This window comes from Morus notabilis, unplaced genomic scaffold (assembly GCF_000414095.1).
Source record: "Morus notabilis unplaced genomic scaffold, ASM41409v2 Scaffold115, whole genome shotgun sequence".
Classification (NCBI taxonomy): domain Eukaryota; kingdom Viridiplantae; phylum Streptophyta; class Magnoliopsida; order Rosales; family Moraceae; genus Morus; species Morus notabilis.
The window spans coordinates 123,243-188,561 of NW_010361020.1; the positions used below are offsets into that span (position 1 = coordinate 123,243).

Sequence of the window (65,319 nt, forward strand, 5' to 3'; positions counted from 1 at the left end):
GAAAAAGCAATAAGGTATAGTTCTTTGAGTAATACAGGCACGTGAATTCATTTGTATGCTAAATGCCACTTACCGGGCTTCTTCACGTTCCAATCATTTGCAAGGTATTTTCTAGGTCTAACAAGATAAAATATTGACAGGGGTAGAGGATAGAACATTATGAGTGCGAGGGTTGTTAAAACCTAATTCCTATATCAACCTTATTTGGATAAGAGAGTGCTAGTCTCTGAAGTTCAAAGCAACAATTTCCATTTCAACTTATTAACGAATTCTGAAGTATTCAACTAGGAGAACGAGTTGAAATCGGTATATGGTATACCTCATAAGCTCTCTTCAATTGATGGTGTAAGTCCTCAGTAGTTACTCCTGAAGCCATTTCCACATATATGGTTGATTGCATACCACGGCTCTGAGAGACAATAACAGGAAGACAGTTATATGTCAGCAACCATTAAATTGGAGAACATAAAATTACTAAACACATTTGGAGTGCAACATTTACCATTGGCATTAGATGTGGGGTAAAGCTAACGGTTATCTTCGAATTTGCTGCATCTGTTAACCCCTGTTCAATTTCTGGAACTGAAATTTAAAGATAGACCCAAGGTTATTGGCTTATCACTTATGCATTGAGTAAAGAAACCAGCAATTCTTTGCTATAATTCATTGTAAAAATCACATGAGAACATTTCAGCAAGGAAGCAACTTGTACAGTAGTACATCATTTTCATTTAGAGATATTTAGTTCTACACCCTTAAAAAGACTTACCATGACGATGTCGAGTAATACCATAAGAATAGATGCCTTCAGCTATTTCAGTGTACAAATTTGCCTCCTTGGCACCACGGCCTGCACAATGAACCAATTTTCAAGGACATGTAGACTGAACTAATATTGGAACGCATAACCAGGATTTTGCACCTAGAAATTAGGAAAGAGTATATGCTAACCTGCCCCGCTAACACCTGACTTTGAGTCGATGATAATGTTTCTAAATTCTATGAGATTTGCCTGCACATGAAAACACCATCACGAAAAAGCTTAGAACAAAGAACCAAACAAATCCCATTCTGTTACATTCTTACATCTGAATAGTTGGTCAGCCAATCTGAAGCACAACTCTTATAAAAAATTGAAACTTGGAATGAGCTATAAAAATTACAAGAAACACCTTTATCAATGGAACAAGGGGAAGTTGAATTGATGTTGGATAGCACCCAGGATTAGCAACTAGGCGTGCATTCTTTATTTCCTCTCGGAAAACCTCTGTCAAACCATATACAACTTCCCTCTGGATCCCGAAAATAAGCACTTGTGTTAGCAAGAAAAGAGCAATTAGTTAAAACATAAGCTTTTCCTGTTTGATGTGATTGATGCCACGATATAAATCTTACAGCATAATGGAAAAAGATAAACACATGGAAACAAAATGACTCTCACATGGACTTCATATTACTACTCTGAAGATTTTGAGGAAGAATAAACTTCTCTGTTTTTCTCATTAAATGAATTGGTAACAATACACAGTTATATACACGATTTACACACCTAAAGGAGATAACAAAATCCCTAAAGATAAGGAATAAGAAACTGATCCTCCTAAACTTATGGGATCCGAATAGAGGAAATCCGGATTCTCTAATCCACGGATTTCCTCCTATAACTACTCCTAAGTATGCGAGCTTTAGAGGGAAATTCCACACTCCCCCTCAAGTTGGGTTGTACATATTGTACATGCCTAACTTGTTGCAAAGTTCCTCAAAGTTCGGTCCTAGGAGTGCCTTTGTCAGGATGTCTGCAAGTTGCTCCCGGGTAGACGTGTAGACCAATTGCACTTCTGAGTTTTCAATCTTCTCCGCTATGAAATGCCGATTTATCTCCACATGTTTCGTTCTGTCGTGATGAACTGGATCCTTTGCGATACTAATAGTAGCCTGATTATCGCATTTAAGTGTCACTGACTTCTCAAACTCCAACCCCAACTCGGTCATAACTCTCCTAATCCATACTCCTTCACAGATCGTTACTGCTAAGGCTCTTAGTTCAGCCTCTGCACTGCTTCTGGAAACCACAGTCTGTTTCTTACTTCTCCATGTCACAAGATTTCCCCAGACTAGAGAACAATACCCTGTGCTTGACCTCCTGTCTATCTGGCTTCCTGCCCAGTCTGCATCAGAGTAGAGAACTATATCTCTGCAACTATTTTTCTTAAACAATAATCCTTTTCCAGGGGTCATCTTTAGATACCTAAGAAATCTGTTCACAGCTTCCATGTGTTCCTCCATTGGATGGTTCATGAACTGACTCACCATACTCACTGCAAAGCCAATGTCAGGCCTAGTATGGGAGAGTTAAATAAGCTTCCCTACTAGACGTTGATATCTTCCTTTGTCTACTGGAGGTCCTTCCTCTTCACGCCCTAACTTCTTTGTAGAGTCCATAGGGGTGCTTGCTGGTTTACATCCTAGCATACCCGTTTCTTTGAGTAAGTCCAAGGTGTATTTGTGCTGGGAGACGACTATTCCTCTTTTTGATCGAGCCACTTCCATGCCTAGGAAGTACCGTAGAGGACCAAGATCTTTCACTTCAAATTCTTTAGCCAAGGATCGTTTAATCTTTAGTAACTCTTCCTCATAATCTCCGGTTAGGATGATGTCATCGACGTACACAATGAGAATGGCTAATTTATTCTTGGGAGAGCGCTTTACAAAGAGTGTGTGATCAGTTTGACACTGAATAAAGCCATGTTCCTTTACCGACCTTGAGAATCTACCAAACCATGCCCGTGGAGATTGTTTGAGTCCATACAGAGACTTTAATAACCTGCACACCTTATTGTTGATGTTGCTTACTTGTAGACCCAAAGGGATTTCCATGTAGACTTCCTCCTCGAGATCTCCGTTAAGGAAGGCGTTCTTTATATCAAGTTGATGAAGTTGCCAGTCTAAATTCGCTGCTAATGACAGGAGTATTCGAATGGTGTTAAGCTTTGCAACAGGAGCAAAGGTCTCCTGGTAATCAACACCATAGGATTGAGTAAAGCCTCTTGCTACTAACCAAGCCTTGAGCTGCTTCCATCTGCTTTGTGCTTCACAGTAAAGACCCATTTGCAACTCACCTTTCTCTTTCCCTGAGGGAGTTCAGTGACGGTCCATGTACCATTCTTTTCCAAGGCCATAATCTCCTCTTGGACAGCCTGCTTCCAACCTGGGTGACTCAGGGCCTCTTGAATGCTTGCTGGAATTTGAACATTGTCCAGCCCTGAAGTAAAGGCTCTATAGGATGGAGAGAGACCTACATATGATAAAAAATTCTTGATTGGATGTTGAGTGCAGGTTCGATTACCTTTCCTTAGGGCAATAGGTAGTTCCAAATCATCTATAGTCTGAGTCTCATGTAACCCTTTTTGTTCCGGCTCATTTCCACCTCCTGTGCTAGTTTATGCAGTCATTGGATCCGGTTCAGATTCTTGGACAGGTATGAGATGTGCCAAGTTCTCAATCTCCCCCTGAGGTTGCTTTTTCTTCTGGTGTATACCTGAAGTTCTTTAGTTATTGGGCGGGGCAGACTCAAGGAGGAACTGGAAGAATTAGCTGACTGTTGGTCTGGACTGAATGGAGATGTTTCTGGATGATTTGATGATACATGGACTGGACTGGACATAGGGTTAGACTCTGCATTTTGTGGCTGTATATTTGGGCTGATTTCAGGCTGTTCTAGCAAGGAATCCCAATTCCAAAGCTGAAGTTCTTTCTGTTTATTCTCCCCCTGAATTTCAGTTTTGGAGAAATAAGGAGTTTTTTCAAAGAATGTCACATCCATTGTTTCATAGACTTTTCTTGTGTTGGGACAAAAACACTTATAACCTTTCTTGTTTGTGGAATAACCAATGAAGACACATTTGATGGATTTCGGATCAAGTTTACTCCTGTTTTGGGGGTATATGTGGACGAAGGCAGAACACCCGAAGATTTTGAAAGGAAGGTCACTTGAAAGAACATGAGCATGAGGAAATATATCTATGAGGGCTTGACATGGTGTACCAAATTTTAGAACACGAGATGGCATCCTATTGATGAGATATGCAGAGGTAAGAATGGCTTCCCCCCAAAGATACTTTGGAACATCTGTAGAAAACATGAGGGAACGGGCTGCTTCCAACAAATGGCGGTTTTTTCTCTCAGCCACTCCATTTTGTTGGGGTGTATTGACACATGAACTCATTTGGACAATTCCCTGTTGGGACAAGTAGTTGCCTAGAACTGAATAGAAATATTCTCGAGCATTATCAGACTTAAGAATTCGGATTTTAGTACTGAATTGTGTTTGGACCATGGAGTTGAATGCTTGAAATATTCTATCAACTTCTGACTTTTCTTTCATAAGAAAAACCCAAGTGAGTCGTGTATGATCATCCACAAACGTCACAAACCACCGTACCCCATTAATATTTTTTATTCGAGCAAGTCCCCAAATATCACTGTGAATCAATGCGAATGGTTTTGATGGACAGTAGGGCACACTTGGATAAATAGAACAAGTGTGTTTTGCAAGTTGACAGATTTCACAGGCAAAAAATTTTGGATTTTTATTGATGAATAAATGAGGGAATAACTTTTCAAGATACATAAAGTTTGGATGACCTAGCCGATAGTGCCATAACATGACTTCACTATCTTTATTGACACTAGAATTAAAGACAGACTTTGGACTGAAAATATTAATTGACTAACTCTTAGGAAGGTTTCTGCCCCCAACTAAGGCTTCTTCAAGTTGAGGTGTTTTGAAGAGATAAAGTCCCGAGCACATCTCAGCACTGCCAATCCTCTTCCTCGAACCCAATTCCTGAAAAACACACATTCGGGAGAAATTTAGTAACACAATGATGATCACGAGTGAACTTACTGATGGACATTAAGTTGCAATCAAGTTTAGGGACATGGAGTACAGATTTGAGAGTGATTTCGTGTGAAAGTCGAACGGATCCAATCCCTGCCACTTTAGATAGAGAACCATCGGCAATGCGTATTGTGAGATTGGTATTACTTGGTTGATAATCATGGAGGAGAGACCTATCGCTCGTCATATGGTCTGACGCCCCTGAGTCGATAATCCAACATCTTGAATTGTTAGCACACACAGAGAGGGCAAATTGTAAATTACCTGCTTGTGCATGCATGCTTGCGGATGGGGCAGGAGCAGTGTGTTGTGAGAGAGTACTGCTTAGAAGCTTTTGGAGCACTTCAAGTTGTTCATTGGTGAAGGGGCTTGTCTCGGCAGTGACTGGTCTATCCTCGGCTGCAGTTGCTGAATTGGCACGGCTGTCTCTGTCCGAAACTGATCTTGATGGTTTCCAATCAACAAGTTTGCCGTGTATCTTCCAACACGTGTCCTTAGTGTGACCAGTTTTAGCACAATGATCGCACCACAATCTTCCCTTCCTCTGTTGGCGAGAATCATGCTGATTTGAAGGACGTGATCCACGAGCAGCTAGGGCAGATCCTTCCATCGCAGGAGATGAATATTGACTGCCCATCATGACCTTTTTCCTGCTTTCCTCACGGCGAATTTCAGAAAAGGTTTCTCGAAGGCTAGGAAGAGGTTTAGTTCCCATTACTCTGCCTCTAACTTCATCTAGGTTTTTGTTTAAACCCAGTAGAAACTTAAATGTCCTCTTCTGCTCCACTATTTTCCGATACAGGGCATTGTCTTCTGGGCACTTCCAACCGTGGCTTTCGAACATGTCTAGTTGCTGGCAGTGACGGGTAAGGGTATTGAAGTATTGTGTCACAGTGAGGTCTCCCTGCCGTAGATCGTGAAGGATGGACTCAACTGCGAATAACTCTGATGTGTTTTCAGAGCTGGAGTAAGTCTCTCTTACGGCTTCCCAAATTTCTTGTGCAGTCGCATAGAGAAGAAAATTCTCACCAATATCAACATTCATTGAATTGATGAGCCAGGACATAATCATATGATTTTCAGCCTTCCATTTTTTGTAGTTTGGATCATTCCGATTCGGAATGGGAATTTCCCCTGTCAGATAATCCTCTTTGCCTCTGCCACAGATGAACATCCGGACTTATTGAGACCATTGGAGGAAGTTTTGCCCATTAAGTTTATGGCTAAAGATCAGGGGGGAAAGATTTTCAGAATTTCCGGAATGTCCAGAATTGGAAAGACCGGATGTCTGATTTGAATGAGAAGAGACTTCAGAGGTAGAGCTGGTTGTTTCGGGAGCCATGGTTGTGCCTGGCTATGAGGGATAGTTGGGAATGGCGGCTAGGGTTTTTTTTTTCAGAGAAAAGAAAAAAAACGGGGCTCTGATACCATGAAGATTTTGAGGAAGAATAAACTTCTCTGTTTTTCTCATTAAATGAATTGGTAACAATACACACTTATATACACGATTTACAAACCTAAAGGAGATAACCGAATAGAGGAAATCCGAATAGAGGAAATCCGGATTCTCTAATCCACGGATTTCCTCTTATAACTACTCCTAAGTATGCGAACTTTAGAGGGAAATTCCACATACTCAAGTATTCAGGATAAGGAGTCCCATTTTCACTTCAGAAAACAAACTTTTTATTAGGCACTCTGATGGATTCTTCAACAAACCTATCCACATCAGCCACTAATCACTGACGTTTCTTCCTCCTACTGTAAACCAACAGCTCCTAGTTCTTATCACACTCCTACAAATTTCGGTGTCAAAAAATGCTCACGTACACAACAAATAGCATATAGCTATACTCTCAACAGGAAATTCAGATAAACAGGTAAGTGATCTTAAGTTCTTTGAGAAACCTTAACCTATAAGAAAAAACAACAAAAAACGTTTAGTTTATGCATTCCTTAGTGTTTAAAGCGCCTTCAAATCATGTTGAGCTTTGAACTCAACATTCAGGTTTCAAATACTTTGAATTGGCCGAAGGATGGGAAATAAAGGAGGGGAAAGGGAAAAAATCAGCCATGTTAGAGAGACAGCCAAGCAGAAGAAAATAATTACCTCACCTGCAAATCCGGTGCTCTATGTTCCTGACCATACCATTCTTTGTACTCAGATGTATCCCGTAGCCGGAAGTCCTGCAAAATTATCAAAAACAACTTTTGCATGAGTAAAATCTGAATTCTCAAATCTATTACACGATCCATAAAAAGAAATCATTAGTGAAGAAAAAAAAAGAAAAAAAAAAACACCAAAATGTAGCACGATGACTAAACATACAGCAGAAAGATCAACAATCTTTAAACTCTTTGGTAGGCCTTTTATAATCTCCTGCAAGTTCAAAATCCAAAAACTATTCAGTAAACTGTTTCTAGTTGTGAGTTTATGAAGACAACTAAACCAAGAGTTTAAATTGCTGATATAGCAAACTCATAGAAATCAAGGATATATGTAAGAACCTGTGTTGTTCCATGTGGCAGACAACAGAAAACAGCATCAACACTAGAAAAATCGGCATCCTTAATAGCAACCATGCTTGGTAGATCCTGCAAACATTGAAGACCAAAATCATCAAATTGTGACACTGACATAACAATATAAGATAATAAAGTTAGCTAATCAAGAAGTATCCCAAACTTTGATACACTTTAAATTAATGTTATCATGCCTAATCTATTTTTGGATCAGAGAATCATTTTTAATCTCTAAAGTCTTACTTGTGTGATTAGGTGAGGAAACACTGATCCAATCGATTGGCCGGCTTTTCTATCAGCAGTCATCAAGGTAGTGCCAAAATGAGGATGATTTGCTAGGAGCCGAACAATCTGCCAGAGAGTGATCATATTATTATATCATTAGACTATAAGGAGATACAGAGAAATTCAGAGATAATTACAATATCTTCCAAGTCCTTTTTTGTCCCCAAAGAGAAACCATGCATGCCTCCCCATAGTATTCTAGGATTAGAACTTCTACTGTCACTTTTCTTTGCTCAAATCATTTTTCTAATTATTTCTTTTACCAAAATTATTATTATTTTTTTAACGTAAACTCTTGTTTACTCTTTTTTTTTCAAGGTACAAGGCATCCAAAGCACAATTTCAATCACAGCTTTAGTTCAAGAAGTCGTCTTTCCACTAACATAAAACAAATTGTTATCAAACTGAAATAATGTCTATTAGACCTTAAGCAGTAGCATTTCAGTCTAAATTTTAGAAAAATAATGTTCTAGTTTTTAAGGGTCTTTAACAACAGAGAAGAGAATATCTTTGAGAAGTGTTTATCCCTATAAAATTATAAGCCCTCATTTGTTTCGCTTGTCGAGTTGAGAAGTAGAGCTTAAAAGTGAATTTACGGAAGAGAAAATATTCTAACAAAAAAAAGTGGAATATGAACTTTTGTGAAAGAAAACAATATAACAAAAAGTTTGATATGTGATTCGAATGGTGAAACAAACTAGGCCTTAGAATACATTCATTCATTAATTGTAGTAACACGGACAAAAAAAAAAATACAATGTTCAAGGAAGGACCTGCTAAGGAAAAAAGTTCGGGAGCAAAGGTAGTTTTGGGACCAACAATCCTAATAACCCTGATGGAAAAGTTCCATGCATCCCTGATAACTCGATGAAATAGAGTTAGTTAGCATACTTTTAGGCTTAGTAGTTGTTTATTTTCTCAAGGTACAATGCCTTAGTGTTAGTATTTTGTACAACATTCGTTAGAAGGTTAATATTTGTGGAGCAATCTCGTTACAACATGGATTTAGTCCTCATGTTCAATGCAGGTGTGTTGACTTTGGGTAATTAGTGCAGGAAAGCAACAGGGCAGTGTTGGTAAAAGCAATTTGAAAGAAAAGCACGGTAAAGGAAGTGAAGGCAGGAATGAACCCGTTGCTGCAGCAAAGCTATAGCAATGCAGATGCAACCAAAAGGTGCAAGCTGGTGCAGTTTGTTTTCATGTACAGCTGGCAGTGGTCCAAATTGCCGACTCTGACATGAGGGGACAGCTGTAAGAGCACTAAAGCGGGGACCATCAGTTTTGGCTCTGAGGCGGACACATGTAATTAGGGTACCTCATCCTGCCCTAATATAAAAGGAAAAAGAGGAGTACTGAAAAGGGCAGAGAAAAAGGAGGAGGCGCAGAATTACACAAAAGAAGCTAAAGAAAGAAAGAAAAAGAACGAGGGAAAGCACAGCTGGTTTATGGGGCAAAAGGGAAGCAAGGACAAAGGCCTACTGAGCATCCAGACTTTAGCTTAATCATTTCCTTCTATCTGTCTATATTTACTCTCTGTGACAAATGGATTTGATTATTGTTATTATTTCTAATTACCTTACACCGAACATGAGCTAAACTTCTTTAGCTAGGATTATTCATGGAACCAAAGTTGCAATGAAGATTAATTTGTTATTCTAATTGCTTGTGTAATTTTCATTCGATTTATTCAAGTGTGTTTATTGTTCAACTTTTGTTAAGTGACAGGCCATCATTTAATGGAAAACATAAACTGAAATTAATTCTGGAAAGGTTGGTTTTAGTTGGAACTATCTTGGATAATATAAGGGAATAGTATAGGAATATATTACGGCCTTGTACAACCCATTAAAATTGGTGCTTACTCTAGGTTTTGAGAACTGAAATGCATAGGAATATGTTAGTTTTGGTTTGAGGAACTACAGGCATAGATCTATCGGAAGAGGATTCGGAAGAGGATTATGCCGAATTTTAGGTTGATTGAATGAACTTTGCTACAGCAATCCTATAGCAAAACGTGGTCAGAGTTGCAACCGAGGGAAAATCAGTAATCCTAGCCTTTACCCATCATTGATTCACAACTTGTAGCTTAGAACTTGTTAAGTCTTACGTCTTGTTTACATTTAAATCATTCCCAGTCATTTTACTAATTCACGTTACTTAATCCTTACCGAATTTGTATTTGATTCACTTTTCAATTCATTTTAGTTCAACTGGTTTTTATAATCAATTTTGGCCTCGTTCATTTCGCGGATTCGAGTTTTCAATTCGAGTTGAGATGTGATATTTTCTAAGAGCTTTTTACTGTAGCATAAAAGGCAAAATGCTTTCCCACTTCGGAATAGACCAAGGGAATCACACTTCGGAATGGCAGGGAAATCGAGCAACCAACTCGACAGTCTGAAGCAACATCAGAGCACTCTTCGATCCAAAACCAGAAAGTCCAGCAACCAGAAGCTGAATCAGAACAGGATGCTGTCGACCAAAATGCTACAGCAAAGCTGAAGCAAAACGGACCAGAGAGACCTCCACCCCCATTCCCGCAAAGAATTCAGAATCAAAAGCAAGATAAGCAGTTCAGGAGATTCCTTGACATGCTGAAGCAACTCCACATCAACATTCCATTTGTGGAGCCATTCGAGCAAATGCCGAGTTACGTTAAATTATGAAGGATATTCTCTCGAAGAAACGAAGGCCGGGTGAATTTGAGATGGTGGCATTAACCGAAGAATGCAGTGCGATCTTGAAGAATAGGCTGCCACCCAAGTTGAAAGATCCTGGTAGTTTCACCATACCGTGCTCCATCGGAAATCAATACGTTGGAAAGGCATTATGCGACTTGGGGGCAAGCATTAATCTGATGCCTATGTCTAACTTCAGAAAGCTGGGAATTGGTGAAGCAAGACCCACCACTGTTACGCTGCAATTAGCTGACAGGTCCTACGCTCATCCAGAGGGCAAAATTGAAGATATCCTAGTAAGGGTGGACAAATTCATATTTCCAGGAGATTTCATAGTGTTGGACTATGAAGCAGATAAGGAGGTGCCGATTATCTTGGGAAGACCCTTTTTAGCTACAGGCAAGACATTGATTAATGTGCAAAAGGGAGAATTGACCATGAGAGTCCACAATCAGCAGGTCACTTTCAACATGTTCAAGGCGATGCGTTTTGCTGACGAGGTGGAGGAATGTTCAGCAATTAATGTTCTGGATTCACTAGTGGCAGCAGAGTTTGAGAAGACATGCTCTAAAAAGTTGATATAAGAGGAAGACCTGACTGATTCTGAGGTTGATGAGGACAACAATGATAGACAAGTATCATGGATGGAGGGTAGGCATGCATCAGCCAGATCTAGGGGGCACTTCAAGTCACTGGAATTATCAGCGAGGCCCTTAAAGCAATATAAACCCTCGGTGGAAGAACCACCTGTTTTGGAACTAAGGCCTTTGCCGGTACATTTGAGGTACGCTTACTTGGGTGATTCAGACACTCTTCCCGTAATTATTGCTTCTGGACTAAATAGCATACAGGAAATGCAACTACTGGAGGTGCTTAAGAAGTTCAAACGTGTGATTGGGTGGACTATCGCAGATATAAAAGGAATCAGCCCATCAATCTACATGCACAAAATTTTGCTGCAGGATTGCTGCAGCAATTCGGTAGAGCAACAGAGAAGATTGAATCCAATCATGAAAGAGGTGGTGAAGAAAGAGGTGATTAAATGGCTTGATGCAAGGATAATTTACCCTATTTTAGATAGCTCTTGGGTCAGCCATGTTCAGTGCGTACCCAAGAAAGGTGGAGTCACGGTGGTTCCAAATGACAACAATGAGTTGATACCAACAAGAACAGTAACTGGTTGGAGGGTATGTATGAACTACAGGAAGCTGAACAAGGCGATCAGAAAGGACCATTTTCCTTTGCCATTCATCGACCAAATGCTTGATAGGTTGGCTGGGAAGGAATACTACTGTTTCTTATATGGATACTCAGGCTATAACCAGATTGTTATAGCACCAGAGGATCAGGAAAAGACCACTTTCACCTGTCCGTATGGGACGTTTGCTTTTAGAAGGATGCCTTTCGGACTTTGTAATGCTCCAGCGACCTTTTAGAGATGCATGATGTCTATCTTCACTGATATGGTGGAGAAATCGCTGGAGGTTTTTATGGACAATTTCTCGGTGTTCGGAGACTCCTTTAGGGATTGCCTAACAAATTTGGAAAGAGTCTTAATGAGGTGTGAGGAAATCAATTTGGTTCTCAATTGAGAAAAATGCCACTTCATGGTACAAGAGGGCATTGTATTGGGTCATAAGGTTTCTAACAAAGGCATCGAGGTGTACAAAGCAAAGATTGAAGTCATAGACAAACTACCACCACCAACATCAGTGAAGGGAATTAAGAGTTTTCTGGGCCACGCAGGTTTTTATCGGCGGTTCATAAAAGACTTTTCAAGGATATCTAAGCCATTATGCAATTTGTTGGAGCAAAGTTGACCGTTTGAGTTCAATGGCGAATGTCAGCAGGCGTTCTTGGAATTGAAGAGGCGGTTAGTGTCTGCTCCCATTGTCATCTCACCTTATTGGTCACTGCCATTTGAACTTATGTGCGATGCTAGCGACTACACAGTCGGAGCAGTGTTAGAACAACGACATGAGAAGGTGTTCCACTCAATTTATTATGCGAGCAAGACAATGACTGAGGCCCAGCTGAACTACACTACCACAGAGAAAGAGTTGTTAGCTGTAGTATTTGCCTTCGACAAGTTCAGAGCATATCTTGTGGGCACCAAGGTGATTGTATACACTGACCACTCCGCAATGAAGTATCTGATTGCCAAGAAGGACGCCAAACCAAGGCTGATCCGATGGATACTATTGTTACAAGAATTTGATCTGAAAATAAGGGACAGAAAGGGGTCTGAAAATCAGGTTGCAGACCATCTTTCCAGACTTGAGGATGGTAAGACTGAAACAAGGGAGCCCATTCGAGAGACCTTACCAGATGAGCGACTTCTTGCCGTGCAACAAGCTACAGCCCCCTAGTATGCAAACTTTGTGAATTATATAGTAAGTGGGTTGTTCCCACCTGAAATGAACAGTCAAAAGAAGAAAAAGTTCATGCATGATGCTAAGTTCTATTGTTGGGATGAGCCGTTCCTTTACAAGCAATGTGCGGATCAGGTTATTCGACAGTGCATCCCTGAGGAAGAAGTTCAAAGCATCCTCCAGCATTGACATTCATCACCATACGGAGGGCATTTCGGAGGAACAAGAACAGCTGCAAAGGTCCTCCAATCTGGATTCTATTGGCCTTCAATCTTCAAAGATGCGCATGAGCTTGTGAAGATATGCGATAGGTGCCAACGTGTCGGCAACATCTCCCGCCGACACGAAATGCCTCTGAGCAACATTCTGGAGGTGGAGTTATTTGACGTATAGGACATTGACTTCCTGGGGCCGTTTCCTCCATCTTTTGGAAACCAATACATCTTGGTAGCAGTAGACTACGTCTCAAAATGGGTGGAGGCGGCAGCACTTCAAACAAATGACTCCAAGGTAGCGGTAAAATTCATTCACAAGAACATCTTTACACGCTTTGGAACACCGAGGGCCATCATCAGTGACGAAGGTACCCACTTTGGCAGCAAGCAGTTTGAGAACCTCTTGAGCAGATATGGAGTGAAGCATAAGATTACTACAGCATACCACCCACAAATCAGTGGGCAAGCAGAAATCTCAAACAGGGAGATAAAGAGGATCTTGGAGAAGGTGGTCAACCCGAATTAGAAAGATTGGTCGCTGAGGTTGGAAGATGCTCTATGGGCATACAGGACAGCATTCAAAACGCCACTGGGAATGTCTCCATTCCGATTAGTCTTTAGGAAGGCATGTCACCTACCGGTGGAATTAGAACACAAGGCATACTGGACAGTGAAACAGTTGAACATGGACCTCCAACTAGCAGGAGAGAAGCGTTTACTGCAGCTGAATGAACTGGAGGAATTCCGGCTGCAAGCATATGAGAGTGCCAAGTTGTATAAGGAGAAAACCAAGAAATGACGCGACAAAAAAATTATCCCACGGCAGTTTGAGGTTGGGCAGCAGGTTTTACTCTTCAACTCAAGGTTGAAGCTATTTCCAGGGAAACTGAAATCTAGATGGTTACGTTCCTTTGTGGTAAATCAAGTCTACCCACATGGAGTAGTGGAGATGCAGCAAACTCCGGGAGAGCCTTTAAAGTGAACGGCTAGCGACTCAAAACACTACTGGGGTGATGAGATTAATCGCCAGAAAACCTCCATTTCACTTCAAGAAGCATAAGTGTGCAGCATAGTCAGACTGAAGACTCTAAAACAAGCGCTTAAGGGAGGCAACCCTACATTTTCAATTTTTACATGTCTTTTGGTTTATAATTTTTATTGATTATCCTCTGTTTGTTTTGTGTAGATTGTGAATTTGATCCAGGATAGTGTTGTGCAGAGGTTACTATAGCAGGAAAAAGGAAAAATTGACCTCAGAGGAAAAGGGGCTGAGTTCCAAAATTTTACTGCAGCAAAATTCTTTTCTCGCGGAGAATTGCTATAGCAAAGTAAAAATGTTGGGGGCTGCATTTCCATAGTTTTGCTATAGCAAAATTTTTCGCTATAAAAAATTTTGTTAACAATTCTTACAAAAAAAAATGGGAGATTAAAGGGCCACATGTCCTATTAATATCAGACCACTTTCCCTTTCCCTTTCGACAAAAAAAGAAACCCTAGCAGCCCCTACCTCCCAGCCCCACCTCATGCTTCTTTGGCTTTAGTTTCTCCCACACCGTCGACCCCACAGATCAACCTTCTCCGAGCCTCACATACACTCGAATCCGAGGGCCCCAGCTGTTCAGAGTAGCCAAGTAGACTTTGGGCACCAGTCTTGCATCTATTTGCTGAAACCAAATAACCCGCAAAGAACCCGCAACTCGGTTATAGGACATTTCTCTCAACAACGGCTGAAACCAGGTACGAAAAGTGTATTTTCAAGCGCTCTTTTAGCCCTGAAAAGGGTTTCTTGTTGACGGACTCCCCCACTATGGGGTATGACGAGTCAATATCCTCAGTGATTAGTGCCCTCAATTGGAAAAAATTCTGCTCTCACCCGCCTACCGCAATTGTTCCTCTCGTCAGAGAGTTTTATGCCCATTTCACCAAAGAGGGGCAGCAGCGGGTGTATGCGCGTGGCGTTCTGGTCCCAGTTGACCCGGACGCCATCAACTGCTTTTATGGGTTAGAGGGGTCCGTCGATTTGCACTCTGAGTTTGCAGCAACTGCTAATGCGACGCAGTTGGACGCAATGCTGGATTACCTCTGTGTCGAAGGCACCACCTGGAGCACATCAAAGCAGGGTGCCATGACAATTCCAAGAAGCAGCCTCGCACCGCAGGGCAAGGTCTGGTACCATTTCTTGAAAACTCGTATGCTGCCATCAATGACTATGCACACTGTGTCAAAAGACCGCATGTTGCTGCTAGATTCCATCATTGCGGGCCGCCCGATAAATGTGGGGAAAATAATCCACAAGGAGCTTTGCGCATGTGCGCGTAAGTCGGGCGGCAGTTTGTGGTTTTCAGCCCTCATTACGGGTTTGTGTCTAAGCAATGGAGTGCCGGTGTTTCCCACTGAGGAGAGATTGTCATCACGAGGCGCTATAACCACTCTGACTATAGCCCAGATGACACAAGTCCGACCGGATGGAGCACGTCCAGTTGAGCAGCCTGCCATCGATGATGAGGAGCAAGACCCTGCGCCGCAGGCCACTACTAGTGGACAGGCTGCCGAGTCCAGCAGTAAGGGTCAAGCTCCTGAGGGCATGGTTCACTCCCTCCACATGTTGGAGCAGCGCATCACTCTTCAGGAAATTCAACAGTTTCAAACGTTGAAAATGCTGCAGCAAATGCATAAGCAGCAGCAGCAATACTGGGCCTATGCAAGGCAGCGGGACATCGCCTTGAAGAAGTCACTTCAGAAAAACTTCACCAAGCCAGTATTCCCGTTGCCTGAGTTTCCTGAAGAAGTGTTAGAGCAAATTGCCACCGAGGAAAACGATGAGGACGATCCAGAGGATTGAAGGAGGAATGCAAGGGTAGGCAAGTTGCCTACCCTCCCTAGGGAGTATTAACCTTCTTTTGTAATTTTGCAATGTTTAGTTTTACATTTTTTTTTGTTCTGTTTGTTTTAGGTTGTTCTATGATTATTTCCCCAAGCAGTGAGGACACTGCTTCCTTTAAGTTTGGGGGTGTGGTTGACAGGTTTTGTGTTATCTGTGTGCTGGTTTTTGTTCAGTATGAGTTAGTATGTTAGTTTGTTGTTTGGTTCTGTTTTATGGTGGTGTTTCAATCTTGTTATAATAAAAAATTAAAAAAAAACAATGTTTCGTTTCTGTGTTTTGTTAAGTGTGAATAAATGCTTTGGTTTTGCTACAGCTATGTTGGTTTTAGGACATTCCATGAAAAGTGCAATGTGTCGAAAGTCTCAGCTTGTGTAGTAAATTAGTATGAGTTAAAACTTGGTGATATATGTGGTTCAGTTGCTCCATAAATGTGATCATTTGAAACTCAGCACGTTAGACTATAGAATAGTCGTATGTTGGAAAGCCTAGGAAATTTCGAGTCATTGTGAGAGCTTAGGATCATAGAACTAATTGTGCGATACCCTTGAAGCGAAACTTTAGGGAGCCAAACGTTTTAGGGTGAACTGATATTGAAAAGGGTTGATGCTTAGGGTTGTATAAAAAAAAAAAAAAAAACCTCATATGTGTAAAATACTCCTCTATTCCGACCTGCCTAATAACCAGGAGTAACATGAGCCCCATGTGTACTTTTGCGTCAAACAGCGGTTCGGGATATGAGTTTGCTAAAGCAATTCTGACTTGTGACGTTGCTGAGTAACCGGGTGTCTTCATCACCAATGTTGGCATTCGCGTAAAAAGGTAGCAGTGACATGAGGAATTCGAAAAAAAAAAAAAAAAAAAAAAGAGAAGTGAATATTTATGCACCCATCTAATGCCCTTAGAGACTGTTGGAAAATCGGAATTGTTTTTGAAAACAATCTGTGTAAAGCTGTAAATTAGCTAATTAGCTGTCAATCTTTGTATTTTAAGAAAGTATATGTCAGAAGTTATTTCCTTCCCTAGAATTAGCTATATTCCTTAAATCAGTGATTGCTTTCCTGATTCGAAGGGTGTGTACATGCTTTGTAAATCATTTAAATAGGTGATCAATGAAACAAAGAATAATTCCCTGAAAAACTCACTTTTCAAGTTGGTATCAGAGCGTAGGCGGATTGCTTGCGGAAATCAGTCTTCTTCTTCCTTTCATTCGATCCTCTTCTTTTTTTCTCTATCACCATGTCTGACATTTCAAATGAATCCCCCACTGTTCCTCAATCGTCTTCAAACAATCCCACCACCATTGATTCCATAAAAATTAGTGCAACCACCTCGGAATCCCATTCTGTCCAAATCACCACGATTCGATTGAATGGTAACAATTTTCGGAGATGGTCTCAATCGGTGCGGATGTACATCAGAGGACGTGGAAAGATGGACTACCTGACGGGTGACAAGAAGGCTCCTGCAGAGGATGATCCGGACTATGCTACATGGGACGCTGAGAATTCCATGGTGATGACATGGCTTGTGAACTCCATGGAAGAAGACATTAGCTCTAATTACATGTGCTATCCAACGGCACAAGAGCTTTGGGAAAATGTAAATCAGATGTATTCTGATTTAGGGAATCAATCTCAGATTTTCGAATTGACCCTAAAACTCAGAGAAATTCGGCAAGGGGAGGACAACGTCACAAAATACTTCAATTCTTTGAAGCGAATTTAGCAAGATCTAGACCTCTTCAATACCTACGAGTGGAAATCTGCCGAGGATGGACGCCACCATAAGAAGACTGTGGAGGATAATCGTATCTTCAAATTCTTGGCTGGCCTCAATGTCAAGTTTGATGAGGTAAGGGGTAGAATCATTGGAAGACAACCCCTGCCTTCAATCGGTGAGGTTTTTTCGGAAGTTAGAAGAGAGGAGAGTCGGAGGAATGTGATGCTGGGCAAGAAGGGACCTGGAGTTGCTGCTGAAGGTTCAGCCTTGGTAACCACGGGTGGAGGCTATAACAAAGCCACCACATATCAGCGCAGATCTGAGGACAAATCACGTCTTTGGTGTGATTTTTGCAACAGGGCTTGCCATACCCGTGAGACTTGTTGGAGGATCCATGGGAAACCTGCGAATTGGAAAGGTAAAACAGGTGACAAACCAAGACATGCCTTCACTGCTGCTAATGAGGCCGAAACCAACCCCTTCACTAAGGAGCAGATGGAGCAGCTTCTTACACTGCTGAAATCCAACTCGGCATCTAGTACTCCTAGTGCTTCTATGGCATACACAGGTAATGAATTATATGTTGTTGCTTGTCATTCCAAATCATCTGCTCCATGGATAATTGATTCTGGAGCATCCGACCATACGACCAACTCTTCAAATCTGTTTGAATCATATTCACCGTGTCCTGGAAATAAAAAGGTCAGGATAGCGGATGGTAATTTCTCACCCATTGCAGGAAAAGGTTTGATAAAAATTTCTGAGGGAATAGATCTTAAATCTGTTCTCCATGTTCCTAAACTTACTTGTAATCTCTTATCTGTCAACAAATTATCTAGAGATTCTAATTGTCGTGTCATCTTCTATGAATCCCATTATATTTTTCAGGACCAGAGCTCAGGGAAGACGATTGGCAGTGCTAGGATGATCAATGGTCTCTACTATTTCGAGGATAATCTACCTAGTAATAAAATTGCTCAAGGACTTAGTAGTATTAGTTCTATTTCTGTTCATGATCAAATAATGGTTTGGCATTACAAATTGAACCATCCTAGTTTTTCTTATTTGAAACAATTGTTTCCAGCATTGTTTAAAAGGGTTAATCCTTTATCATTTCAATGTGAAAGCTGTTTATTGGCAAAGAGCCATCGAAAACCTTATATTCAAAAAACTTATCAAGCTTCAAAACCATTTTATCTCTTTCATAGCGATGTTTGGGGACCCTCAAAGGTAACCACTGTTTCAGGAAAAAAATGGTTTATAACCTTTATAGACGACCACACTCGTCTTTGCTGGGTGTATTTAATGCGGGAAAAATCAGAAGTTGAAAAAATTTTTAAAGATTTTTACACAATGATTGAAAATCAATTTCAAACAAAAATCAGCATTTTGGGATCTGATAATGGAACGGAATATTTTAATAAAGTCTTGGAAACTTTTTTAAAGGAAAAGGGTATTTTACATCAATCAACATGTTCAGATACTCCTGAGCAAAACAGAATAGCTGAACGCAAAAATAAACATTTGTTAGAAGTAGCCCGGGCTATGATGTTTTACATGAATATTCCAAAATACTTATGGGGGGATGTCATACTCACTGCATCATATCTAATCAACAGGATGCCCACAAAAGTTTTGCAGTACACTACACCACTGAAGTGTTTTAAAAAGGTATTTCCAGATTCTCGAATTAATTCTGAATTACCTTTAAAAATATTTGGTTGCACTGCATATGTTCACCTTCCAAAAAGGTCACGGTCTAAGTACCCAAGGGCAGAAAAATGTGTTTTTGTAGGATATACTCCTAATAAAAAGGGCTACAAGTGTTTTAATCCCCTTACAAAACGTTTTTACACAACCATGGATGTCTCTTTTTTGGAAAATACCCCATATTTTACCAAAAATTTACTTCAGGGGGAGAACTTAGTTGAACCAAATTTTTGGGAAGTTGCTGAACCCTTACCTAATCCGATCCTTGATATCTCTTTCAAATCAATGGAAAAAGAAAAAGAAAATAAGGATAAACCCACTGCATCCGAACCTAATTTCATTAATCTGTCGGAAAAAGAAATACTACGAATGGAAAAAAATCGCAGCAATCTTGAGCCTGTGGTTTATGCAAGGAAGAATGTCCCTGGAAGAAGTAAAGACCAATTAATCATCCTAACACATGGTCAAACGGAAGTCCTGGGTGATGGTCTTCCAAGTGTCTCAGGTAATTCTTCTTCCATTCCTACTCATTCTTTGCCATTACTCTCTAATTCTGATTCTGAAATTTCTGCACCCGAACCTTGTTTAGAATTATCCCCAGTAATTCCTACACAGGCCCGTGACACTGATCTTCCAATTGCCCTTAGAAAAGGAACCCGCACATGCACTAAGCATCCTATTGCCAAATATATTTCCTACAATAATCTCTCTGACAGGTATAGAGCATTCACTACAAATATTTCAAACCTTGTTGTGCCTAGAAGCATTCAGGAAGCACTAAATGAACCAAGTTGGAAATCGGCAGTGTTTAAGGAAATGGATAACTTGAGGAAAAATGGTACTTGGGAGATAGTAGAATTGCCGAGAGAGAAAAAGGTTGTTGGGTGTAAATGGGTCTTTACAATAAAGAGTAAGGCTGATGGAAGTATTGAGAGATATAAAGCTAGGCTTGTGGCAAAAAGTTTCACTCAAACCTATGGGATAGACTACCAAGAAACCTTTGCCCCGGTAGCTAAAATTAACTCAATCAGAGTTTTGTTGTCCCTTGCAGTAAATTCTAATTGGCCTTTACATCAATTGGATGTTAAAAATGCCTTCCTTAATGGACCTAGAGGAGGAAGTGTTCATGAGCCTGCCACCAGGTTTCGAAGAAAGCTTTGGAGCTGGAAAGGTGTGTAAACTGAAGAAGTCCTTATATGGACTCAAGCAGTCCCCTAGAGCTTGGTTAGAGCGCTTTGGCAAGGTGATAAAGCGGTATGAATACACTCAAAGTCAAGCTGATCACACTGTGTTCTACAAACATTCAAAGGAAGGGAAAGTGGCCATCTTAATTGTGTATGTAGATGATATAGTGCTAACTGGAGATGATTACAGCGAACTAGAGAAGTTAAAAGGAAGACTCGCTGAAGAATTTGAGATCAAGGACTTGGGGGCGTTAAAATACTTTCTTAGAATGGAGTTTGCTAGGTCCAAAGGAGGTATTTTTGTAAATCAGCGTAAGTATGTGCTTGATCTACTTAATGAGACGGGTATGTTAGGTTGCAAGCCTGCTGAAATGCCAATAGAGCCTAATGTAAAACTACAGCCTGCAATAACAGAGAATGTGAAGGACAGAGAGCGTTATCAGAGACTCGTTGAGAAATTGAATTACTTATCTCATACACGCCCGGACATAGCATTCTCGGTGAGCATGGTTAGTCAGTTTATGCATCAATTTCCTGTTTTGTGTATTGAGTCATTTTATGTTGTTCCGTTTTGTGTGTTAGGCATTACTCAAGGACGAGCAATGACTTAAGTTTGGGAGTATGATAACTCGATGAAATAGAGTTATTTAGCATACTTTTAGGCTTAGCAGTTGTTTATTTTCTCAAGGTAAAATGCCTTAGTGTTAGTATTTTGTATAACATTTGTTAGTTTTTGTTTAGTTGATAGAAGGTTGATATTTGTGGAGCAATCTCGTTACAACATGGATTTAGTCCTCATGTTCAATGCAAGTGTGTTGACTTTGGGTAATTAGTGCAGGAAAGCAACAGGGCAGTGTTGGTAAAAGCAATTTGAAAGAAAAGCACGGTAAAGGAAGTGAAGGCAGGAATGAACCCGTTGCTGCAGCAAAGCTATAGCAACGCAGATGCAACCAAAAGGTGCAAGCTGGTGCAGTTTGTTTTCATGTACAGCTGGTAGTGGTCCAAATTGCCGACTCTGACATGAGGGGACAGCTGTAAGAGCACTAAAGCGGGGACCATCAGTTTTGGCTCTGAGGCGGACACATGTAATTAGGGTACCTCATCCTGCCCTAATATAAAAGGAAAAAGAAGAGTACTGAAAAGGGCAGAGAAAACGGAGGAGTCGCAGAATTACACAAAAGAAGCTAAAGAAAGAAAGAAAAAGAACGAGGGAAAGCAGAGCTGGTTTATAGGGCAAAAGGGAAGCAAGGACAAAGGCCTACTGAGCATCCAGACTTTAGCTTAATCATTTCCTTCTATCTGTCTGTATTTACACTATGTTTGGTATGAATGAAAAGTGGAAGGAAAGAAAATGTTGGAGGGATTTTAGGATGGAAATTGGTAAATTAACTTGTTTGGTAGAAAGTAAATTGGGAAGGAAAAGAAAATTGAAAGGAAATTGTAATTGGTGGGTCCCACCATATTTAATCCCTCCAAAAGTGGGAGGATTTTAGGAAGAAAAATGTAGATAACTACCTAAATTACTAAATTGTCCTCATTTTGGCTCCAAAAGTTAGTGCTGTTTTTTTTTTTTTTTTTCAGAAAGAAGAGATAAATGGGCAATGGGCTTTCTCTCTATATGTGTACATAGCTAGGATTAAAGATATCCATATAAAAGATTTCAGTACATTAAATTAAACATCGATGATCAACCAACCTTTATCACATTCACAATGCATTCATAGCTACAGTGTATTAATGCTATATAAGTTAAACTATGTTTTTGTACCTTTATATATGTATGTGTGTGTATATATACATAATATAGATGGAATATATGTTCAAGTTACATGAATTTTTCGAGTTAATTTGATATTGAATACTGCATTATTTATACTTTTATTAGAAAAGAATATTAATAAAAAATATTTAGGTAAAAAAGTAATTACACCAATAATAATTTTTCCATCCCTTTAGTTTCATTTCCAATACCAAACAAGGGAAGGTAGATTCATTTTCTTTCTTCCCTATCATACTAAACAAGTCAAGGGAAAATCAAAATCTTTTCTATCATTCTAATTTTCTATGCATTATAATTTTCCTTTCCCTCCCATTTTCTTTCCTTCTTACCAAACAGAGCATTACTCTCTGTGACAAATGGATTTGATTATTGTTATTATTTTTAATTACCTTGCACCGAACATGAGCTAAACTTCTTTGGCTAGGATTATTGATGGAACCAAAGTTGCAATGAAGATTAATTTGTTTTTCTAATTGCTTGTGTAATTTTCATTCGGTTTATTCAAGTGTGTTTATTGTTCAACTTTTGTTAAGTGACAGGCCATCATTTAATGAAAAATATAAACTGAAATTAATTCTGGAAAGGTTGGTTTTAGTTGGAACTATCTTGGATAATATAAGGGAATAGTATAGGAATATATTACGGCCTTGTACAACCCATTAAAATTGGTGCTTACTCCAAGTTTTGAGAACTGAAATGCATAGGAATATGTTAGTTTTGGTTTGAGGAACTACAGGCATAGATCTATCGGAAGAGGATTATGCTGAATTTTAGGTTAGATTGAGGATTATGCCGAATTTTAGGTTGATTGAATGAACTTTGCTACAGCAATCCCATAGCAAAACGTGGTCAGAGTTGCAACCGAGGGAAAATCAGTAATCCTAACCTTTACCCATCATTGATTCACAACTTGTAGCTTAGAACTTGTTAAGTCTTACCTCTTGTTTACATTTAAATCATTCCCAGTCATTTTACTAATTCACGTTACTTAATCCTTACCGAATTTGTATTTGATTCACTTTTCAATTCATTTTAGTTCAACTGGTTTTTATAATCAATTTTGTATTAACGGTAGTCCCTGTGAAGACGATACTCTTTACTCACTACTGTATTACTTGTGCGATTGCGTGCACTTGCGTAGAGCTATTTCTATACATAGGATTTTATCGCAACAATCCCAAACCCCAAACAAACAAACAAATAAATAAAAGCCAAAAGGGATTTGCTGGGAGTTTCTAGAGAAATATACCTCAGAACCAGTGTAGCCACTAGCTCCAAGAACACCAATGCGAACAGACTTTTCTGTGTTCTGTGCTTTGGCATTCACGGAACATTTAACAAACACCTTCCCTGCACTTCGCCTCTTGGACTTACCATACTTCATTTGGTCCTACATTCAAAAAAAAGAAAAATTCTTAGAGCAATAAAATCCAAAATATAAAACAAGAATAACTTGAAATTAAACTCAATGAAGAATCGAAATTCAAGTTTTTTTTTTCCTTCAGTTGCATGCAAAATAGTATTGATAAAACCAAACCCAGATGAAAAAAACTTTTAACTTTCAGAGAAACAGACCTTCCATAGGCAGCCACTGTCAAAGCCAAACGAACTGAAGGCCGAGGAACTCATTTTCTGTTAGTCACAACCACAGAGATTCTGCTAAACGAGGCAAAGAAGACGACCGGAAATGGCGCGGCTCGTGCGGAGGAGAGGGAAAAATCGCGACGTCTCTGTCGCGAATAAAGAGAGAGAGCCGTGCTCAGGGGGAAGAGCGAGAGAGATAGAGAGAAGTGCGGCAGAGATAGAGAGAGAAAGAGAGAGAAAGAGAGAGCGAGCCGTGCTCAGGAGAGAGAGAGAGGAGTGGCAAGAGAGAGAGAGAAAGAGTTTTTTTTTTTTTTTGAAATAATTAGGAGGATCTACCATATATGTAACTTTGAGCCGGGTTAAACCGGTCGATCCGAGGCCTAGCACTATTGATTCGGTCTAGGGCTCATCCAACTCCGCCCTAATTCTTTGGCCGAGTCAGGCTTAGATTTCAAGTTCGAAATCTTCTTCAAGCTGGACCACATCTTTTATAAATTTCTCCTTAAAAATATCTTGACCGGCTCAGCCGACTCTCTTTTTTTTAAAATTAACTTGGTAAAATAATAGGCTGACCCGGCTTGAAATTCTCATTCGGGTCATAGGCACGGCTCGGATTGAGTGGCTTGAACATTCACCTCTAAGATGGTCGAAGAAAGAGAGTTTTTTTTTTTATTGAGATAACTAGTTTTGGGACATCTTCTGCACGTGTTGTCGTGTGTGAGTCACCTAATTATTATAACATACCTTTTTAAAATAGATAAATTATAACATATTTGAGTGAAATAACATATTTGATAGGATACTTAGTAAATTATAACATAATTTTTTAAAATAGGTAAATTATAACATAATTTAATATCTTAAGATTTCAATATTATTAAAAATCCAAAAATACCCCTAAACTCTCTCATTCCCACCTCTTCTCCTTCCCCCCTAAAGGGGTGTTTGCTATACATTAATCTTAAATGTGGGAATGAGAATATGCAGGATTACTGTGTTTGGTACAAAAATTATCATTTTTATATTCCTAAGAAAGTGAATCTCATAGGATTCATTTTACCTCAAAGTGGGGTAATATGAATAACATAAGGTGTTATGTTATTCAAATGAATCTCAACATTATGAGAATCTCACCACCATCACCACTGACCATGTTCTGCCCAGTCACTCAGCAGGCCAACCACCCACTAGAGGTTTGACAACATTCAACGTCCTGCTCAGACCACCTTAGCGGCCGTTGCAGCCCACCACAACTCAGAGTCGCCGTCACTAGGACTGGCAATCCGGATAGCAACACGACGACATGACTCGAAACCCGCACGAAATTAGCGGGTTTGGGTTTATCATAAATAGATACGGGTCAAAATCAGGTCGAACGGGTGAAACACGATTAAATAACGTGTCACCGTCAACCCGCAATTGAACCGCCATAACCTGTTTATTAAACGTGTCATATTTGGATAACACGAATACACAACCCGTTTATTACCCATTTTATAAACATGTTCAAAAATAGGTTCAGAAATAGGTTAACATGACCCATTTATCACCTATTTTATAAACAGGTTCAAAAATATGTTCAGAAATAGGTTAGCACGACCCATTTATCACCCATTTTATAAACGGATTGACAGGTAATTAACGGGTTGACACGACACATTTATGACTTGTTTAATAAACAGGTTATTCGTGTCGTATCGTGTCAACCCGCCAATATACATGTCGTGTTTAGGTTTTGTATTTCGACACGATTAATAAACGAGTCGTGTTCGTGTCAGACCTATTCGTGTCAACTGAGGGGGTCAATACGACCTGCCAACACGAATTGCCACCCCTAGCTGTCACACTGTTGCAGCCCCGTGTCGAACTATTGCAACCCCACCACTACCGAGACACTGGTAACAACCTCACCACTGTCGCAACTCCACCATGAGTCAGACCATCTATTCCAACCCAGAATAAATAATCAAGAAGAAAAAATAACATCTTAAATTTGAGAAGGGGGAGTAAAAGCCATTAAGGTCATATGTTTATTTTTTTAAAGTTTATTTGTTTACTTTTTTCATAATTTTTAAAATTTGGTACCAAATTTATTAAATTTTCTAATATTTATTTTTTGCAATCTTTTTTAAATCTAATGTGTGAAAATTATAATCACTCAATTAAATAAAATTTAATTAGCTTAAAACAATTTAAAATTAATTTATAAAAAAAAATTACATTGTATTACTATGCACAACAAAACACCGTAAAATAACATTCATAGGAATCTAATAAAATATTCATACGCATAACCAAACATGATAATGTAGATTTCCAAGGAATCATATTACCCACCATCACTTTCTCGGGTATTTGATTCATACTAATTACTGCATACCAAACGCCCCCTAAGTCCTTTCTAATCAAGTCTACCATGGTCAGAATCTACAATCAGTGAATACTGTATTTATTCAAAAATATCATATTTACCCAAAAATACACCGGCGCTAGCTAGTAAATATGGTATTTACCATATTTATCAAAAAATATAATATTTACTCAAAAATTCAATCACCGGTACTAGCAACCAATAAATATTATATTTACTATAAATATTAAATTTACCAATAAATATTATATTTACTCGTATTTATTTGTTGGTGAATCGCATTTTTACACGTATATACTTAACTAATTTAAATCCTATAATAGTTAAATTACATATTTACTTGTAAATATAATATTTACTTTAAAAAATCTTTAATTATCATGTTATTTATTTACTATAAATACGATATTTATCAGAGACATCGACCACGGGTATTAACAGCTAATAAATATCATATTTACTCCTATATACGGCTTATGGCTCTAGCCTTGACGTCGTCAACCCATATATATCGTATTTACTCATAATTAATAATTACTGTAAATACTGGATGTCAGCTGTCGATAAATATTGTATTTACCGCAATAATACAAACATAGATCCATAAAAGAATACAAACACAGGAATGGAAAAGAAAACGGCGTTGGTTGTCGATTTCACATATTTCTGGCAAGAACCAAACTTGCATATCTACTTTAGCACGGCGAGGATGAGCTCCCCAATTGCAAATTGAACTGTTTCACGATTGTCTTGTGGTCGTTCTTCTTCTACGGCACCGATTCATGAGTCACGAGGTAGGCCCCTTTTGCGATTTCGGAATCACGACGATCTCGGCAGCTCGTCTTCTCGTATCTCATTGCTATCCTCTTTGAGCTTTGGCGATCATTTTCTTGGCGAACAAGCTTGACAGATCGTCTACTTCGCGGTGTGATGGCGGCAGAAAGCGATGGAGAACCGGCAAGATCTCACCGGAGGTGCCTCGCGAGAGATCCAATCGCGGTAGATTGTCTTCCGTCTCTCTTTCTCTCAAATGTTTGTTTTTCTTCTCTGGCAATAATTCACACATCTCCTCTCTCTCTTTCTTCTCGCCCGCTCTCTCTCTCTCTCTCTCTCTCTCTCTCTCTCTCTCACCGTTGATGCCATTTGTAGTCGAGTTCCTCACGTCGATCTCCATCTAATCTGGCCTTACGCGATCTCATTGGAAAGTTGAAACAACCCTCATCGCCAGCCGCGATATTCTTCGTGTGACATTTGGTGTTGCGACTCCTTCTCCGTCAACTGCGTCAGAGGCGGCGACGACGGTAGTAGCTGGGATGCCTGGCTAGGGTTTGCAGATTTGGGGGTATATTTGAAGAGTATTGCGGATAGAAAGAGTTTTTACCGGCCTAATCCGGATGAGAGACGAGACATGCAATCCAAAATTTATCTAAAAAATCTCATAAAAAAAATCTCTAACTGGGAGAGAAAACTAAACTCTATTTAATTATTCAATATTCAAATCTTCTTGATACAATAGATAAGTGACTATTTATAACTTATTTAAAAAACAATAACAAGATAATAATTAAGATAAATGATGTAATAATAATAAAACTAAGTTAAATTATAAAATTGAAATAAATGATAATAAAATATAAAAATAAGTATTTATATTTAAAACTCTCTACATTGAAAAGAACTTGACTTTGAGTTTAGTAGAAGCAATCAAAAATTCGAGTTTAGTAGAAGCAATCGAAAATAAACCAATAATAGCTAGCCACAATGTGAAATGAAAGAAGCTCGAAAAAGTCAACACAAAAGAAACCCCTATTAGTCTTGTGGGAATGGTAGACTCCAACTGAGAAGTCTCTCTGAATCTCGTCTCAAATCCACAACGGCAACATGATAATCATCCAATCGAACACCAAAAAGAACCAAGCAATTCGCCATTGACGGCGCCTCACTCCTTTAGTCTTGAAACCACTCAATGCATTAGTAATGTCTCCTACAAAATGAATGTCAAATGGATTAAGATTGCTAATGAGCCCATCAAAATTCTTCTTCAATCCAAGTTTGCCCACAACTAAGCTATCTTTCTTCAATTCAAGCCCATCCACAACTAAGCCCTCAACAATCAACTCTTTCCACCTTTTTAGGCCCCTCTTCAAAAGTGCTCTCACTACCATTCAGCTACATCATTTTGCTATTAGAGCTCTCGATTTTTCTTAGGGTTTGACGCCATAATCGGTGATTGGAGCAACTTTGACGTTAATGAGCGTGAAGTTTCATATTACCGGAGAAGCGAGTCTCGTCAGTAGAGAGCCCACTAACAACCACCTTCTCCACCACATTACCGGCCTAACATGGACGGAGGATCCTCAAATCCACCTAAAATAAACTCTACAAGGGAAAAACTCTTAAATTGGAGAAAAAATTTAACTCTAATTCAATTATCAAAATATTCAAAGTCTAACTATTACAATAACTAAAGTGGCTATTTATAGCCCACTTACAAAAATGATAACAAAACACTATTAAAATAAAACGACAAACTAATAAGAAAGTAAAGCTAAATTACTAAGCTAGAACAAATGATAATGAAAAATATAAAAACGACTAAGTAAGCCTCCCTACATCAAGTATTGTTGCGCGAAGAAGATGAATATGGAAGGGGTAAACATGAGATTCCAAATTTTCATTGCCCAGCAAATCACGAACATGCTATTTTTTTTTTCAAATAATTTTAGACATACTATTTACTTAAACTAAGTGTGGAAAAAATGCTTTTCCTTTATATTTCTCTTTAAAATAAGGAAAAAATGGAAAACCAAATTAACGTTGTAAAGAATGTAATATTTATTAATTATTTACTAACTTAAATTTATGTAATATGTTATATATTACAAAATTCAAGAAAAAAAACACAGAAAAAAAGAGAAGGAAGCATGCCCTTGAACTTTAGCATCTCTCTTATACTCTCATTTTGTCCTATATATTTAAATTACCTTTCTATTAAAATTTCTTTTAAAAACTTATAAAAAATAAGTAATTAGTCTCACTTTGTTCCCTTTATCTTATAATTTATGTTGAAAGCAAAGGGAACAAAAAGAACCTTATTTAATTCATTTGTTTCATCTGTTTCTTACGGAAATTCTAATATAAGGAGTTAATTGGAAAATTTTAAAGTTTAAAAAGTAAAATGAAAATGGTCCTAAAATTAAGAAGCATAAAAGGCATAGTAAGTGAGAATAATCTAAAGTGGAAAAAAGTTTAAGGTTATCAATGACAACCTTTAATTATAGTCTCACTCCCAATTTGACCCCTAACATTTGGTTTAAACAGCATGCTACCCTGATTTATAAAGAAAAAAAAATCCGAATGTCCATAAAAAAATGAATGGCAAAAAATTATTCTCCTTTGGGGCATTTTTTTGACAAAATATAGTATCAAAATTAATTAAAAAATGCATGGAAAGAGTAGACTTGTGAGTTCCAACAGACCACCCCCTTTCCCCATGTAACTTATTTCATTCATATATACTTTGTTCAGAAAAGAATTAAAATATATTCTAAAAAAATGTTAGTTTTAAAAAAAATCTGAACAGATGTAGGATTACAGACGTGTCTTAATGCAGAGTTTAATTTTTTTTTTAAAAATAACAAAAATAATTCCAATATACAATTGAGAAGTAGGGGTGTAAATCGGCCAGGTAGGGTAGGATTGAGCCGAAAAATTGAGCCTACCCGACCAGTGCGGGTTGAGAAAATTTTGGGCCGCGACACTCTCTTAAGTCTACAAACCCGCAACCTTTCGGGTGACCTCGGGTAGGGTCAGGTTACTCGGGTTGGTGAAAATCAACTTTAATCTATGACTTCATCAATTTTAATCAATTTTTAGTCAATTAATTTGTGCTTGTTACAGAAGAAATCATTATCAAACAAAACATGTCTTTCTTTCAAGAGGGGGTCTAAATGTTAGGTGAACAATTAAAACACTCACTTTGAAATCAAACACTTCCAATATAAATAAAGAATGTCTTAATTCAACAACTATGACATACAAGCATTTTTTACACAAACTGTGAATCCAAAATATAAATAAGTTAACAGTTTAAAAGCATAAAATCCATAAACTTATAAAAGTAAGAATTTGAAGTGTTGGACATTGTTTTACCATTTTACCTATTTTGAACATGTTCAGCCGGATAGGGTTACCTTGGGTTCATGTAACCCCACCCCGTGCCCCTACCCGCGCAGTGCGGATTAGACATAATTAAAACTGAAAATTAAATAAAAAATTAGAAACCTGTGATTTTCGAGTATGGTCAGCTCAACTCTGCCGGATTCATCGGATTCGAGGTGATTTCTTACACCCCTATTGAGAAGTAACGTTTTGTGTATGTATCTTCCTTAACCAATTTAATAGGTTTGTGTATTAGTGAGTCATTCATATCCAAAATTAGCCACAAAGAAAAAAGTAGTACCGAGAGTAAATTATAAATTGTCATTTTTTTTTATACTCTTTTTACATATCTTTGTAGAGAGATAAATACGGAATTTCCATCAGGATTTCAGTTGTAGAATGAGCATATAGTTATCTCTTAATCTGTATTCTTGCCAAGTACACATAGAGACAGGAATGAAAAGGCCAAGATGAACTTTCTCTATTGATTTACAATCACAATTGTAATATTTACATAAAGAAAAGAAACAAAGAAAGAAAGAAAGAAAAAAAAACAAAGCCTTTCAAAATGTGGGGAAAAAGAAAATTGTACAATATAATTATTTGCGAAAAAGCTAACTAGATTATCAGTACTCAGCGATCTAGGGGAGAAAAATATGGAGCTTGGGACACCCGTTTGGGAGTTTGACGATTCTCATCTGCCCTTGAACTTATTGGTGAAGATTGTGGCATTAGCTCAGACAATCGAATTCTTTCATTTGTAATCTTATTCTGCAAAAATCACCGCAAAGAAAGAAATTTTCAAACCTTTACTTTTGCATGTCAATCTACATTACTAGAACTAATCATTAAGTACCTTGTACTTCAAATCTTCTATTTCTCTATCCATGGAAGTAATTTTGTTCTTGAGTTGCTCAAGCACCTCTTCAGCAAACGAGGGGTTTACATCATTTACAGGCTTTGTAATTCCAGCCGCCTGTAAAATTCAATTGGGGTTTGACTAAGTCTGAATTTCAATGGACTTTGAGGGGCTAAGATAAGATGTGAAAAAATATCCCGCCAGTAGAGCATAATTCTGAATTGTTAGATTTATTCCGTTGAATTATCATACTTTTCTTAATCTAATAACTCTAATTTGATCTAACGCTTAAAAAATTGTAGTACCGATTGAGTATTAGCCTAACCCAGAATTCTCATTTTTTCTAAGAAAAAAAAAATCCTCTTTTCACTTACCTTTAAAACACTGGTACATAGACCTAATAACTTTTGTGCTAATTGCATCTTTTCCTCCTCAGTTTCCTGCATCAGATTCAATTCACTATCAACCATCAAACTCTATGTTAAGAAAAATGATGTATCTCTAACATCCTTTTACTTCATATACTAACCTTCAGCTTGGTGCTCAATCTTTTCTCTTCATCAAAATCAATGTAGGGATTCCTTCCAAGGGAATCACGGAAGCGATTGAGTTCTTCCTTGACGCGTGAAAGGATGCCTTCTGTCCGCCGCAGCTTGGTGCTGAGCTCTTGATTGTGAATCTTGAGCATGTTATTTTCTTCCTGAAGTTACCAGAAATTCCCATTAAGCATTGGTTTTAAACAGAGACGGAAGGAAGACAAACTACAGAGAAAAGACTCTTTAGAATACAAGGTGTTGAGAGGAACTTGCCTTGATCTTAGCGTGGTGATGTATTCGCTGATGGAGGTTTTGCTGGCCAGAAAGTTTATTTATTTCTCCTTCAAGTTCCATCACCTTCTTCTTATGATTCACATTCTCCATCTACATAAATCAATCATGGTGAGACAAGAAACTGGAAAAAAAAAAAAAAAGTTGACTTCACAATGAGACCAATATGTTCAAACCATAAACTATTATCTCCACCTTTAACATCTCATTTTCCGCTTTGAGCAAATGATCACGCTGCCGAAGCTTCTCCAAAGATATTTGTGCAGCTACTACTTCAGCCTGTTTTCTATCAATTTCCTCTAGCCATCTGAAATTACAAAGTTTAAAGAAGAAACTAAGACAGCAGAGTATAACAAAAATTGAGACTCTTTTGGTAGTTATGAAGTAATCGTAGCTCACCCTTGTCTCTCCTGAATGAAATCAGTTAGCTGTTTTTTCAGCTTAACAGCCTCCTGCTCCTGAATGAAGGACAAAATTCTAGTCATACAACATACTCACTATATATGCATAACCAAGTTTCAGGATGATACAAGTTGAGCATACCATCTCTTGGGATTCAAGGTTATGAAGCCGAGCCTTCTCAGTGATCTTCTGAACTTGCTGATTGTCCAGCAGTGACTGGGACCAGGAATTTGGGAAGAAGTAAGATTCTGTCGTCTAGTCCCAAGCATAGAATAATAAAACATATGCAGATAATTGCCAATAATTCCTTTTCCCGTTCTTATAACATTTTTTGCAAATGTGGGAAATCATAGACATCTTTAGTCAAGTATTTCAGATATGCATTGGTCTTCTTAAGAATATGTCAACTTTTAGAGAGAAAGGTATTTAAGTAATCTGATTTCATGCAAATTGGAATGGTTTATTAGAATAATAGAAAGGGCCATATAGTTACCATGTATGTAGTCATATCCAGCTTCACTCCCAGCAAGTCCCGAATAACATCATGGGTCATGCTTTCGGCAGCGGCCAGTTTGGTATTTAGAGTAAATATCTGCATTGGAGGAGAAAGGGAGACAAACCCCTTAAATATCTTGAAGAAAGTTACCAACGTTAAAAAATAATATAGTGATGTATATCAGGAAAAATTAACAAAAACCTTTCTTATGTTTTATACAAATGTTGCATTATACCTATATATATACAGCAACAACAACAACAAGCCTTAATCCCAACTTAATTGGGGTTAGCTCTATGGATTTCACTTTTTCACACGGCTCTGTTCGAAATTATACTTTCCTGAAGGCCTAGATCTAAAATGTCTTTCCTAACGACTTCGGTTTACGTAATTCTTGGTCTACCCCTCCCTCTCCTAGTATTAGTTATAAGAATGTCCTCCCAAGCACGGACTGGTGCTTCTAGCGGTCTACGTTGGATATGCCCGAACCACCTCAAGCGACCTTCACGCACCTTATCTTCTATTGGTGCTACACCTACTTTACTACGAATAACTTCATTCCTTATGCGATCCATTCTCGTATGGCCACTCATCCATCTTAACATACGCATTTCTGCCACACTCATCTTAGATATATGTTGTCTCTTAATGGCCCAACATTCACTACCATATAACATAGCTGGACGGATTACAATCCTATAGAACTTTCCTTTCAACTTAATAGGCATCTTGCCGTCACATAAAACTCCCGTAGCATTCTTCCACTTAACCCCCCTGCCTTAATCCTATGCTGAATATCCTCTTCTATATCTCCTTCGTACTGCACTATAGACCCAAGGTACCTAAACTTCCTAGAAGCCCCAATCTCCACACCGTCTAAAGAAATTCCATCACTCTGATTACTTGAGTCACTAAACCTACAATGCATGTATTCAGTTTTAGTCCTACTTAACTTAAATCCCTTCGTCTCGAGAGTCTGTCTCCACAGTTCTAACTTACGGTTAACTCATTCACTATGTTCATCCGCAAAAAGCATACACTAAGGAACTCTATCTTGAATTTCTCTTGTCAACTCATCCATCACGATGGTAAAAAGATAAAGACTAAGAGCAGATCCTTGATGAAGGCCGATCCGAATGGAGAACTCTGTCGTGTAGCCTCCAACAGTCCTCAAACTCGTGACCACCCCATCGTACATGTCCTTAATTACCTTAATATACCTCACATGCACTCCTATCTTTTCTAGCACCCACCATAAAACTTCCCTCGACACCCTATCATATGCCTTTTCTAAATCTATAAAGACCATATGTAAGTCCGTCTTGGCTTCTCTGTACCTTTCCATCAGCATTCTAAGAAGAAAAATGATTTCTGTGGTTGATCTACCTGGCATGAAGCCAAATTGGTTACCTGAGATGGTAGTTGTGGCCCTTAATCTCCTTTCGATAACAACTCTCTCCCAAAGTTTCATAGTGTGACTAATTAACTTTATGCCCCTATAATTGTTACAATTCATCACATCTCCTTTATTCTTGAAGATGGGGACAAGAATACTTTTCCTCCATGCATTAGGCATATGCTTCTTCTTTAGTATCTCATTAAAAAGCTTAGTGAGCAGCACAATTCCAACATCTCCTAATTTGTTAGTTTACCAATCCATCCCAAAAGCTTAAGCTATTAGGAGATGGGCCAACAATAGTTTTATACTTTAACACTCCCTCTCACGTGTGGGCTGGACAATGGGCAATCCTATGGGTAAATTAATTGGAAAGCCCAACACGTGAATATTTAAGCCCGAGATATATTAAAGACCCAACACATGATGACAATTTAAATGGAGATAAAGAGTGCAATTACAGGGGTTTGAACTCAGGACCTCCCGCTTTGATACTATGTTAGTTACCAATCCATCCCAAAAGCTTAAACTTTTGGGATGAATTGGTAAACTAGAATTTCTGAATTTCTTATTGAATAAAACTCGGGACTACAACTACATACATATACAAACAATATCTAATAAAGGAAATAACTAACTAGCTTAATTCTTTCCTAAAAAACAGGAAACAGAATCATAGGAGAAGATCACAACCGATCTCTCTTTTTATTCCTAAAATACTTTCCTAAAATAAAATCCCTAACTTTGACTTCCGAATATTCAACACTCCCCCTCAAGCTGGAGAATATATATCATATAATCCCAGCTTGCAAATTAAGTCTTCAAAGTTAGGTCTAGGGAGAGCTTTGGTGAGGATGTCTGCCGTTTGTTGCTTGGTAGGAATGTAGTTCAATTTAACAGTCTCACTTGTCACCTTCTCTGTGATGAAGTGTCTGTCAATTTCAACGTGCTTAGTCCTGTCATGATGCACGGGATTCTTAGCTATGCTAATAGCTACCTGATTATCACACATCATCAGAATATGAGATGAACCCATTTGTCCCAGTTCACTAAGAACCCTTTTTATCCAAATCCCTTCACAAATTCCCTGTGCTAGTGCTCTGTACTTAGCTTCTGCACTACTTCTGGCTATCACTGATTGCTTCTTACTCTTCTAGGTAACAAGATTACCCTAGACAAAAGAACAGTACCTAGAAGTTGATCGTCTGTCAATGATATTTCTTGCCCAATCTGCATCTGAATACACTTCAGTGTCACGATTCTCTGTTTTTCTGAAGAATAGGCCTTTCCCTGGTGTCATCTTCAAGTACCTAAGAATCCTGTAGACTGCTTCCATGTGTTCCTCAGTAGGGCTGTGCATGAATTGACTTACAACACTCACTGCAAAACCAATATCTGGACAAGTGTGTGAAAGATAAATCAGGCGCCTAACAAGTCGCTGATATCTCCCCCTGTCTACAGGTGTACTTTCTTTCTCGGTGCCAAGTTTCTTCTGACTGTCCATAGGAGTATCAACTGATTTGCATCCAAGCATTCCAGTCTCCTTAAGAAGATCTAGAATATATTTCCTTTGAGAAACAACAATGCCCTTCCTTGATCTAGCCACTTCCATTCCAAGGAAATATTTAAGATTTCCAAGATCTTTAACTTCAAACTCTTCTAGCAAATACTTCTTCAAATTCTGTAATTCCTCCACATCATTCCCAGATAGAATAATATCATCGACATAGACTATCAATATAGCAATTTTACCTGCGTGAGATTTCTTGACAAACAGAGTATGATTAGCCTGACCCTGTATGTAGCCAAGCTTCAAAACAGCCTTTGTGAATCTGTTAAACCAGGCTCGGGGAGATTGTTTAAGGCCGTACAAGGACTTCTTGAGTTTGCAAACCTAATTCTTTGCCATACTTCCTTTGAAACCAGGTGGGATATCCATGTAGACTTCCTTTTAAAGGTCACCATTTAGAAAAGCATTTTTTATGTCCAGTTGTTGCAAGCACCAATCTTGGTTGACAGCCAATGAGAGAAGAATTCTGATAGTGTTAAGTTTTGCGACATGAGCAAACGTTTCTTGATAGTCTATCCCATAGGATTGTGTAAATCCTCTAGCTACCAACCGAGCCTTGAATCTCTCAATTGATCCATCTGCTTTGTACTTTATAGTGAAAATCCACTTGCACCCCACGGGCCTTTTCCCAACTGGCAAATCAGTAATAGTCCATGTTCTATTCTTCTCAAGAGCATCAATCTCATCTTGTACTGCTTTCTTCCACTCTGAATTTTGTAATGCGTTTTGTATAGTGCTGGGTACCTGAATATCATTAAGAGAAGTAGAAAATGCTCTGTAAGATGGTGATAACCCTTCATAAGTAACATAATTCCCAATTGGATGACCTGTACATCTCCTAACACCCTTCCTCAATGCAATCGATATGGTAAAGTCATCAATGCTGGGAATTGGCACATCTTCAGCCCTATCCGTACTTGTGTTTTCTTCAGGTGGACTTGAAATTGGGTCAATATCTTGGCCACATGTTGGCTGTGATCCGTGCTCTAGCTCCTGTCTTTTCCTCCTCCTGATGTAGACTTGAAAATTCTCATTAGGAAGTTGTGGAGCCACAGATTGAGCAGGCACAGGGACTGGATAGGCACGGGAGAAGACACATTTGTGAGCTGGACTGATGACTGAATAGGCACGGATGTGGACAAGTCTTGTGTATGGTCAGTGGGCACAAGCACGGGTTGAGGAGAACTTGGTGACTCATAGTAGGCAACGGGTACAGACTCAAGAAGGGACTCCCAAACTTGATGTTCATTCATGTTCTCCCCCTGAACATGAGATTTGGGGTAGAAGAACACATGTTCAAAGAAAGAGACATCCATGGTAGTGTAAAATCTTTTGTTGGTTGGAGAATAACATTTGTACCCTTTTTGAGTTGGAGAGTACCCTAGGAAAATGCACTTATTGGCTCTAGGATCAAATTTACTACGGTGTTGGGGATACACATGAACAAATGCCGTGCAACCAAATACCTTGAGGGGTAAATCAGATGAAGCTGCACGGGTGTGAGGAAAATCTTTCAGAAGAAGCTGACGTGGAGTTTGAAAAGTAAGGACTCTGGATGGCATACGATTGATCAAATAGGTAGCTGTGAGAATTGCTTCCCCCCAGAAATAATTTGGAACATTAGAGGAAAACATAAGACACCGGGCAACCTCCAAGAGATGTCTATTCTTGTGTTCAGCCACCCCATTTTATTGAGGGGTGTCAACACAAGAACTTATGTGGATTATCCCGTGGTTCTGATGGTAGGTATTGAGACTACTAGTGAAGTATTCCTTAGCATTGTCTGACTTGAGTACCTGAATTCAGAGTTAAATTGATTTTGAACCATAAGATTAAAGGTTTGAAAAATTTGCTCGACCTCTGACTTTTCTTTCATAAGGAAAACCCAAGTTACCCGTGTATGATCATCAACGAATGTCACAAACCATTGAGTGCCAAAAACATTTTTTATCCGTGAGGGACCCCACACATCACTGCGGATCAAAGAAAAAACAGTTGAAGGTTTGTATGGAATTTGAGGATATATTGTTTGAGTATGCTTTGCAATCTGACAGATTTCACAATGAAAAGATGCTGGACTTTTATTGATAAATAATTTCGGAAACAATTTGCAAGATACACAAAAACTGGATGACCAAGACGATAGTGGTAACAATATAATTTCACTATCTTTATTGACATTGGAATTGGACACAGAATTGAAAGACTCTGAGATTGGACACAACTTGCTTGAGAAACTTGGTTTAAGGATCGGCCACATGAGAGGAGATAGAGCCCGGAGCACAGTTCAGCACTGCCAATTTGCTAATAGACAAAAGATTACAATCCAAGTTTGGAACATGGAGGACATAGTCGAGATACAACTCTTTAGTAAGTTGGATGGAACCTGTCCCAACAATTTTTGAATTTGAACCATCAGCAATATGAACGGACGGGTGGCCACTACTTGGCTTGTAATTTTGGAGAAGAGCAGCATCTCCTATCATGTGATTAGAAGCACCAGTGTCAACTATCCATGGCCTCATTCCTCCTCTGTTAGCAGTGAAGGCTGTATGTGAATTTGTTTGAGCAATCAAACCAGTCCCGGAAATGCTACCACTGCCAACTTGACTAAACAGTTTCTGCAACAAATCCATCTGATCTTTGTTGAATGGGCTAGGCTCGGGAACATGAGCACTATCAGAGTTGGAAGCCACATATGCTTTGCTGTCTCTGTCAAACCGTGGCTTTGGTTTCCAATCAGCTAGTTTGCCATGAAGCTTCCAGCAAGTCTTCTTACAGTAATCACACCAAGGCCTTTCCCGTTTCTGACGATCTCCACCATTACTGTTAGATGGTCGGACAGCAAGGGCAGATGCATCCAACGTTGAGGCAGGTTGTTCCTTAGATCCCATCATCACTTTCTTTCTACTATCTTCACGCCTAACCTCAAAGAAAGCCTCCCTAAGACTGGGCAGTGGTTTAGTGCCCATGATTCGACCTCGAACATCATCCAACTCCCTGTTAAGTCCTAAGAAAAATTTGAACAGCCGTTTTTGTTCCACAATCTGTTTGTATGTGGTTGCATCTTCCTGACATTTCCATGAGTGAATCTCGAATAAGTCATGAAGCACTGATTCAACCTGAAACAGCTCTGAAGTATTTTCAGAGCTGGAGTAGGTCTCTTTGGCTGCATCCCATATTTCTTTTGCAGTCTCAAACAGCAAGAAATTTTCGCCTATGTCATTGCTCATGGAGTTGATAAGCCATGACATGTGTTGGAAATGTGTCCAGAAAGTAGGATGTAATTTGTTATTTATGAAATGGCAAATATCGGATATCATTGTTTTGCTGACGTTTATAAATAAAATAAAGTTATGTTTTAATTCATACTCAAGAGTGTTGGTAATATTGCTTAGTCCATAGACTATTATCAACGAAAGAAGAGTCAGGGAATCCTTGCCGGACAAGCTCTTCTGATATAGTTTAAAATACATATTCGCAGTCTTAGGATCGATTGGGCAATCGAATTCGATTATGACTGTTAGATCGAACCATATGATGCTAGTCTCGGGGCATAGGAGTTGGACTCTGTGGTTGATCTAGACATGTTCACAACATGTTGAATAGACCATGTAACTAATTAGGTTAGAGCAAAAACCGTTTACAGAGCTCTAAACCTAATTATTACAACTTAAGTATATTTGTATAATTATCTCAATCCTGAAGTGAATACATAACTCGACTTAATTTCTCATGGTCTTTTATTCACCAATGAGATTAGTTCATAGTTTTTGAACAACATCTCGGCTATTGGGATCATGACATAATTAAGTTGGAGTTGTGTGATTCACAGATATGGAATTCGTAAGCGATAATTTCACCTCATGCTTTATTGACGGGTGTGTGAATAAATAAACCAGGCCTGGTATTCAATGATGGTATTCATTGATTAAGACATCGTGACATGTGCGAGACATCTTACGAACATATGTCTTTCTTATTCACAGTCATATAAAGGAGTTGAGGAAACAATGACTGGAATGGTAAAACGGTAATTTTCTATACCATTCTAGTCACTGATATTTACGAAGGATAATAGTGCATTTATTCTGTGGACCGTGTGATAAATTGTATTAACACCATCAGAAAAATAGCGCATATGAATCAAGAGATTAGTCGGCATCGAACCTTTAGTGGAGTCGTACGATGTCGGAATTAAATACGTCGATAACTTATCGGGATAAATTAGTCGAGTATTGTAATTCCATAGCTTTGTTCATATGGGTCCATTCGGTCTCAAAGCTAGCTCTAATAAGTGGGAAAATTGAAACTGATGTTTTGTTACATAATTGTGTTTAAATAAATTCATTATGTTATTTTTCATTTATTTGATAATTGAAAAATAAAAGGAATGAATTTGAATTTTGAAATTAATGGTGATTAATTTAAAATTCAAAATAGAATTTGAACATGATTTGATTTGGCAATAAAAGGGGAAGGAAAAATTCAGAAATCCCTAAGGCAAGAGGGAATTCGGATTTTGATTAAAAAGAGGAAGGAAAATTCGGAAATCCCATCTAGGGTTTGAGTTTTCAAATTTCCTCTTATAAAAAAGATATTATTGAAAACCCTAGTGGTGTTCAAGAAGAAGAAAAAAAATATCTCACTCTCATTCTCTTCCTAGGGTGGCCGGATTTTGTAACAAAATTAGAAAGAAAATTGTTTCCTTAGGTTTTTGAAAAAGAGCCCACTCTCTAATCCCAAAACACTTAGAGTCATAGTTTTGAATCAACGAGTGGTTTGTGGTGTGATTGTGTTCATAAATCAATGGTCTTGTTTCACGGCAATTCTCCATCTCGGAACGTGAGATAGTGAGACAAGATCCTTGCGGCCATATTTGATCCGATCGTCTTAAAGGTATGATTGTCATTTTATTCCTTTATCTATAAACATATATCATGCATGTATCTGTCGTTGTGATTTACGTTTAATTTGGAATTAAAAGAGATGTGAAAATTTTTGAAATTTCCGCCTACAAGTTTGTTGTTGTTTAAATGATTTTTCACTTAAAAATCACAACTTGATCCTACAACATGATCATACTATTTTCAATCTTCCACTTTCTAAAACCCGGATCTGTAGTCTCTGGCATAGCTGCTGCTCCCGTGAGATACTCATCCTTTCCCTTACCACAAATGAACAGCAAAACAGATTGTGACCACTGCAAATAATTATGGCCATTTAATTTGTGTCCAGTAATGAGAATAGGATGAGAATCACTGCCACCAAGGTTTGGAATTTCTGAATTTCCTCTTGCTTTTGGTGCCGTGATGCTGGATGTTTGTGATGAGGCCATTCCGTATTTTGTCATGCTCCAAATATTGCGAAGAAGAAGATGAGGAAGAAGAACGAATAAGGTTGCTGGAAATATAGAAGACGAAGGCCGGGAGAACAAGCCTGAGAACAGAGAAGGGATGGCCGGAAGGAATGATGGCCGGAGAGAGGCGGCCTGAAGGGATTGGATGGCCGGAAGGAGTTTTAACTTCCGAGACTCTAATTCCTCTTGTATACATCACATTAGGTTCTCCTTGTGACCTAAGATTGCCAAACTCTATCGCATGATCATCATTATAAAGCTTCTCAAAGTAACTCCTCCTCTTTATCTCTTGTCAGAACTTGATCCGTATCATCCTTAACACCTCACTTGATTTAGGTCCTGACACTTCCTTTCTCTTATCTTAGCTAATTTATATATATCCTTCTCTAGTCCCAAGTTTCCTATATACCTCATCTAAGTAAGTAGAACGAGCCTTACCAACTGCTCGCTTAGCTTTTTTCTTCGCTTCTTTGTACTTATTAAAAGTTCCAACATCCTTACGCTTTGGTAAATCTCTATATAAATTCCTCTTGGTCCTAATAGCCTTTTGAACTTCCTCACTCCACCACTAGGTTTCTTTCCTAGGGGGCTTTTACCTCTAGATTCCCCTAGTACCTCCTTTGCCACTTTTCTGATGCAAAGTGACAAAGGAGGTACTAGGGGAATCTAGAGAAGGAATATATGCAACTTGAATATATAAGATGGAATGCAACGTTTCAATAAAGACAGGGAAGGCTATTGTTATTATCCCTATATTATTATTGTGGAAGAAAATAATGCTGGTGAGTAAGGCGAACCTCTTTCTGTCGGCTTACGGCTAAGGATTCAAGCTCTTCAATGCGCATCCTTGCAGCCGTAAGCTCTTCATCCCTCTCTGATTTTATTTGCTGTGCCAAGCCTAATCCAATGCATTTAAAAGGGGAACCAGAACCCCTGGCCTTTGCGCCATACTTCTCTGCCTTCTTCGGTGAAGAACTCAGTGCATGAAGTAAATGGCCCTCGGGTCTTACATGCTCAGCCATTGCTTCCAGTGCCTTGAACTGTCCCCAGATTTCAAAGTTACCAAAATTTTAATGAGAGAGAGAGATAGAGAGAGAGAGTAAGCTTTTAAGAAGATATGCATGCAACGATGGTGTACCTTCTGCTTGTACTCAGTAGCCTGTGCTTCGGCATGCAAGTTCAGCTCAGAGATATGTGCTTTGAATTGGGCAATCTGTTGGGAAAAAAAATAATAATAAAAGGAATTTACAATCTCTATCACATAATAAAAGTATGACACTGTTGGGTTTCATAGCCATTTGAGATGATAAAGGAGTTCTCATAGCAAACTTGGAACAAATTTACAAAGAAATTTGAAACAAAGAGCTTCACCTCTGCGTCCTTCTCAGCTATATCGCTCTCGAGAACTTGTATTTTCTTGCGTGCTTCTTGAAGATTTTTCTCTTTCTCCTCCATGAATCTAAAGAGAATGGCGATATTTGGCAATTCAAGCCAAGTTTAGCCTCATGTACAGAACATTTAAAAAAAAAAAAAAAATCCTAAGGCATATCTTATAACATATTCCGTGCAACTCAATTTTAACTATTGGTTGATTGGAAAACATAATCTAAACTGAGAAATAATTTAAACCAAAATTGTTGAATCTTTTTAGCTAAAAGCTAACAACTGCTTTTCAATGATTAAAATTGCTTTTCTTTTCCGCCAGAAATTTGATTTATATCTCAATTTTTAGGATCTAATAAAGTTTTCATCTAAAAGAAATTGAAATTGAAGCAAAATTGGTGTGGGGAGGAAAGCTATAAACCTTCTCATGTCAGCATCAGCATTTTTGACATTCTGCATCTGCTGTTTCACTGCGAGAAGTTCCAATTCAAGTTCTTCTCTCTGCAGCCGTTGTCTTTCAGCTTCCTCCTTAACAATATCAACCTAAAAGCAGGATTTAACGTGGCAGAGGTGAACATCACTAAGAAATTTAAGTTTTGTGAGTGTTACTTGCTCTGAACGAAAAAAAAAAAAAAAAAAACCTTACCTTGTTTTCCAGTACATTTATAGTGCACTCTAGCTCCTCCACAGACCTCTCAAGTAGCTTCACCTCCGCCTCCTTTTCTTCAGCATAGAGGTTCCTTGATTCAGCCATCTGAAACACAAATAAAGAAATCCCAGAATCAGAAAATGGACAAAAAAATCAGATCATCTAGTCCTTTTAACTAAAATTTTTTTTTACCAGTTGGGCTTCCTTTGCAATTGCTTCACTTTCTTCAGCCCGTGCTTGTTCTGCTTCAAGCTTGTTCTTCAAACCAACCATCTCCAACTGGAGATGATCCCTCTCACTGGCGAGCTCATCCACATTGCTTGTCAATGAATCGATCGAATCGTTCAACCAATCAATAGCATTTCCCATCTCCAAGAGCTCCATTTCCAAGCTCTCATTCACCTTCTTTGTCTCTGTCAACTCCTCCTCCACAGAGCCTTTCGCAGCCAAGGCATCTTCAAGCTGAGCCTGCAGTTCCACGTTTTCGTGCCGGAGAAACTCTCGAGACTTGTGCTCTTCACAGATATCCAATTCGAGAGTGGAGATTATATCTGTTTTCTCCCCCAACTCAGCTTCAAGCATTTGCCTTGCAGCCATTGCTTCTTCAAGCTCACCTGACTTCGCTGAAAGCTCATCCTCCAAAACCTCAAGGGAAGCCATTATTTCCTCAATTTCATCCTTCTGATCCTTTGTATTGGATGCAGATTCCTGCAACAAGCTCAGATCAAATAGCAAGCCTTTAAGAACCTCGTCTTTCCTCAGTAGCTCTGTTTGAATAGACAAATTTTCAGATTCCATCTCTTTGACATGGCATTCCAAGCTATCAATCTGATCTACGAACTCTTGTGTCCTCTGCACAGTTTCACAGATTTCTTGAAGCATTTTATCCGTATTCACGAAGCCTTCTACACTCAGAAAACCAGCTAGTTTTTCATCCAACAAATCAACATATTTCTCCATGTTTGACCTGGACATTGTGAGAAGTTCATACTTGCTTTTCTTGAGAGAGTCGAGCTCTTCTCGCAAAAGAACATTCTCTTCCTTTAATGTATCAACTCTACTAGCATATGTTTGCAAGTCCTGGCTTTTGAGGCACAACTCTTCTGTAATGGCATATTGAGATTGTTGTAGTTCATGAAGTTCAGCACTAGCAGCCTGGAAATGTTTCTCCAAAGACGAAATTTCATCCCTCAACCTGTGATTTTCTTTTTCAAGGAGATTTACTTGGCTCAAAGAAGATTCAACATCAGAATTCTTCTCCTCCAGGTCATGGAGAACTAAGCTGTTCTCTGCCTTTAAATTCTTTATCTCAATTCTCAGGGACTCATTTTCCTTCTCCAAGCTGATCATTCTAGTTAGCTCTGTCTCCTTCCTTTGCAACTCGTCTTTCAGCGCACAAGAAAGATTTTGCAACTCCCGAGTTTGCTGACTCAGTGAGGAGAATTTACCAGAAACCTCAATTTCCTTGTCATTCAAGAACTGATCTTTTAGTTCTGCCTCTATCTGGAAAATAATTATTTCTTTCTTTAGATCTTCGAGAATTGCGCAGCAACTGATATACTCTCTTTCTGTATCCGCTTTATGGCAAGCCATCTCTTCTAATTCTGATGCCAAGATAAGTGACTCGAACTCTTTCAAGCACCAGTTTCTCATGAAGGACTTGGCTTGAGAATCGAATACTTCTTCTTTGTCCTTCAACAATTTCTCTTGATCCAAAAGGGGTGCAGCCAAAGTTTTGTTACTCGAATCTAACTCCTTCATTAACATAGAAAGCTGAGATCCCATGTGATTAGACCTCTGCAGCATCAACTCCTCCTGAAGTTGTAAGTCTAATATCTTTTTGTCGAAAGTGGTTAGCTTGACACTGAGTTCTTGGTTTTCCTCTTCTTTCTTGGAAATGCGGTCAAAGCTATTCTTAATGTCAGCCAATAATTTCCCCTTAATAACCCTGCACATCTCGAGCTCTTTTATTGACTTGTTATTGTGCTCTCTCAGATCAGCTATAACAGCATTTGATTCACACATGCCATGTTGAAGCAGCCCATTCTCCGCATTCAATCCAGTAACTGTTTCCAACAGAATTCCCATATGGCAGAGGTGTAGAACTGACACAGCGGAATCCTTCACAATTATTTCAGACCAAATGTCCTCAAGACATGTCCTGACCAGCTTTGAAGAGTCAAAAAGTAGACCCTTTATGGTGTGGAAATCAGAGGCTAGAAGCATGGAGTTCTCCTTGAAAGCAGTCTGGACCTCTGAAATAATGTCTTCAAGTTCTACAACCAGAGCCTTTGTTTCCTCTAGATCAGAAACAAGTTGTTCACATTGCTGATTTTTCAGATTTTTGACAGACTGCAGGCTTTGAACTTCGTTAGCTAATGTATCCTTATCATTTATCAAAACGCTGTTCATTTTCTTCAATTTTTCCACCTCGAGCTTCATTTTCTCTTTTGCTATCATCAATCCATTGATCATAATATCTGCTTCTTTCATGGTGTCTTGTGCTTCTTCAAATTTAGAAAGAACGCAAGCAACTTCTGCTGCTTTCTCGGCAGCAACCAACTTTGCATCATCAACTTCTAGCTCGAGCAACTGTCAGACAAGAAAACACGCACGCATGCATTAGACAAAATTTCCTCTCTTATAGAATAATAAGAAAAGGCTAAATGAAAAGCTCATAAATATCATGATTTGGTAGAAATAAAGACTTGTTAAACGTTTTCAAGGGCCTTTTTTTAATTACAAGTTTAGTAGGAAAAAAATCATGATTGTGAAGGGATGCGTGAAAGAGTAGTATTTACATGAAGAATCATGCGAGTTTCTTAAAATTTTCAGAAATGTGAAAGATTACCTCTTTGGTTCCATACCAGTGAGAGCTGCCTTCTAGCACAATCTGTTCAAATGCCTCTAGCCTTTGGTTCAAAGCTCCCATCTTGTGTTCGGATTGACTTTCAAAGTTATCCATAGTTGTTTGCAGGTTAAGTATCTGAGCCACCAAAGATTTCATGCTTTCCCTAGTTTTTTGCTCAGACTTCGACATCTCTTTATTTTCTTCATGAAGTTTCTCCATCTCACTTTGGACCTCTTTCAGGCTCTGAAGGGCAGATTCTATTTCCCTTCTTAGTAGAACTATAGTATCTCTATCCTTGCAAGGTCTTGTTGTCTTCAAAGTTTCCTGATCAGATGCGCTCTTCCCTACATCAAGGGAAAATTTAGACATGTTCCTTCTTGAGTCTTCGACATCATCGGCATATGTTTCAGGAGCTATCTGCAAGAATTTCCAGGTTCAGCAACTAGTAAATCAGACACCCATCAAAGACCTCACTCAGTAAACACGTTAACTTACCCGGCCTTCATATTCTCCATCAAAAAATGTACGATCTTCTTGTGAACTATCCCTTTCAGGACTTCCATAATGCTCCACATGTATGGCCATGCATGATTTGAGTGAGGAGACACCGGTTTTTAGCTCTTCTAGTTTTTCCTTTGCCTCTGAAATGTTCTTCTCTTCAACATTTTTAAGCTTTTCTTCAATGGCGGAAGCGTGTTTCCGCTCTTCTGAAATCTGCCCTCTTAAATCAGCAGAAATTCCTTCCATCTCTACTAGCTCTGCCCTCATAATTTGGATTTGTTTCTCTGCTTCTTGAACTATAGAAGCCTGCTCACGGAGAAGGGCATCCTTATGCTGAAGCGCATCAAAGTTACTATGATTTACTTCTGTTAATCTATTCACAATGACAAAGGCAACTGTTGCACAAACTGATGCTTTTCCAATCTCATGTTCCAATAGTTTCACTCTGTTTTCTAGCTTCTCTCTGCTAGATGTCTTTCTGTTCAACTGTGATTTCAAGAGCAGAATATCCTTCTTCTTTTCACTGCACTCCCTTTGGTGAGCTTCAGTGATGGCCAGTGCTGCTCCTCTCAATGACTTCAGCATACACTCAACATCGCTTCTTTTGTTGTTTGCATCCTCTAAACATCTTCTCAGCTCTTCAATCAACAATTCCTTTTCAGATATGGTTCTTACGATCTTACCCACATGGTCAGATATCCAAATCCTTTTTTGCGGAAAGGAACTAGATATAACTTCAAGCTGATCAGAGGCGTCAATAAGCAATTCGCACCCGTCTGCAAGAACTTCTTCGATCTCGCTAGTCAACAATGACCATTCTTCAGTCAAAGTTCGTAGTTCTCTATCTTTTTCCTGAAGCTTTCCGCTCAAACTTGCATTATCTTCGGTCAGAACGTGCACTTTTTCATGAACATCCTTCAGTTCAATTTCTAAAAGCACTAAGTTCTTTTTCACCTCCACATCCTTCAAATGATTAGCTTGGACTTCTTGCTGGAGTATGGCCAACTCTTCCTGTAAACAGACAATCACCTCAGCAGTTTCAGCTTCAACCTGCTTTCGGACCTCGTCAATTTCTTCATCATTGGAGACCTGAAATTCGTGATCTTTTTGGTACCGCATGTTTAGTCTCTTTGCCTTGTCAAGGGAACATTGCATCCTCTTCACCTTTTCGTGCAACAGAGAGGAATCATTCTCTGAAGAGTTTGAAGGTGTTACATCTTTTAGCTCCTTTAAAGCAAGCTTCTCTTTCAGGAACATGATTTCAACTTCCTGTTTACTCAAAAGCTGCATATGATGATTGTTACTGTTTCTCAGGTCTTCCATCTCATTGATTGATAGAATCTGCTGAGACTCAAGAGCCTCGATGACCGACTTTGCCTCCTCCAATTCTGTCTTTGCATCGTCATAATGTTTGCTTATTGAGAAGAGCTCTTCTTTCGCCAGCTCAAGCTCACTGTTTAAGCATGTTACCCTTTCCTCCACCTTGCCACTAGAAGATCTCTCTTCTTTGAGAATAATCTTTAAAATGTCCAATTCCAATTGCAAGTTCACAATTTCTTCTGCATTCTTAGTCATCATAGACTCATGTTTTGACTCTATCTCTTCAATTTGAGCTGCGTTTAGAAACTTAACTCCCAAAGGTGGACCCCTCACCAAATCCTGAAAATAATATCATTAGTACACTTAGATGAGTTTCCATTGCTTTCTCTGTTTCATATATGATATCTCGTTGTTTTTTCTTCATTTTCAATAGTTAGAAACTGAATCAGACGAAGATAATATAGAAATATAAGTACCTCTGTAGTCTTAACGCTATCTTCTTGACCAAGGGGTGAAGATTGAAGATTAATTAACATTGAACGGACATCTTCTAGCTCCCTACAAAATTACAAGGGAAAAAAACTACATAAGAGCTAAGATAAACCGGCCTGAGAATCAAGTATTTAGATATGTAAATAAACAAAAATAGATGAAGATCGAAGCTAGTAAAGTATTTAGCAAGAGATTGTAATGATCCTACCTACTGAGTTTTGCATTTTCATCCAAACAAGAAGTCAAATTGCGCCGACATTCCTCTAACTCAATGAAAGTGTTTCCCAACTGCAACAAGTGAAAAAATAGGATCAGTAAATGTGAAAAAAATACAAATGAACTTCTTTGGAAGACATGATTAATTGCAACCTCCAGATTAAGGAATTCATTTTTCTTGCTGATGCACATGGATTCCTGCGTCAATAAGAAGAGAGAGGGCATTTTTAGGAGTATGATATAAAGAAATCATAAACGGAAAGTCCAAGATAAGTTTAGAATACTTGAGTCTCTATGGGGTTTCAGAAGCTTGAGATACAAAAATATTAATAGAAACGGAATTTCACAGCATTATTCATATAGGTCTATAGAAATCACAAGGAGGACTGGAAAGCTTAACAACTAACTAAAGAGGGTTGAAAGAAACCAACCTCAGGAACAATTGTTAAATTTGGATTGTTTTGCTGTATCGAGTTTCCATCAAGAAATTGTAGCAACTGCAAACAAAGGCTACGTTTTTAGTTTCAAAAGACCCAAGAAACAACTCAATTTGCATTAAAACAAAAAAAAAAAGAAAAAAAAAGTTTGGATTTAATGAACACCTGATCCCGCAATTCAGATACTTCAGACAAGAGTTTCTCTCTCTCGCCTTCTTCATAGAATTCTTGAAATCTACAAGTGCCAAGCTGAAGATCAGTTAAATCTGAATAAACTGTGTAAGTAAATTTTTATGCTTACAAAAACTACCTTCCGAGCTGGTCCAAAAGCCGTATATTCTCCGATGCAAAGCGAGTTACTTCTGGATTCTTTTCTAGTTTAGCTTGAAGTAGTTGAATCTCTTCAGATAGAGCTATGTTCTCTTCTAGTAAATAACTGTCCACGGGAATTGAGCCATTAACAAGTGACTCCATCCTTCGAATTTTGTCCTCCCGAAACCTAAGCATCATTTTAGTGCTCCTAGTGTCTTCCTCTCTTTGGCATACCTGACAAGTAATGAGAAAAGACGCATGATTTAAGCCACAAATCATAGGACAATTTCTGAAAAGAAACGAAAAGCCAAAAGAGAAATAGTGAAATACCAATCGGTTTAATTGCTCTATTTCAGCTTCAAGTTGCTTTACAAAAGTTTCTGCCATTTGCTCCCTCCTCAAGGCACCGGCAAGTGTTGTCTCCAAGCCTTTCAGCTGAATTTCACCATTGATATACCAACATGTGATAACTTGTAATGCAAGAAATCTACTGGTACATGTTATAGATATGACACCTTTTCTATAGAATACGCAAAGGACTAGCTACGTACGAAGCAATGGATTTTTTATTCTATACAGGATCTATAGCATCTTGAAGGAGCAGTACAAAAGCATCTTATCACTCTAGTCCGTCCATATAATGAATTAGCATAGCAATATACCTGCTTATTAGACATTCTCACAGTGCCTTTAGAGTCGTTTTCAAGCAAATCATCAGAATCTTCTGTATCCATGTCACACACATGTCCTTGAAAACTATATTCCGATACTTGACTCGTATATTCATAAGTAGGCAACCCAAATGATAAAGACCGAGAGACATTCTGACGTTTCAGAATAGAAAGTTCCTCCTGTTCCAATCACCCGATTATGTTAAATGCAAATAATTTCAGACATAATGTGAACAGTGACTGGAATATAAGATTCAAGTACCACCAGAATCCTGTTCTACAAAAAAAAAAAAGAAAAAAAAAAAAAGAAGGATTCAAGTGCCACCGTTAGAAGCCGTATTTGGTGTTGCAAGGCAGTGACATCCCCTGTAGAATCTTCATTCACCACAGCCTATGCAGTGAAAAAAAAACATGTAAGAGAACGTCAAAAAATTTTATTGAAGCCTTCAAGAAATTTCGAAGGAAGAAGCTTACGTTATTCTGGATCATTTTCGCTCGCTGAGCAAACTTAAGAGTGTTCAGTGTTTCAGCCGCAGAGCTGAAAAATAATAAGGTACGGCAGAAGATGTTAATATCTCTGTTATGACCGAGTCTTTAGGTTGAGATGGAAATTAAGCATCTTATGGACGTTGAACTAACCAGATAGAAGGGCTAACATTTGCTATAATCATTGTTTTTGAGTTCCCACCAAGTGAGTCCTGCATTTTATTGGTTAAAAGAGCTATGTCATGACTCAGAAATGTGAGAAAACGAAGGCTAATAGGAAAAATTTATATTAACCTGTAGAAGAAAGGTAAGTCTTGAGTCTCTATAAGGAATATGCCTTTGCTTCCCTTGTGCAACATCCACTAGAACCATTATAACATGACTGCAAATGCGTAAATCCATGTTTAGTACAACTCAAATCACATAATATGTTCAAGAATATCAAGGTAACAGTAAGAATTAGCACCCCAATGTAGACAGAGATTTGTTAATGTTAGCAGCTTCCTTTAAACGCTCACCCTCAGCACCAGAGCTTTTCTGCCTATTGTAGACAATAACTTGGTTAAGGCTAATATTAAGCAAATTTATCAGAAAGTATATACTGGAGAGCAAGCTTGAGGATGATGCCATTTGCCTCACCTTTCAGAACCAGCCAAGTCAACCAAGTTTAGTCTAGCAAACCGTAAGTTAGTAGTTGAATCCTTTTCCCATCTGCTTTCAATTACACATGTAAAGACACTATGTGAACGGCTGCTCTCTCTATTCATGTTTGTGGCCGCAACTCTCCTATTTGAAGAACCCTATATGAAGAAATAAAAAATGTTAGTGCTAGATTATGCACACAATATAGTGAAAACGTGCATGGAGAGAGGTCATGCTTCACCAGAATTGAGAGAAAAAAATAAAATAAAATAACATAAAAGGGATCATGGTTAGTAAATTTTGACCTGAATTAGAAGGTTTAGGATGTCACCGATGGTACAAACTTCAAACTCTGATAAGTTTTCTACGTAAACACCCTTCTTAACATCCTCTCTCAGCTGGAAAGAGAATAAATAAAAAATAAATAAAATACAGAAAAATATAGCATAGTGAAGGTACTTCAATTTGTGATCCCATAAGACTGCAAAGTTTATGTACTACTTACAAGCAAATTGGTGGATGAGGGATCAAGAAGATCTGTAATCTGTTCATTGTAGATCTCTAAGAAAGAGCACTTGCAATTGTATTTTAACTTCTCATCTCTCCTGCTTTCCTCTTCCTAAAAAAGGAAAGATAAATCAGAAACAACCCTATAGACTTGCTGATGGATATACATAAAGGAAAACAAGCCAAGGTTGCGAAAATTACAGCTTGGATCCTTGCAAACAAGAATTCAAATATGCATGGCGTCATTCCACGATGTGGACTAGGCTTGACTTCTAGGTTGTCAATCTCCCCAAGCATTGTATATGTCTTTCCACTTCCCGTCTGCAACATACAAACCCTCTCGATGATCAATAGTTCGAGAAAAAAGAGGAGGGAAAGGAAAAGAAGGAAAAAAAAAAAGAGAGAAAACTATAGTATATATCATTAACATAACTTGTTAGTAGAGAATAGAAATAATAATCGAGTCATAAAAATTGTAGACAATTCTGGAAAAACACAAATTCATCATGCCTAATTCACAATTCCACATGTTTAGTTATAAGGAAGTACTATAATGTTTGCATGCTTGTGCTAGGTAGTAGAGTTTAGAGACATTGATATTGCCACAGCGTTTGTAGATAACATAAAGAAAAGTGCGCTTCTGTAAACAAAAATTGAAGCTGTAAAATAAACTACCATTTGCTTAACACTCCAAAACCATAACGACTTCAGTATATTTTACTCAAACTTCACTTGTAAAGGAAGCAATGAGAAATTTGGACAAATATCTATCAACTAAATAGTGTAATAAAGCAACTATTTCATGGAAATACATACCTGACCGTAGGCAAACATACAGCTATTATACCCTGAGAGGCAATTCTCCACCATAGGTAACCCGGCCATCCTGAAAAGCATTTCCTGCAAAACCCCACCAAAGATAAAGCAAGTTAACTCACTAAATCCGGATCAAAAAAATTAGGAGATGAAATTACTCATCTGTCATTTCTAAACCAGACCTGATCTACTGTTTCACAGGCTACATGATCAAATGTGAACCGAGTTTCTGGGTGGCCAACCCAAGTAATGGTCTGAGAGCTCTCTTGCTTCAAGCATCTGTTGTAACCATTTGTGCTTCTCTCCATGCTATTAAGAGGACGAATACGTATAAGGACCTGCACAAAGTTTTCAATCCAGTCACCATAATTAGCAATGTAAGACTATAAGAGTTCTATTTATCCCGATTAGGAGAAAATCACAACTCCGAAAGGGAAAAAAATGATAGTTAGCAGCATTCTTAACACTATACTAATCAAAATTCCATTTCAAGTGTCAGCAATGTTGAATTACTAGAGTATACTTTGCTAACTTTCTATATTTGTGTCGGGAATACTTTCTCCTTTCTCACTTAAAACTAGCAAATTTTGAAGACCCAGTTGGGGATTTCCCTCAATAATCTCAGAATTAATAAATATCATGCTCAAAATGCACTGAATGGAAATCAATGACAGGCCAAAAGAAGCTTTACCTGTACATTGTGCTCCATCCAAAAGGACGGATCTTCCTTGAGATCGAAGTGAGGAACTTCGACCGTATTAACCACCGTTGACGACGATCCTTTGTACAATGCAGCGAAATTCCCCATCCGAGCACCGACGACACCGTCCACCTTGCTCCGGAGAGTGGAACTCGGAGGCTTGGAGACGCTCTTTGTTGGTGTGCTCTGCGTCGAATTGCTCTCCGAAAAGCTCGGCGCAGCTCTCCCGACAGTAGTCCTCGTCGGCCTCGGCGTCATACTTGCGAAACCCCCATTCCCAATCCCAGCTCTTCGGCTCACGGAACAACTTCCGAAATCGTCGCCGCCTCCGGCTTCGTTCCTCTGCGCCCAACCAAACCGGTTCTTCGCTGACATCGCGGCTCCGAGCTTGTCCGGCGTCCGAAGTGGCAATGCCGGATGATCCGAAGCTTTAGCCTTTGACTTTACCGGGGTTTTATCAACCTTGCTCTTAGAAACGTCTTGTTCCGGCTTCGGATTAGGAGCCGGATCTTGAATGGCGTTGAACGGAGCTCTCGGCGAGTCCGACGAGATCCGAACAGCCGAAAAATCCTTTCGACTCACCGGAATATTCTCCGCTTCGTCATTCTTCGAAGAATTCCGGCGCAAGAATTTGAAATCCCTCAACATCCTAAATTGATCACCCCAACAACAAAAAAACAAAAATCAGCAAATGGGTTTTGTAAAAGAGGAAATTTTATACAGATTTTGAACTCTTGTATCATAAATTTGTATTACATTACCTAAAAGAGGAATTGAAAAGCAAATTTCGCAGCTGAGGGATTCCTGAAATCTTTCACACACAAAAAATCTTGGGATAAAGAAAAACCGAAAATGAAAATAATAATGTAGTTGGTTTTGATTCGAAAGCTCATTTCTTGAGTTTGGGCATTGACATTGCTCTTTTTTACTCAGTACTACTACAGTTTCGAAGTAGAAGAACAAGAAGAAGAATACTTTGGACGTTTATTGAATCTGAGCTTCGAAGTTCGAAAGCTGGGATGAGTGAATGGACGGTGGAGATGCGATCTGGATTTGAAATTTGCGGATGGAACCGCGGTTTTGGGATTTGAATTGGTAGGGGCTTTTCGGTCAAAAAGGAAAGTTTTTGGATTCGAATATGGGATAAATAATCAATCATGGCTATTTCAAATTTCAACGGCTACATTGCCAACAAAACCACGAGGTGCAAAGAGAATAAGGTTGGAAAAAGTAATTTGTATTAAAATTGATTAAAAACACCGTTTTTTTTTTTTTTTAAATGAACAATAGAGAAATTCTCTTGAAAAGAAGAAAAATAAGACAAATATCATTTTAAGTGCATGAGTCTTGAATTTTCATCCATTATTCTTAATTAATACATTTAGTCAAAGAATTGCATTAATCAAAGGATATTAATAAGTAAAAAATAAAAATTTAAAGTTATACACTCTTAACAGGAAATTCAGTAATTTTCTAAAAAAAAGTGGTAATAGTTACCCATTTTGTAATTATTACAAGCTAAAGAATTCTTATTTAAGATCACCATAGATGTTTTTTTGTTGTTGTGGCACATAATGATTTTTATTATATATTTATGCTATTTAATATTATGCATTATTCATTTCACTGATTCGAGTTTTCAGTTTTAAGTTTCTATAGTAAAAAGCTCTCATAAAATGTCACATCTAACTTTTTCTGTTACAATGAAAAGCTCTCAGAAAATGTCACATCTCAATTCAAATTAAAAACTCGAATCTACGAAGTGAACGAGACTATAATTTAAAATAATATTACTTATTTTTGTATTTTGGCACGCTTAAAATGTGGAACGTACGATATGTTACATGTCATTTAATAGCATGATGACTTACTTAATTTTTCATTTTAGAACGCTAAAATATATTTGTATATGTTATAAAATTTAACATATGTGATTGTAGCAATTGTATTTTTGACACAAAAGGTAGGCTCGTAGGGGTTCGAGTCTTGTTGATGGTTTAGTTGACTTTAAGGTATCGATGAGCTTCATAAAAGTAACCCAAAGATGTTCAAGTATTTTACTCCAGTCATCTTGGTTTTTGTTTTAGAATAATGTCGGAGATCCTAATTACGTTTTAAATATCAATAGTAAGTTGTCATCTTTTTAATTAATAGGCGCAACTTTTTAATATTAATTGACTTGTTAATTTTTAAATTTTTATCAATAAAAAATGACAAGCTCTAATGCTATAATTAAACCCCTTTCGAATTATGTTTAAAGAGAATTTTGATTAAGTTTTACATAAAAAGAGATTGGAAGGAGTTGGGATATTTGAGAAACTGTTCTTGAAGAGTTCAAATTCCAATAAATTCAAAGGTAGCCAACCGTGTAATTTAAGGAGAAATAATAACGACCAAGATTGAAAGTTTCAGTAATATTTAAGGATCCAGGATTTTTATTTGCCAAATAGGTAAACTAATTATGTTAAACTAGTTTATACAGCAGCATCATGTACACAATCAAACTTAAAATATATATTTACTGAAAAAAAACTTAATATATATATATATATATAAATCATTTTGCTACGTTTGACATCCAACATCAAATTGCCATATGCCGCCTTATTGGCAGTGATAAAAATATATCTAAACAAATGTATGGGAAAAAAAAAGAAGATGATATATTACAAATATCAGACACAAGAGCTCCAAATTTAGAGAGAGAGGAAATATTTGAAAGCATTTCTTGAATGACCTCAAATGGAATCAGATTTTATAAGTTAGAGAGGAAGACCAACCAAATTAGCCCATTGGAAACTGTAATAGATAGCGACAGCTTCAGCTTTCTTTGAAGAGAATTTGCCAACAGGTTTTGCAAATAATGCCAGCTATGAGACACTTGAAATATAAGTCTCTAATATTGTATGTACGAGAGTACCGTATTATATAATAATATAATAATATAATTTTTAATATTATTATCGTATTGTATAAATTAATACAGATAGTAAATTAATACTGTCTATTTTGTATTATTGAATATGGTTCATTTTTTGTGTATTGCATTGTATTGTTTATAGTGGATCAATAATTTATATTAGGGTTGGGCAACACTAGATGTCGGGGTCGGGTTAACATAGGGTCACGGTGGAGTCTATAATTGTTGAAAAATTTAAGGGCACAATGCAAATTTTTTATTTTTTAATAATTACATTTTGACCCCAAAAATTTGTAAAATTACACTTTGACCCTAAAAGTTTTAGAAAATTTCATTTTGACCTCAAATTTTTGAAAAATTATATGTTGACCCCAAATTTTTTTTCAAAATTTACATTTTGACCCCAAAATTATTAAAATTTTACATTTTGACCTTTTATATAATACGTCATGACACCAAACACCGTATTATATTATGATAATACAACACAATATAATACACCTTATACAATACAAGCTACCAAATATGGTCATAATGTTAATTACTTCATAGTTTTAACTTTTAAGTTGTAACATAAAATCTCGAAACTGTAATTTGAGAGTAACTCTATAAAATGATCTGGACCACTTGAATTTAGGGGGATAAGTTTTAATTAATTTGATTTCGCTGGCCTAAAACATCACACTAAAGTTGAAACTCTATCTCCAATTACAAATTCAAACACCATTTTGAACTTGACTTATGGGTTCAAACCACATCAATCAGCCGACACCATCTATATTGTTCACTATTCTTGCATTGTTGAGATGGAGATAAACGAACAGCAGGACCATCAGAGCCCAAAACAGGCCCATATATTTTTATTGCGGGGCCCATGTTTTCTTTTGGGTACAAGAATGAAAGCCCAAGAAGTAGGAGGTACTGGATACTTGGATCAAAGTTGGTTAATCCAATTGAAATAGTCACTTTACTTTTACTTTTCAGGTATTACTCTTAAAAATGCATGGATACTTGGATCAAAGTTGGTTAATCCAATTGAAATAGTCACTTTACTTTTACTTTTCCGGTATTACTCTTAAAAATGCATGGATCAGAATTTTTATTCTTTATTTTTAATTTATAATCTTTTTAATTAAATAATTACACTAATAAAAAGATATTTATCAAGAATAACGAATAAATGTCCAGACTCATGTATCTTTAAGAATAAATTTTTCATTTTTTTTTACTTTTTTTTACTACAATATTTTCTTCTAAAAGTCATTTTACAATTCATATTCTCAACTCAAGAGATACCTTTAGGCCTAGCCGATTAAATAAAAAAAACAAACACAAAAAAAGGGAAATAAGGTACGTGTTTAGAAACGTTTTTAAAAATGGTTTTCACGTATTTTGAGAAATAAAAAATGAAAATAAAAATGAAACGACGGGTGCGTTTGGAACTCGTTCCAAAATGATTTTATTTTTTGTATGAAAATGGAAATGAAAACGTTTTTAATCTTAGACAGAAATCATTTTGAAAATGTATTTGGTAGTTTTATCAATAGATTGTTTTTAGTATAAGAAAACCCATTAATGTCTCTCTCTGCTCAAGAGAGGAGAAAACAAAAACATAAAATGAAAAACGGCGCCGTGTTTGAAATTGTTCTTGTTTTTGTTTTTCACGTTTTTTGAGAAAAAAAAAGAAAATAATTCTAAAATGGCGTTTGGCAGAATTAAAGACAAAAAAAGGAAATGAAAACGATATTTTGGTTTAGTATAAAACATGAGAGAAATGAAAAATGATTTTTAGTCCTTTTTCATTTTTTGTTTTTGTTTTCTCCTCTCTCAAGCAGAGAGAGAGATATTAATGGATTTTTTTATTTGAAAATAATCTCTTGACAAAATTACCAAACCCATTTTTAAAAGTGATTTCTGTCTGAGATTGAAAACGTTTTCATTTCCATTTTCATATAAAAAATAAAATCATTTTGGAATGAGCTCCAAACACACCCTAAAAGTCATTTTTCATTTGTCTCCCATTTTACACTAAACTAAAAAAATCGTTTTCATTTTCGTTTTTTATCTTTAATCGTGTCAAACGCCATTTTAGAATCGTTTTCATTTTTTCTTTCTCGAAAAATGTGAAAAATAAAAACAAGAACAATTCCAAACACGGTAGACGTTTGTTTAGTAAATGTTTTGAAAACAAAAATGAAAACGAAAACAGTAATGATGGTTTTTGTGAGAGAATTAGAAAACAGTTGAAAGTTGTTTTCACATTTCTATTTTTATTTTTTAGTACTTATCGACAATATTACAATATATTAATTAATAAATACGATTTCACTTTTTTATTATACTCAAAATAATCTTTTAAAAAATTAACTAAATTTAATTTTAGAATCAATCCCAATATGATTCTCAAAACAATCTCATTTTTACTTTTTATTAAAAATAAAATTATTTTAAAACTAATTATAAACGAACTCGTTAAAGCTTCGCTTAAAAGTACCTTTTTTTTCCTATATAAAGTTTGCTTAAAGTAAATAGTTGGCCATTGTCACTCAATATAAAATGGACGGTTCAATTTGGATTTGGAATAACTGGAACATGAGCATGACGAAAACAAGTACACAATACGTAGGTGAAAAATGATCGTGGACAGTGCTGGAACTTTGGGCCGGCGGGCCGCCCGAAGCTCGAATTTTTTCAGGCTCGGGCGGGCAGGCCCATATGCCGGCCCGTTCAAGGTGTATTTTCGGGCTCGGGCTCCGGCAGCCTGAGTTTTGAGACCACGCCGGAGCCCGCCGCCGTGTAGGTGCCGTCGACCGCCGTCCGCCGGAGTTTTTTTAAAAATTTTCCAGCCAAGCCCGATTTGCCTGAATGCCCGACCCGCCCGAACCCGAAATTTTGAAAAAGCGGTCAGAAAAATGACCGTTGGGCTGCCCGACCCGAATTTTGCCCGAATACCCGAGATGCCCGAACTACCCGAGGTGCCCGAAACCCGTCCAACGGCTAGTTTTTGCCCGAACCCGAACCCTAAACTAGCCGTTTTTGCCCGAATTTTTTGAAAAAAAATCAATTTTTTAATCCAAAAATTTTCCTATAAATACCCTTCATCCCATACACATTTTTCTCACTCAAACTCTCTCAATCCCTCTCAATTTCTCTCATTCTCTCTCAATTTATCTCAATCTCTCTCAATCTTTCAAATCTCTATTACAATTTTTTCAAAAGCTATCACATTATCCTAAAGCTCTCTCTCTCTCAAATCGCTATTATTTTTTTTATAATGGATCCTTTTGGTTATAGTGGTATTTCCGTTGATGCTCAACATAACATGGAAGAAGAGCAATTTCTTACTAATGAATTTGTTACGCAAGAATCTATTAATCCGAGCCCTGGTGGACGTACTGGAGGTCGTGGTCGCAATCGTGGCGGGCGTGGAGAAACAGCGAGTGCCAGTGCGACTGCGTCTGTAAGTGTTGCAACCTCTAGGAGAAAATCCAAGCGCACCTTGACAGTTTGGGATCACTTCGACATAATTGATGAGATCGACAATGAAGGTAATACTAAACATATAGCTCAGTGTAAATATTGTTTATCTAAATTACAAGGTGATACTATTCATGGCACTACACACTTGAGAAGACACTCCGAAAAGAGTCTTCAAAAATTTAGCCAATCCGGCGAACCCGAACTCCGCCAAACACAATTATCTTTTGATCACGCAACCGGTGGTCTAACCACTTGGAAATACGATCCGCAAGTAGATCGTATGGAAGTTGCCCGAATGATAGCTGCTTTAGATCAACCACTTAGTTTTGTAGAGCATCCTAATTGGCAACGATATATTAAGGTTGTACATAATCCTAATGCACAGTTTACTTCAAAAACTACTCTTAGAAAAGATTTATTAAAATTATTTAAAAAAGAAAAAGAAGCATTAATAAACCTTTTACACTCGACTAGCGGGTGCGCTTGGAACATATTACCCAATATTTGGTCCGTTAATGGCGAGTGCCAGTGGAACATATTACCTAACATTACCTTTAGCTTTAGGAGAACTTTTACGAATTAGTATTTTATTTAGCGAATATAGGGAAGACCCAATCTTAGCAGTTTCTATCCATTCTATGGAAAAGAAATTTATAAAATATTGGTTTAAGTTGCCTTTGTTGTATGGTTTAGGTACTATTTTTGATCCTAGATTAAAATTATAAGGTTTAGAAAGTGGTTTAGAAAACTTAGGTGATTTTTTAGGCATCAATTGTAAGGACCAATATCCAATAATAAAGGATAAAATATATTCAATTTATAGTAAATATGAGATTAGGTTTAGAGTACCTCATAGAGTACAGGAACCGCAACAACAAGATGAAAACTCGCATTCATTCTTGAATGTTTTCGGGTTGAAGAAGAAGAAGAAGACAACTCAAACAGAAGCTGTGAGTGAATCTTCATCAACAAGTGGTAGTGGCAATGGCGGCGGCAGCTTTAACGAGCTTATGGCGTACCTCAATGAAGGCTTAGTAGTCGGCGGTACGACAGAATTGTTTGACTTAGTTCAATGGTGGAGGGCACGGGCATTAACTTGGCCAATCCTAACTCGATTGGCAATGGATATATTTTTTATCTCAGTCTCCACTGTTTCATCTGAACAAGCCTTCAGTATGACAGGAAGAATACTTGAGGAACGCCGGAATGCATTGCACAAGGATATTGTTGAAGCCTTGGTTTGCATTAAGGATTGGGATCGACCCGATCAACGTCTACAGGATACAATTTTGCCGGCAAGCCAAGAATGAATTGATGAATTTAATCGATTAACATTTAATTTTGAAGACGATCCTTCAGCTTTAAATTAAATTGTAAATTTGTAATTTGTAAATATGTATTTACTTTTGACATTGTATTTGTATTTGTATAACTTTGTAAGTTTGTAAAATTTATAATTCGTCACAAAATGATTGCACTCTTTTTTCCTTGCCAAGTTTTTATCCCAATTGAGTTTTTCTTAGTAAGGTTTTTAACGAGGCAATCATGAATTACGAATTTAATACATCAATAATATGCATGATTATTTTATTCAATTGTGTTAATAATGTCTATTGAATGTTGATTTTGATTTTTACATAATTTTAACACAAACTAACTTAATAATTATAAAAATTAAAAAATATTTAAAAAAAATTCGGACAAATCGGGCGGGCTCAAGCGGACTAACACAAGCCCGCGGCCCGTTCAAGGGGAAATTCAGGCTCGGGCAGGCGGCCCGAATTTTTTGGGTGGGTCAGGCTCGGGCAAAAACTCAATTTTTTCGGGCAGTTACGGGCGGCCCATCCAAAGTTTTAGCACTAATCGTGGAGGACTAAAGTGAAAGAGATTAGTTCCTTTGAGCAAAAAAAAAAAAAAAGAACTAAAGTGAAAGAGATTAGTTTCTTTTGAGAAAAAAAAAAAGGAAAAAAAAAAGATGTTAAACTTGTGAAGTGAAGTATTCGTTATTCCCATCAAAATCAATTTAATCAGTTTCTTGGAAGATCATCAAGCATTAGAAATTATTGGATAACAAAGGTGTTAGATATGATTGTGAAGGAAGAGAATGGAAAAAAAAAAAAAAAAAAAAAAAAAGTCCTTTTGAATTTATAATTTATACGTGGATCTACGTGCTTTTATGAGGGAGCAACGAGTATAGGCTTGGCAAGAAATTCCAACTAAATTAGGATTTTCTCAAGTATGATTTCTCGCTGTTAGCATCAGTTTCTGACCAGCTCATTTATTTCATACGTTTAAATTTATAATTTTGATTCTGTTATAGTATTTTTTTCTTACAAAAAATTTAAATTTTAAATGTCAAAATCAATAATCACTGGTTTAAAAGCATGAACAAAATGGACATTGTCTGATTAAAATCACATTAAAAGAAAAAAACAATATATAGAACATGCAGTTTTTTATATAAATTTGATGGTTGCAAAAAAAAAAATATCTGAAAGGTCTGTTTTTAACCGGGTGTCACAAAGAGTGTTATAACACTCGTTGTAACACTGACGACAGATACGTGCAGATCGATATATATTTTTTTGATTCAGCAGCAGCAAAGTGCAGAAAGAACAACAGAAACATAAAAGACACAAGGAATTGATATCACAATTCAGTGCGCACACCTACATCTGCAGGGTCACGCCTAGATAGTAAGCAATCCACTAAGATAAAATAATTACACACACTAATAAGTCTTACACACTCAAAGACTCCCTCCTTGATATTGTCACCGTAGTAGAGAATCCTCTTAGCGGCCTTGTCTAGCGAGCACCACTTGTCTTTGAAGGCTTTCTCCCGAAAGCAATATGTTCTCCTCCCGAAGAACCACCTTTTTTCTATTTTCTCTCAAAGAACATCAAAATAACCTTTTACTATAGAATATTTCATTCAAAGCTTACTCTCACAGACTTTTTCTGGAAAATATCTCTCTAACTTTCAAGACACACCTTCACGTTCTTGGGCATGGTGTGTAGAAAGATATAGCAGCACATTGTCCAAAGAACCACCACCGGCCATTCATCCACAAATCCCATGTTAACCAAACTTTCAAAAAATACTTTTTCCAAAACAGGCTGCTGCCTTCAATCAAGATAATATTCCACCAACGGATTTTTCCATACAAGAATTCCATTAATCCCCAAAAGTCAACATTTTTCGAAAGATAATATTCGAATTAGCATGAATGCAGAAGATGCCATTTATGCTCCAAAAACTGATGCAGTACTTTCCATCTCTCCCACATCTTCTAGGATATTTCCTTCCAAAATCTGATTTCTATCAAGAAAAGAACATTCCATATTTGACGCAATCAAGCAACCAAAAACACATCCGATCTTCTCTATAAACGCTAGTTGCCAAAAGTACATGTTTTTGAATTTCTACAACTAATGGCAACAAATTACCAACTAAAGTCCTAACAATCTCCCCTTTGGAATTTTTTTTGGCGAAACTAACACATTGTTCCTATTAACAATAAAAATTCAAAAAACTATAAAAATTAGAAAAACAACTTTATTCTCCCCCTTTTTTGACAAAAATAAGCCAAAGTGAAAATAAACAAAAAAAGCTTCTTGATATTGTTCTCGCAGAAAGTGTTGTAACACCTGATGAAACACTTGGTATAACATCTTTCAAGGTCATTGATCTCTGAAGCTCGCTCGCTCCCCTTGAATCTTATTTCCATTTTACTCCCCATGAATGTAACACTCTCTCAATCTTGCTCTTATTACTTGTCAAATACTTAGACCAGCCACCATTACTACACACACAACTATTAGTACATGCTTCTAAAGAAGCATAAGTCTTATGACACCTCAAATCAGATTTCCTTATCCACACACGTCTAGAAAAATTATTTTGCACATCAATCTTCACATTAGGTGTCTTTTTTGAGTTTGCAGAATTTGGTGGATTAATAAGCATGCCTCTCTTCAAAGCATTCAAATACTTGTAGCATCTTGGTCTTATATGGCCAGCTAAACCGTAGTAATGACATATGGGGACAAAATTTTTACGTCGAGGGGGTGAGATAATACCTTTCTTACCGGTGATAGTCCGAGGTTCAGGAGCAGGTGTCTCCTTCACAAACACTGTCTTGGATCTTGAGCATTCACCAGTGTAACCAAGTCCATGACGATCACAACTTGCTTTTCCTATAGAGAGAATATGATCTAGTTTGGTCGTGCCAGAGTTCATCATCTTCAAATTTTTCTAAGTGCTCTCCAGTTCAACCTTTGTTTCCTTCAACTTCTTTTCTATCGCAGCAGCACACAATTCATAATTATCAGCAGCTCTCTTCAACACATCATTCTCTTTAACAAGCTTATCGACGCGCTCCCATAGAGACTTATTCATTTTAACCACCAGAACCCATTTGTTGAACATGGTTTCATAAGCTTCCTGGATTATCTCTTCAGTAAGTTCTTCAGCACCATTGGATCTGTTAGAGCCTGAAAAAACTCCATCTTCTTTGCTGTTCACGAAATCTGCTGCAGGAAGTGTTGTAACACTGTCTATGACACCTTTTGTGACACTGTCGGCAGAAGCATCCTGATTAGTATAAACATTAAAAGCAACATAATTGCTCACATGGTCGTTATCTTCCTGACTGCCTTCTGATTCTTCATCACTCCAAGTTACATTAAGTGATTTCTTCTTGTTCTTGAGAGTGTTAGCACACTCGGATTGAATGTGGCCGTAACCGTCGTACTCCCGGCATTGAGTTCCCCTACTCTTCTTCTTAATATTGGAAGACTTTGCAGCTCTCTTATTTTTCTGAAAAATTGTTGGAGTTTTCGAAAGTTAGAGTTTTGTTCTTCTCGTTGAACTTTTTCATCACCCTATTGAAATTCTTAGTCAAACAAGCAAGAGACTCCACCAAATCTTCATCTTCTTCTTCAACATTATCTTCCACTTCAGCTTGGAGAGCAATCCCTTTCTCATTATTCCATTTCTCCTTCTTGTTTTCATCCAGGTTCATTTTAAAGGTACGCAAGGAGCCCATCAACTCGTCAAGCCTCATAGAATCCATATCCTTTGCCTATTCTATAGCTGTAACTTTGTAAGCGAATCTCGCTGGTAGCGACCTTAAAGCCTTCCTCACCAGTTTTGCCTCTGAAAATTTTTCACCAAGTGCAAAAGCCTCATTAGCAACATCACATAACTTTGAATTGAAATAAGAAAATGTTTCACTTTCAAGCACGCGTAAGTTTTCAAACCTGGTGGTGAGGATTTACAGTTTCAATAATCTGACTGCCGCAGTCCCCTCATGCGCTGTTTGTAAGGTCTCCCAAGCATCCTTAGCAAATTCACATGTTGAAATGAGCTTGAACTGATTGGCGTCAACACAGTTGAAGATGACATTAAGTGCTCTTGAATTGCTATTTGCCAATCGATCTTCTTTAGTAGACAATTTCTCTTCAGGTTTCATAACTTATTCTCCAACCTCATTTTTGGTAACGGGGTGCGTCCAACCAGTCAACACAACACGTCTCGCCTTCTCATCAATTGGTTTGATGAACGCCTTCATACGAGCTTTCCAATAAAAATAATTAGAACCATCAAGGAGAGGATGGCGTGAGACCAAACCACCTTCTTACAGAAAATTCATTCCTG

At 37.9% G+C, this 65,319-nt stretch overlaps 2 protein-coding genes across 3 annotated transcripts in view; both read right to left on the minus strand.

Annotated features, from left to right (window-relative positions):
• Positions 1–24,051, minus strand: part of LOC21409534 (probable N-acetyl-gamma-glutamyl-phosphate reductase, chloroplastic) — a 35,694-nt gene extending 11,643 nt beyond the window's left edge. Inside the window, exons 1-11 of the mRNA XM_010097864.2 lie at positions 23,826–24,051; positions 23,500–23,640; positions 7,667–7,774; positions 7,409–7,495; positions 7,230–7,280; positions 7,016–7,087; positions 1,173–1,292; positions 952–1,012; positions 770–850; positions 503–582; positions 320–409 (exon numbers count right to left, since the gene is read on the minus strand). Of these exons, the coding sequence (XP_010096166.2) occupies positions 320–409; positions 503–582; positions 770–850; positions 952–1,012; positions 1,173–1,292; positions 7,016–7,087; positions 7,230–7,280; positions 7,409–7,495; positions 7,667–7,774; positions 23,500–23,640; positions 23,826–23,879 (945 nt within the window). The 5' untranslated portion in view covers positions 23,880–24,051. The remainder of the gene's footprint in view (positions 1–319; positions 410–502; positions 583–769; positions 851–951; positions 1,013–1,172; positions 1,293–7,015; positions 7,088–7,229; positions 7,281–7,408; positions 7,496–7,666; positions 7,775–23,499; positions 23,641–23,825) is intronic.
• Positions 24,052–30,930: 6,879 nt separating this feature from the next.
• LOC21409538 (kinesin-like protein KIN-12D) lies at positions 30,931–53,906 on the minus strand. Of its 2 annotated transcripts, none has more exons than XM_024165480.1 (37): positions 53,250–53,906; positions 52,741–52,896; positions 52,559–52,642; positions 51,944–52,063; positions 51,741–51,854; positions 51,541–51,633; positions 51,233–51,393; positions 51,060–51,134; positions 50,888–50,975; positions 50,747–50,805; positions 50,582–50,645; positions 50,433–50,498; positions 50,099–50,287; positions 49,767–49,871; positions 49,435–49,670; positions 49,290–49,359; positions 49,119–49,184; positions 48,841–48,885; positions 48,680–48,759; positions 48,471–48,537; positions 46,686–48,318; positions 46,159–46,571; positions 43,500–45,899; positions 43,305–43,412; positions 43,080–43,201; positions 42,647–42,734; positions 42,414–42,488; positions 42,073–42,315; positions 32,948–33,046; positions 32,596–32,670; positions 32,452–32,510; positions 32,248–32,359; positions 32,035–32,145; positions 31,755–31,925; positions 31,600–31,665; positions 31,223–31,342; positions 30,931–31,137 (listed from the first exon to the last, which is right to left on the minus strand). In XM_024165480.1, the coding sequence occupies exons 1-37, from the start codon at positions 53,904–53,906 to the stop codon at positions 31,000–31,002; spliced, it is 8,628 nt and encodes a 2,875-aa protein (XP_024021248.1). In that variant the 3' UTR covers positions 30,931–30,999. The 2 variants fall into 2 exon arrangements, with proteins under 2 accessions (XP_024021248.1, XP_024021247.1); XM_024165479.1 differs by having other exon boundaries at positions 46,159–46,575; positions 46,654–48,285; positions 48,456–48,537.
• Positions 53,907–65,319: the final 11,413 nt, after the last annotated feature.

Excerpts from the sequence above, each read along its gene's own strand:
- LOC21409538 (XM_024165479.1), bottom strand. The coding sequence starts at position 53,906 with ATGTTGAGGGATTTCAAATTCTTGCGCCGGAATTCTTCGAAGAATGAC. Across the intron at positions 51,855-51,943 it reads TGTTTGCAAGGATCCAAGCT|GAAGAGGAAAGCAGGAGAGA; the intron begins GTAATTTTCGCA and ends TTCCTTTTTTAG. Across the intron at positions 50,499-50,581 it reads CGAAAATGATCCAGAATAAC|GCTGTGGTGAATGAAGATTC; the intron begins GTAAGCTTCTTC and ends TTCACTGCATAG.